Source organism: Acipenser ruthenus, chromosome 3 (genome assembly GCF_902713425.1).
Source record: "Acipenser ruthenus chromosome 3, fAciRut3.2 maternal haplotype, whole genome shotgun sequence".
Lineage (NCBI taxonomy): Eukaryota > Metazoa > Chordata > Actinopteri > Acipenseriformes > Acipenseridae > Acipenser > Acipenser ruthenus.
The window spans coordinates 38147082-38219170 of NC_081191.1; the positions used below are offsets into that span (position 1 = coordinate 38147082).

Below are 72089 nucleotides of genomic sequence, written 5' to 3' on the forward strand. Positions count from 1 at the left end.
AGTTAAGATGTTGTGTCTTCTCTCCACTGTGCACAGTGCTGCTAGGTTTAATAAAGATCCACACGCTTGTTTTCATATTCTGCCTGGAGGGTCCTCACATGTTCGATTTCTTACCATCAAATCCTGATGGTTATCAAGGTTGAACTGAAAATTAGAATTTCTAAATTAGACACACAGCCTAGTCTCTGCTTGACCTCAGTTTCACACCTGCTTTCAAATGTGACTAGTGGATGCACCTCAAAAATGGATGGGCTTGAATATATTCCTCTTCAGCACTGTGTTTCACTGATCTACAATAGAATTACCTTCCCCAAAAGTTTTGAAATATTTATATCTTAGTGTGACAGGGTAACTGTGCATCATGTGTTTGTTAAAAACATACTCCCTGGAAAGGCACACACACTGGCACAATTGGCAACTATTCATTTTGTGTTAAAAACCCACATCATCATATGCAGAGTCAAGTTCACAGAATAATGCAAGTATGGTGAGTCTCTGAAAAAGCAAATTGATGATTTAAGGGGGATTGGTAAAGTGTTGGGTCTGTGTATAACCTCAAAGAAGTCTGTACAACAGGGAATTTCTGGGGAAGCAAAGGGTTTGGGAACACCAAGAGGGTTGGTATTCCACCTGCCAAACTGCTAGGTGAAGGTAGTGAGGTGTTTAAAAAAAAAGTGCAAAGGAAGTGCCTAGGCCATGTATTAAAATGTTACCTCTGGGGTATCATTCCATTGCAGGAGCTCTTGAGATAACATTGCCACATTGTTCTAACTTCAACAATGTATTCATATATTTAATCCCAGTGTTTATGCCAGTTTATTCACAGAAACTTAGACCAACAGACAGGTAGATGGATATGCAAAAAAATGAATAAACTAAAGCATATGCTAATTCCAAAATTGTGATAATTGATTCGGTTGCACAATTATCAGGTCTCTGTGCATGTTAATTAAAAATTCAGTTTGAATCAGCATTAGGCTTTATAATTTATTTTTGTATTCTTATACTTTAGTTTTCATCTCTATTTCTGTCTTCCAAAACTGCCTTTCTGTAGTCTCTGAACTTAGTAAGTATAAAAAAGCAGCACTGTAAAACATGCAATACACAGAAGCCACATTTATCTGGGACTGATAACACACTAGTCAAATAATTGCAAAAGACCTGTCCATGAATCTGCTTCTTACAGCTAATGTAGCATTTGAGCTGTAATGTATTTTGGGGGTTGACTTCCATTAACATTGTTAAATGAAAAGTGGAGGGCTACATTATAATATGATACAGCTTCAGTTGTTGTTTACCAGTTGTACAATTTTAATTTAATTTAAATTTTAACTATGGCCAAAGGTTTTGCATCACCCTATAGAATTAACTCTTTTTGCTTCATAAAGTCAAATGAAACCTGCTGAATAATGTAACATTAGCATACTGAATTACATACTGCTTTGTAGTTTTCAAAAACTTAACAAAAAACTGACAAAAACAGAAATATGTGACATTTAGCAATCCAACATGAAATACTATACTACTATTATGGCTTCTGGTAGACTTTTGCAAGTAAATTAAGTTTAAATTATATTCTTTCCTTATCACTTTGAAAGTGACACGTACGAAGTTCAGACTGATTGTGTATCTTCACGTGTGGGTCATGTTTAACAACCTTTACAAAGCTAGGTCATTTCTGGTTTTTAGTCAACAATAAAAAGGGACAGTTAAAATCAAAAGCAAATAAAAAAAAAACACAACTGCAGTACAAATGTCTTATTCATCGTGGTATGCCAATAAGACAAAATGCCAGTGAGAAATTACATAGTAAAACACTAAGTACAACAGACCGGTACATTTTTTAATACAATTAAACTCTCATAAGCTACTTTCCACTACTTTACTTCAGAAAATGCCTTGTCCTTGACAATCACTTGTTGTTGTACCCTACCTCTTGCCTGAATTGTACATACATCATTTTACAGGACAGCAATCATCATATTATACTTCAAAGGCATTTACAGCTACATTGTCCCGATTTAAATTTGACACAATAATGTCCCTTGTTTTCCGTTTACTAGATTCTTCAGTTTACGAGATCTGTAAACTGTGAGGCCTTATTGACAAAACAGAAATTTAAAAAAGGCTTAGTTATATGAGAAACAATTTTCAAGAATCTTACCTAGCTATTTCTACCATGCTATTTGAAGAAAGCAGATACCAAAACAATGTAACTAGTTTTTAAAATTGAGTTTTCAGTTTATCAATAACTTTTCGTCTTCATTATATATCTATATCTATCTATCACTATATATATATATATATATATATATATATATATATAAATAATGTGTCACAACACCTTTTTTCACACTGTATTCCTAACATAGCTGAACAGTGCCCCCTGCTGGGAGAGTAGTGCTTGGTTCTTCTTTTGCTGGTCAGCAGATAGCCTTGAAGACAGCTTGAAAATGAATCCGAAACTAAAATCTTGCCTTGGATACTCCCATTTATAAGGGAGATTCAACCAAAAAAAAATGTTTTTACAGCCTGGGGAAACTGATATAGCCTGTCATAAGTAAATTTTGTTGTCTAAACTTAACACACATTGAACATCTATCCACATCACATCACCACATGCTAACTGCATAATTGTTACCATTGCCCCTTGCCTTTCCCTCGCCTCCAAAAAAGACTGAGATTTTTTTTTAAATTTGATCTTCAGATCAGATGAGTATATCAACCTACGTTGTGTGTTTTCAATCTCTCAGAAGCAGCGTTGTGGGCTGAAACTAAGACATACTTGTGTGGTGAAACGCAAACTGAAAGATGAGGTTGAGGCCTACATGCCTTCCAGCCACCCGCGTTGTGGTATGCCTTTCACCTCTACTTTCACATGATCAATCTTCAGAGCTACAAGAACAATGACCTTTTAATTCTCAAAATATTGTATCCCCAAATCACCAGATATTGCTGCTATTAAGAAAGTAAATCACACATCTAGGTATTTATATTTTAAAAGTGAGGCTTATAGTACGGTAAGCATGATCAGATAATACAGGGGTTGGACATAAAAATATATAATACATTCCTCACATTGTGATTAAAAAGTAAGTAGCTTCAAATTACATTTTTAATTTGATTTTGTGCCGAGGTGCTTTTACTTCTGGAGCTGAACTTCAGTATTATTTGTCTGCCATAGACATATGTAACATAGGCTGGATCAGCCAAAGTGTTTTAATAGAACTACTTTGTATCTGTTTTACTTTTGTATTGCTGGCAATACTTATACAGACACTTTGACTTATCTAGCCTGTTACATTTATTTGTGGCAGACAACTAGAACTTAAGAGCACCTCCTCAACTCTAAAATCACCTTGACATAGATTAGGCCTCTATGAAAAAGTAAAAAAAATAAATAAATCAGTAATTACAACAGGAACCACTGAGACCGAAAGCAAACATCATTAAAGTTTAAAGGGAAAATAAAAATAAATAAAAATAAAAGAAAATGTAATTTGAAGCAACTTAGCCATTATTAATGCAACAATGAGTTTCGTGAATGGTGACACTACAAACGTGAACAGATGTCACACTCAGTTGTTTTGCATACAAAATAACATTTTATGGCATTACCCCTGCAATTGTGAGGGGCTGTTCACTACAAAATTTTGCACATACTTGCACGTTTATGTATCTTTATCTGTTAAAGTGTAGCGGTTCATACTTCATAAGTACTACCGTTTTTTCCATTTCTCAGGCTCAACGGTAACGTGTGACACATAATATGTGTCACATATGCACCGTCTTGTTTTACTCTGTATAACCCAACGTAACTACCTTTAGCAAATGTAAACAAACTGGACAGTCATGTGGCGTGTGCTTTTTTTGAAGTAGTCTGTACATAAGGTTATAGAGGTAACATCAACAAAATGCCAAAATCAAACATTTGTTATGTATAATCTAACCGCATTGTGACAATATTATTTGACGACATGCACATTATAAGGCATGGAACAAGATTAATAAACTGTGACTTTCATTCCCTTTATTGAGAAAATGATTATATTCAGTACGAAACTACTACAGCACTAACCGCATATGTTTTTAAATTTCTCTCTATCCTCTCTGTTTGGTAACACTACGTTAAAAAATATATGTACGCAATGCTGAGTCTTTGAGCGAGAACGCCCTATTGGCTACACAGTACTACCTCTACAGTCGGTACGGTTTAGCTTTGAATTTATGTCCAATTTATTTTATTCTAAATGTCACCACTAACTGTATCGCAGATTATCTGGTTAGAGACCAACGCCATTTTTCTTATAATTCAAGAACGTTTCACATCACCTCCCTGTATTTCTGTGTGACTAAACTGTAGCCTCATCCCACACCTAGCAACAGAGTATGGGCGGAAGGACGTCATCGAGAAAGGAGGTGCTTGTCAATGTGTCACTGTGAAAGGTCACTTTCATAACCAGGCAGGCATGCTGAAGCAGGAAACCTTTCGTATTGTTTTGTAGTCGTTATTGTTAAATACAGTATTTATCTATGGAGTCTGCAAAACGAGGTACAGTAAATAGTGGATATGGTACATTTCAAGTCTGTGTTTTTGCCAGACCATGTTTACAGACGTTACTGTACGTTATATGTATCAATTATAAATAATTTATCCCAGGCGTTTCTGAAAGATTTTCTCTAGTCAAGGATATTCCAACACATGAGCAACCCATTCAACCTAGTGCATTAAATTACATATTATAAGCCGTTTTTGTGTTTTGTTTAGTTAACGCGGGCTAATGTTTTTGTTTTTTTAATTAAATTAAAAAACTGGACTAGTAATTCTAAGAGCATTAACTGTAGTGAACAAATCCAACATTTATTTAAGTGACCTGACTTGAACCTGAGCTGTGACCTGAGCTGAATGTGAAAGGTTTGCTAGTTTTATAATTTTATAATAAATGTTTTTTTCTTTAAGAACAAAGGGCCAAGCATACTCGATTCAAAATCAGGCCCTGTAAATGGGAGGCTATGTGGTCCAGTGGTTAAAGAAAGGGGCTTGTAACCAGGAGGTCCCCGGTTCAAATCCCAACTCAGCTACTGACTCATTGTGTGACCCTCAGCAAGTCACTTAACCTCCTTGTGCTCCGTCTTTCGGGTGAGATGTAATTGTAAGTGACTTTGCAGCTGCATAGTTCACACACCCTAGTCTCTGTAAGTCGCCTTGGATAAAGGCGTGTGCTAAATAAACAAATAATAAATTCAAAGGGATGAAAAAAAGCTAATATACGGTTGTGCTTTTCTTTGAAAACATGTATTTTATAAACGTATGTCATTTGTTAGTCTGCGTTTCAAGCTTAGAATCAACTTTTTTCTTTTCCAATTTGTATTGCAGTATACATGTTATACTTCAATTTAACATTCAACTCTGCAAGTCCTACCTACAAGTACTCTACATTTATATAGACAGAGAATAGGTGAGGCTGGCTGAGTTGAAAGGTCACATGATTTGAAGGAATACAGCATGTCCCAGATGTATACTCCAAACAAGCTAAAAAAAAATGTCTTAAGCCAGGTAAAGGCAGGTATAGAGAAAACACAATCACTTAATATTGGAGCAACAGAAACCACAGAGTGATTGCAAACAAACTGAATATGCAGACTGAAATCATCCTTTTTTTTAAAACATGTAACTTTGAATGCAAATTCCTGTGAGCTGGAGGGGTGTAAGTTTTAAAGCAATAACATACATTAACATAACATTGTAATGCAGTGCATTAGCAGTTGCAAAAAAAAAAAAAATAGTAACTAAAGTAGTGTTGCAGACAGGATGGAAAACAAAACAAAGTGTGCAGTAGTTTCTCTATGCCGAACATTCTGTCCTATTCTCTATTAACTTAAACAGTCCCTTCAATGACCCCCGGCTGTAGTTGAATATCATAGATGCTCAGAAGCATACTATGTAATCTACAGACTTATTCCTTTCCAATGTCAATGTAAAATGTATTTGAATTTTTGCGCCTTTAGCTAAAATGATTGTGGTAATAAAGTGTTGAAAGCAAAAAACGGACATTTGAGGCACCCGAAGATAATTTTAAAGTAGTTAAAACAATTTCATTCACCACTAGACCACAATATTCACAGATCTTAAAAGAGTGGTTAATAAAGAATGTTGCTCTAGTTAATAACAAAAATAGCAGGCCTCAGTTTTTTGGCCATTATTTTTGCTTCTGGTAAAGTTAATATCAATGGTGTTAACCTCATTCATTCTTGCAGATAGTGTCATTAAGGTGAAATTTGAAGACTTATCTGTCTGACAGATATTTTACCTGTGGATCCTATTTTGTCAGGTAGAAATTTCTTTGAAGTCATCGCAAAGGCAGTTTGCATGTAATGCCTCTAACTTGGAGCTTGTAATAGCATTTCACATGTTTATTACAGGTGTGTATGAATATAATTGTATTGTGTTGCCCTGCATTGACTGTCGACATGTAACCCTTTGTTGTAAACTTGAGGTTGTTGTATTCTGTGTTTACATGATGAAAATTAAACAGTGTAAATGTACTGTTAGAAACCTCAGACCTTTTATCTACAAATCGGGAAACTAAATTCCAGGGTGTAGATGACAGCAGGAATATTGAGATAAATTGTCTAAGAAAGTTAAACAATGAAAAGTGAGATACATACTCTGCTGTGCAAAAGTCTTAGACATGTTGATTTTTTCTACTCTGATGCATTGAATTGACAACAGAACTGGCAGAAGGCACAGGTGTCGTTGTCCATCCATCAGCAGTCCAAAGTAGCATTGACCATTGTTCCATAGTCCAGTTTCTGTGTTCTTGTGCATATTTTAGCCTTTTAGTCTTGTTCCCCTTTCTTAACAGAGGTACTCTTACTGAAACACATCCTTTAAATCCTGATTTCAAGAGTGACCTTCGTACTGTTGATTTGATGGACAACGACACCTGTGCCTTCTGCCAGTTCTGTTGTCAATTCAACGCTTGTCTTCTTTCTATACCTTAAGAATATTATCTTCAAGTATTGCTCACCCTTATTAGACAGCTTTTTGGGTCTTCCAGTCCTGGGTTTGTCAATTACAGATGATGTTTCTCTGTACTTGTTGATTATGCTTCGGCTACCACACCTTGAAAATCGAGTGATGCGAGCTATTTCACTCAATGTTTGTCCTTCTTTATGCAAGTCAAGGTTGTTATAATAGTAGAAAACAGTAGTGGAGACTTTGAGTAATTTGTTGATGCTCATAATGCATCAGAGTAGAAAAATGTCTAAGACTTTTGCACAGCAGTGTATGCAATTTAAGCCTTATTGTACAGTAGCACCTCTTACCTTCCCAGCTCTGTCAACTACCAGACAGTGATGCCATGAAATCAGAGTTCTGTTGCTAAAGTGTGGATAGCACATACACATACATTATAGTACGCACATTTTAACCTCTAAATTATATTCTTTAGAGGAACCTGTTCTTCGGCACGTAGAGAAAGATGTGCTGATTCCCAAACTAATGAGGGAGAAGGCAAAGGAACGCTGCTCAGAAAAAGTACACGGTAAGATATAATGCCAACATAAATCGCATAGCTTTTATAGGAAATGCAGAATTCTAATTGTTTTTATGCATATGTAAATGTTTTATTGATGTCACACATTGGACTAAATGTAATATCTCAATTTTGATTTAACTCCAAAGCAAATTATACTATATAGTGAAAATCTCATTCTCTTCACAATGGATATCAAAAGCCTCTACAGTTATCCCCAACAGTGTGGGTTTACAAGCACTTCCTTGGTAAACGGACAGTAAAAGAACCTGCAACCAATGTTCTTCTGAAACTTGTGAAACTTGTCCTTTCTTTTCATTGTTTTTCCTTTAATGGAGAGTTTTATAAACAAGTAATAGGTGTCAGCATGGGAACTAAAATGGGGCCCTCATTTTTATAGGATGGATTGAAAATAGTTTTTCAAGAGTACAGAGGAAATACACCGATCTTATATCTTAGATACATTGATGACACATTCGGCATCTCAATTAACACTAATGAAGAATTCAGTGATTTCATTAATTTTATTAACAATTTCCATCCAGCTCTGGAGTATACATGGAACAGCTCTAAAAAGATATCATTTTTAGACATCACCATCACTGCTTCTAATTCTATCACCAACACCACCGTTTTCTACAAAGAAACAGACTTGTATTCATACCTGAGATACTCTTCACATCCTAAAGCTTGTTGTGACTCCATTCCGTACTCCCAATTATTAAGACTGAGACGCGTTTGCGGTGATAGTCATTTTTTAAACAAAACAAATGAAATGTGTGCATTTTTCAGAAACTGGTTTTCCAGACACAACCAGAGAAGCTCAGTTACGTGTATATATGGTAAACAGAAAGGATGCTTTGTACAAAATCAAAACACAGAATACTAATAATCTTATCCCCCCTAGTTCTTACCTATCATCCTGTGACCCAAAAAAATGCAACATACCATACAAAAAAATGTTAATATTGTCCAACAAGAGCCCTCTACAACTCCTATTTTCAATAATCCACCATTGATTTCTTACAAAAGAGACACAAATCTAAGAGAATATTTAGTCCATAGTAACATGCAACCTTGTTGTGACAATCTAATTTCTATGCAACAAGTCACGCTGTGCTACTAAATGTAAATACATCCACAGCAACACGGTAATCAAAGGGGCAAAATCTTCATTAACTGAGACTTACTTGCACCACTAAAGGAACAGTATACTACATTAGTTGTATGAAGTGTAACAAACTACATCAGAGAAACAAAACAGCGTTTAGCTGATCGCTACGTGGAGCATCTGCGAAGTATAAGAATTAACACCTCTACATCTCCTGTTGCCACAAATGACCACACTGCAGAAGATACTACTGTCTGTGGGATAAATCACTGCTATGGGACAAAAGCAGCCAGGAAGCAAAAAAGCAAAAAATTAACATTCTATTCTGAAGTCATCATGACATCATCCTCCTGAACTTTTCTTTTGAAAGAGAACTTGTTTATAACAACAGCTTGTTTAAAGCACTGCTTTATCCATCCAGCTGAAGGAGGATTTGTAGTCCAAAACATCCTGATATAATAGATTATTTATCAATTATTCACATTTTTGTATACCTACATTACCTTTTTCTTTTTGATTTTTTTATATATGTGTACGGTGCCGTGAAAAAGTATTTGTCCCCCTGTCGGATTTTCTGCATTTTTGCACATTTTCCACATTGTATTTGGTTAGATTTTTTTGTGGGTTGTAGTAGTATATAGAGGGAGTCTGAGAGAAAAAATGACACCCAGTTTGGTGCTTCTTTCATTTGTTTGGTGTGCAAGGTAATCAAACATGCAATCTTCAGGTGTGAAAAAGTTATTGCCCCCCCAGTTAACTCAACCCAATTAAAGGTATAATTAGGGTCAGCTGTTTGAGTACTTTGGATAACAACCAGGCCTGATTTGGGCCAGCCCTGCCCAATATAAATCTGACTAACTGGCCCTTACCATCAGAGTGAAGTTGTCAGTACACAGGTTCTAGAGGCACATTATGCCACGAACAAAAGAAATTCCTGAAGACCTCCGGAAAAAAGTTGTTGATGCCTATCAGTCTGGAAAGGGCTACAAAGCCATTTCTAAGGCTCTGGGGCTCCACCAAACCATATTGTCCAAATGGAGAAAGTTTGAATCTTCCCAGGAGTAGCCGTCCTGCCAAAATCTCTCCAAGAGCAAGGTGTAAAATCGTCCAGGAAGTCACAAAGAACCCTAGAACAACATCTGAGGATCTGCAGGCCTCTCTCATCCAATGATCCAAAACACACAAGCAAGTCTAAATCAGAATGGTTGAAGAACAAGAAATTTAAAGTTTTGGAATGGCCTAGTCAAAGTCCAGACCTAAACCCCATTGAGATGTTGTGGCAGGACCTGAAACGAGCAGTTCATGCTCGAAAACCCACAAATGTCACTGAGTTGAAGCAGTTCTGCATGGAGGAGTGTGCCTAAATTCCTCCACGGCGCTGTCAGAGACTAATCAATAACTACAGGAAGCGTTTGGTTGCAGTTATTGCTGCTAAAGGTGGCGTAACCAGTTATTGAGTCTAAGGGGGCGATTACTTTTTCACACTGGGGCATTGGGTGTTGCATAACTTTCTTTAATAAATAAATGAAATATGTATCAAATTTTTGTGTTATTTGTTCACTCAGGGTCCCTTTTATCTAATATTAGGTTTTGGTTGAAGATCTGAAACGTGTCAAAAATATGCAAAAATGCAGAAAATCAGACAGGGGGCAAATAATTTTTCACGGCACTGTATGTATGTATGTATGTGTATATGTATAGAGTAGTAGATGAGCTTCAGTGAGTTACTGGAAAATAATTCCATTTTAGGTTTATCTGACGTCATAAACTACGAAACCATAAACTTCGGTTTCGTAATTTATAACGTCACGGAAACCCTAGATGGAATTATTTTCTTGTAACTCCCTGAAGCCTGCCTGTCTATCTATCTATCTCTGTCTATCTATCGAGTGAGAGAGTAGGGCTGTCAAACGATTAACAAATATTAATTGCAATAAATCTTGAGATTTTAATCTCAGTTAATCTTGGTTTTAATCACATATTTAATTGATAAAATTACTGCATCGATCTGCATCAATTACTGCGACTTCGGGGATTATAGCCCCTTGTCAGTAACAATAGTCTTCCCTCGGGTCAATAATATTCCACTATAGCCCTCCTCTCCATTTTTAATGTTGATAATCTCATCGGGGCGACGGTGAAATTCAACCTGCTCCAGCCGGTTTAAAATCCAGTGTGGACTCGCCTCATGTTCTTGGTAGGAGTCACGCTGTGAATAAAATACGTAAGGCTCAAATTTGCAGAGCTCCAGACTGGAGCCAAAATGGTTGCAAATGCAAAAAGGAAATAATTTATAAAGTTTTTTTGGGGGGTTAGGTGCATTGGCGCCTGTAACACAAAAAAGCTGCCTCTCCCTTTAAAACCATGTGTCAACATTTATGAATGCGCTATGACATCGGTCTGTAAGTGTGAAAAAACGCATATTGCATGTTTTAATAAATTGAAGTGCGAAAAGGACGGTAACAAATACACTAATAATAATTTCATCGAATACAAATGCTTGTAAGCGCAGATAGGTGCTGTATTAACCCCAGCACAATAAGATAACCCTAGTTTCATGCAACAGTTGTGACGGTGACCAAGCGTGTTCGAGTGTTAACATTTAGTATGTAATACTGTAAACAGCAGAACCAACTCACTGCAATTTAAACTTGTTTTTACTGAGAAATAAACTGTAGCATATAATCATAAGAGCTGTCTGTGTTACATGTTGTTAGATCAGGATTACTGATACTGAGCACTGGAGCTGCTGCCCTGCAGCATGCTGTTTCCCATGATAAAACTGTACACTGTTAGAGGTGCCGTCACAAAGTACAGACACAACACTTTAAAAATATAAAAATATAAACATGCTGAGTTAATTGCAGTCATTAGCTGCATAGATTAACCATTTAGCAGATGTGGCAACAAACAAGTGAGTACAGGCATTAGTTTACTGTTTTAGTGTCACTTTAGTGTCTTAACGAGTTGTTGTATTTTAAGCAGTTGAATATGATAGCAACCAACTTGCTCCTGAAGTGGTACCAGCAATTGGATTTGACCGAGGAGCCATTGACTCCTAAGGCAAGAACTGTGTCTGGAGCCCTGATTTGTAATTTTGTTTTAAAGAAATGTATTGAAAAAAATAAACAGGAAACAAAAGGAAAACAGGCCATGAAGCTCATTTGACTAAAAGTGCTTAACCAGTGTTATTGCAAACACTTGCACAAGGAAATGAGACAATTGTGTGATTTTTATGTTTCGTGTTGAATTTACTGTATCATGATGCGTATTGTATCATGGCTGGTACTCGGTGTCTGTGTTGAGCCCTGCTGCAAACTGTCATGCGCCCACCTTCCCACAGACTGAAGACGTTTGCGCAGGTCCAACACATACAGGACAGTATTGGTTGAATTATCTTGCTGCTCCTCCCACATCTCTCTGACCAGATCAAGTACACCCCGGGGTCTCCGCCCATACAGCAGCTCGAATGGAGAAAACTCTGTGGAAGCCTGAGGCACCTCTCTGATAGCAAAGAGAAGGGGAGGAATCACCTGGTCCCAGTAACGCACGTCACTATGAATAAATCTGCGCAACATGTTCTTGAGGGTCTTATTAAAACGCTCCATATAGTATAGTATAGGATAGTAAACCAAGGTCCTAATGGTCTTAATCCCCAAATGTTCCGCAGACTAGCTGGGACATAAAGTTGGTGCCTTGGTCGGTCAGTATTTCCTTGGGGATCCCGACCCAGGAGAAAACCTTCATGAGCTTGTTGGCAACACATTTAGCAGATGCAGAGTGGAGGAGAATGGCCTCAGGATAATGTGTAGCGTAATCCAAAATGACCAATAGGTGCGTGTATCCCGCCGCACTCCTCTCTAGCGGTCCAACAATATCTACTCCAAGAGATCTTGAGCAATTTCAAAGTGAGGGTACGTGGCGGCACATCTAGGCTCAAGGAGCCTGCCCAGCACGTTGTCATGCCGTTGCTCGAGTCGGAAATCAGGGGAGCGAGCTAAAAAATCAGCTCACATGACTTTCAGCTCGGGATCGGGTCGGTCCTCATTTTTAGCGACCCAGCGTTCCAGGGTTTAAATCAATGGCAATGTCACGTCGGGTCGCGAAAGGGGAAGATCTCTCCAATTACTTCCTCTTTCTTAGCCAACAGGGAGGGCAGTCCTGCCCCAGAACCACCGGCACTGGCAACCGAGGACAGAAACCCACTTGTACTCGCGTCACCTGCTGGCCAATTTTTAAACTTACACTAATCTTAGGATAAGTGCACAAATCTCCATAAATAAATATGCACCCGTCCCATTATTTGCTTATGCCCTGATGAAATTAAGCGCTCTTGTATTAGGACTGACTAAACCCTGAATCCAAGAGAGCCTTGGTTTGTGTATCATCCACTAACACAGGAATAACAAAACCCATCTGCTGGAGTGACTGAGGGAATGGAACAGTCTTACCTGGTCGGATGAGGTCACATTCCATAGCGGGGCAATCTTGATTGATGTGGCCCACCTCCCAGCTTGTCCCACACCTCGGTGGACTGGTTTTTCGCAATGAACCCGTTGGGTCGCCCGATCCAGGGTGGCGGGTGCCTGTCGTTGCACCCACAGGCGCGAGCCAAGCACTCCGGGAACCTCTCGACTACGATCACCTCCACCAGCTGTGTGTTTCCCCGCCGGGAAGACATCCTTCGGAACTTTCGGCGGTATGGCGAAAGAAAAAGGGATAATAAAACGCAGTAATAAAACTGCAAACAAAGGTCCCACAACCGCTGTTACCCGTACGGCTCGGGTCTTCAGCCTAAGCTTTGCTATTCCCTCAGTATAATGTCAGGGTGCACAGGTTTGTCCCCGTTTTACCTACACGTCCCATTCGGGTACGTAGTAATAAATATCTTGTGATCGTATCGGATGCTTTTTTTTTTTAACCCAACGCCACTGTTTCATCTGGAAGGGCAGCCCGAGGGAATAGCAAAGTGTTTATTTTATAGGTCAAGCGATACCCCCCTCCGCCCCCCCAACCACCAAGGCCCGCCTCCCGACCACTCAGAGAGACAACACACCCTCACCCAACCTCTCTGTTACTGCCATGATTGACAGGCGGGTCCTACAGGGCCTCCGACCTCCCCCTGCAGGATCATTCCTGCGTCAGATAGTCAGCACAGACTTCGCCCTGTTAGTGTTATTCATTAATTAAATACTGGCATGAATTCAGGGGGGGTTTATGTTGAAGACAATAGTGAGGCAAGTTACAAACAAGCTTACTCTGTATGCACATATTTTTAAAAACATGATTGTTGACAAGTGATGTCGAAGCTCTGCATTGCTGTTGTAACGTCAGCATTTTCGTCTGTTTTGACTCTGAAATGTTACTTATGGCACTTTTGAGTACAGTTGAAAAGTATTTAAAACAGCAGGGTATAGATGGATAATTGCTGAAAACAGTATTACATTGTTGTTCCCATCTAGCAGAATCCAGATGTAACTATAAATGTGTTAAAATAGATCTGGTTAATTGCTATATGTATATATATATATATATATATATATATATATATATATATATATATATATATATATATATATATATATACAGTGCCTTGCGAAAGTATTCGGCCCCCTTGAACTTTGCGACCTTTTGCCACATTTCAGGCTTCAAACATAAAGATATGAAACTGTAATTTTTTGTGAAGAATCAACAACAAGTGGGACACAATCATGAAGTGGAACGAAATTTATTGGATATTTCAAACTTTTTTAACAAATAAAAAACTGAAAAATTGGGCGTGCAAAATTATTCAGCCCCCTTAAGTTAATACTTTGAAATGTGGCAAAAGGTCGCAAAGTTCAAGGGGGCCGAATACTTTCGCAAGGCACTGTATATATATATATATATAAAATATAAAATAATAGCCTGATTTTAGCCCTGTTTGTTTTATACAATGTACATATGGCTTTAATGTATTTTGATAGTTGCTGGATTTAAAGGTATTTTTTAAATATAAATATACAATTCTAATAACATATTTTTGTAATGCTCTACATTCCAGTACATACCAATTTGAGCACAAATAACAGTATAAGAAGCGCCAAGCAAGTCTCTTCTCAATTAAATAAATATATATTGAAAAAGTTGTAAGTAGTTTTTCTATTTCTGTTGTCAAAAAAAGTTTTACCACTGTTTTCACACATACTGAAACAGCAACTTGTGTGGCCAGATTAAAAGTTGTTATACCCACCCTGTTTGACATGTGTTGAAAGACTGCCTTTTAAATGATATACATGCAAACCTTTCTTGAAATAAATACTTTTGGCTTTAGTGGGGTTTAATTTTCAATTTCATGGAGCGACTAGTAAAAATGACAAGGAATTGTACATTTTTTGGTATGCTACATACAATTAAATGAACTCCTGCTCCTGTAACTAGTTGTAAAGCTTAACTTGATAGAAGCTAAAGCTGCTGTGAGATCATACATTCTCAGAGTCATTTCAACCCAGCATATGATCAGCAGAAACAGGGCTGGTGATGGCTGAATCCAGCATTGCGACTCCATTTGAGAAGTGCAGCACAGCTTTAATGAGGACAAGACAAATTAAATCACTTTCATTATGAGAAAAGGGAGCCTATTCTAGTCACCAACAGCAATGTAATAATAAACTCCATTATCTGAGATCATTTAACTTAGATCTTTGGATCTGATCTGATTTGTTTGCATTAATTACTTTCTTTTGTACGTAGACACTTGGTGCTCAAAGCTTTGGGTGTGGAGGACTAATAAAGACCCAAGTTTAGTCAGAATAGGTTTAAGCCTTAACCTCCAGTCACTGCCAGCTGAGGCTTCACAGAAAGACCAAAGAGGACAAATGTTCCCTATTCATGATGCAGAAAAAGGGCCCCCAGACAGTGAATGCTCCACCATCTTTGCAGGGAGGGGTCGTCTGTCTGTAATGTAATTAGTTTTAAACAAGCTTTACAGGGATTTTGCTGATGGATAAGGTGCATACTAATAACTTGTTTGCTGTACAAAAAAAAGTTGAACGTTAAGGGTTAGTATTGGATGAGACATTATCTTAGAAACGCAAGTGCTGAGGCATTAGAAAGCCCCTTTCAATATATAGCAATTCCAAAGAATATTTATTTCCTTGTTTTTACTTTGCAAAATCAAGATATCCCTCTGGAAGTTAAAGAATATCCACCAGAACCGTTCTGTTTTAACTGGTGGATAAACTGTACGTCATCATCTAAGGCTGTGTCGGCTGTGGGATGATATGCGTTGTTAGAAAATTGGCTTTTTTTATTTCCTGGCATCTTATTGGCTAGTACCCCTTGGCAGGGGGGGGGTTACATTAACTATCAATGGATGACCAGGAAATAAAGTAGCAGCATGTGCCTTTTCACCTGGAATAGATATCCATGAGCCACCTAAATAAAACCATAAAAATTGTTTTTGTCTTTTTTGTTCGTAACAGCTGCCCATTTTCTAAGCGCAATAAGACCCTTAGTGAAGCCAGAAAAAGATGATGCGTAATTCCAGGGTCTTTGCAAATGAGGTGCAGAAATACGTCAAGCCTAACAACATGGCGAGCTTTGTGCGGCCGCTCAATATGTATGGATTCCATAAGGTTGTCCACATTGAGCAGGTGGCTCAGTGAAGCCACAAAAAGATGACACATAATTCATTACGCCCTTGGGCCCCCCCTGTCCGGTCTTATTGATTACGTCAATCCTCTTCAACCGCTTTTAAAACTGTTCATGAGATTTCCGTATGAGAGAAATGTTTCATAAAAATGTATAAACTAATTTCTTTAAAATATTTTCTTCATCTTTTCTTTTATCATACAATATAAAATAACCAAAATTTTTGTACCTCCATGCTTGTCTTTTACTTGTTCTTTTATACAATAGGTGTTATTTTCCTGTTGTAATTATGTCTGGTTATACTGTACTGTATAAGAATACATTTGATTGATCCTACCTGTCCTTTACTTCTCTCATATCATTACTGGTGTAAAATTGAAAGCCAGTGAGTGGTTGATGATGTAATTACTGTTTTATTCTCTTATGCTGCCTTTGGTCAATTATCTCATCAGTGTTGGATAGTGTCTTTATCCAATATGGTCAGTGCACAGCAATACAGAGTCTGCAATGTGTGTACTGTACTTCCCTTGTAACAGAGGGGCTATATTGATGCATTTTGTAAAGACAAGTGGTATCACTGTATAACACTCTACAAAGTGAATCGTAACACCTCTTAAGTTACTGATTTCCGGCACTGTGCAACATAAATCATTTGTGGGGATTGTTAGACAGAAATATGTTTTGAGACTGATGGCTGGAATTATACTACTGTATAATGTATTGATATCAACTCTGCTGTCACTCAGTCCAAACATGTTGCTCAAGCAAAAGATCCTTAATAAGGAATATTTTAACTGAATTGTAACTAGTTGTCTTAAGAACACAAAATAATGTAATCGTAAAGGAGTGTAAACCCCACAAGCAAAGCACTGTTCTGTTTTGAAACCCCTAATATAAAGACTCCTGGTTGAATTGGGTTGCAAACCAGCACTCGCTGATTTCATCTGAGGTCATAGTATTTGTTTGGGTTAAGTGTTGACTCGAGCTTTTAACATTGAAGTCCCTGGTAGTTTTTTAATAATTCATACTTACACTACCAGTATTTTTTTTTTTTTATATATATATATATTTTATGTTTATCTTCCAATTTGTAGTTGTAATAATTCTCTGAAATCATTAAATGCCCCAAGGACCCATTGACAGGTTCTATAAATCCAGGTAGCTTCCTGGAACAAGCAGCAGACGGACATGGATCGTCCTCGTATTCTTCAAATATATCCTCTTGGTTGAAATTGATATCATTCGAATGTATGTTGCCCAGAACACTGATCAAAACTAGATGTATTGATGTATCTAAAAAACAAATCCTAGTTTAAAAATAAAACAAATAAAATCCTGTTTTATGTTTTGATGTTAGCTTGCACAGTAAAAGGTAATTTCTTATCATAATAAGCATCATGCAGTTGTGCCACAGCCAATGGTTGATCTAGCTTGTATGTTGTAGTAGTTATATGAACTGTCTTTGAGAATGGATGTCCAAGAGCCAGACTCAAGGCAGTAAAGGCTCTTTCGGTTCTGCTCATGCTTTATAAACTGTGTTGAGCTTTGCTCTTGTGGTTTGTGATGGGCACAGTATCCCCTTGAGTGAATTACTTCCTTCTGTCTGACTCGCATGCATTCTGCATTGTTTGATTTCAACAGCAACTGAACTGTGCCACTGGATTTCTCTGTTCTGACAAGTGTGTATTTTCTTTGAAGATCCCAGGATTATAAGGAACATCTCTCTTCCAGGGATGTCCTGTCCTCAAGTAATAGGGATTGGGGAATGGAAGTGTTGTTTATTTAACATAATTTATTTTATTTTTTAGTAACATTGCAAGGACAGGAAGTCATTTAGCCAGGCCTGTGTTGGAATTAGGCCAGCACACTGAGTTAAGAGTGTCACAGGATCTTTTAATGTTCACAGAGTGAATACTAGATTTCATCTGTACTTTGGCTTCTCCAAAAGAACAGTGCCTCCTAAAAACTTGCTGGGGCACTGGTTAAGCTGTAAGTGCCACACACAATCTACTGATCCATTAACAGCACGTGTAAACCTGCAGAAAATGGCATTTATATTGACTCATCAGAACATATATAGGGCCTCATTTATGAAAGGGCACTAAATGTAGCTGTAACATGCACATTAAGTAGTGAGCCTAACGTGCACCATAAATCTAAATTCACTGTCCTATTTACTAACAGAGAAGCATTAATTTACATGCACACTATTTGGCTAATTTACATACTATAGCGTGCACAATACAAATATTGTGAGTGATAATTTAATGTGCACGATAATGTCCAAGACTTACTCTTGACCACTGTGATTTAAAAAGCCCCAGCAGTCCAGGCATGTCTTTTGGTCAGTGGCTTATTGTGAGGTGGAGATGGCTTACATTGACCTAAAATGAGCAATCAGCAGACACAGCCCTCCGCCAGGGAATAGGCAGAGGCAACGCAAACTAAAACTGCACGCAGAGGAGTTAAAATTCTAGTGGAGGAGGCTGTTTTAAATTATGCCTTGTTTGGTCCGGTGCTTCGTTTGTACCAATGTAATGAACTATAATTAGGGCTTCTGTTTTTCGGGTTTTATTAATTGTATTTTTCGGTGCTTATTTTTAGCTATTTTCTAGTTTTATGTAAATTGTTTTTTTTGGGGGCTTTTGTTTTTGATATACTGTATGAAATTAGTGTTTTTGGTTACTTTCCAAAATGCTTGTGTGTTTTTTTTTTTGTGTGTGTCAAAATACGTATAGTAACTCGACAGTACTTGCACACTTCTTTCCTTTGCTGTCTTCCACAACGAAATCCCTATGGTCCCGGGCACATTCTTCTGGGGTTTTTGTGTGTACGCATTTTTGTACATTTCACCACAATTCTGTTTTAAATCCTCTGTGTCTTAACTTTAAATCCCGCTGACAAGCCTCCATCCTGATTTGTAATCTCATTTTAAATCTCGCAAGCGGAGTCTCCAATACAGATGTAGGAATGTGATGTCACTCAGTAGTTGGGGCGGGTTTAAAGTATTCAGAACTAATCAATGATAGTCAGGAAGGCGGGACATTGCCCAGCAGCACAGGGAAATGTATTTATTATTATTTTTGTACTAGATTTAATTTTTTTAAATGTGAAAAGGGTAAAGTCAACGTGAATAGATTAACCATTTCCGGTGTTTATTGGCTATCCACCGATTTTAATTTTGTTTTTTGTATCGGGGGCGTTTTATCGGGGTTTATCGGTTAAAACCAAAAATAAGAAGCCCTAACTATAACATTCATTCCATTTACTCATGCTTAATATATATCTATCTATCTCTCTATATATATCTATATATATATCTATATATATATATATATATATATATATATATATATATATATATATATATATACACATACAGTACTGTGCAAAAGTTTTAGGCAGGTGTGAAAAAAGAATGCTTTCAAAAATAGACATGTTAATAGATTATATTTATCAATTAACTAAATGCAAAGTGAGTGAACAGAAGAAAAATCTAAATCAAATCCATATTTGGTGTGACCACCCTTTGCCTTCAAAACAGCATCAATTCTTCTAGGTACACTTGCACAAAGTCAGGGATTTTGTAGGCATATACTCAGGTGTATGATTAAACAATTATACCAAACAGGTGCTAATGATCATCAATTCAATATGTAGGTTGGAACACAGTCATTAACTGAAACAGAAACAGCTGTGTAGGAGGAATAAAACTGGGTGAGGAACAGCCAAACTCAGCTAACAAGGTGAGGTTGCTGAAGACAGTTTACTGTCAAAAGTCATACACCATGGCAAGACTGAGCACAGCAACAAGACACAAGGTAGTTATACTGCATCAGCAAGGTCTCTCCCAGGCAGAAATTTCAAGGCAGACAGGGGTTTCCAGATGTGCTGTCCAAGCTCTTTTGAAGAAGCACAAAGAAACGGGCAACGCTGAGGACCGTAGATGCAGTGGTCGGCCAAGGAAACTTACTGCAGCAGATGAAAGACACATCATGCTTACTTCCCTTCGCAATCGGAAGATGTCCAGCAGTGCCATCAGCTCAGAATTGGCAGAAAACAGTGGGACCCTGGTACACCCATCTACTGTCCGGAGAAGTCTGGTCAGAAGTGGCCTTCATGGAAGACTTGCGGCCAAAAAGCCATACCTCCGACGTGGAAACAAGGCCAAGCGACTCAACTATGCACGAAAATACAGGAACTGGGGTGCAGAAAAATGGCAGCAGGTGCTCTGGACTGATGAGTCAAAATTTGAAATATTTGGCTGTAGCAGAAGGCAGTTTGTTCGCCGAAGGGCTGGAGAGCGGTACACGAATGAGTGTCTGCAGGCAACAGTGAAGCATGGTGGAGGTTCCTTGCAAGTTTGGGGCTGCATTTCTGCAAATGGAGTTGGGGATTTGGTCAGAATGAATGGTCTCCTCAATGCTGAGAAGTACAGGCAGATACTTATCCATCATGCAATACCATCAGGGAGGCATCTGATTGGCCCCAAATTTATTCTGCAGCATGACCACGACCCCAAACATACAGCGAAAGTCATTAAGAACTTCATTAAGATCTTCAGCATAAAGAAGAACAAGGAGTCCTGGAAGTGATGGTATGGCCCCCACAGAGCCCTGATCTCAACATCATCGAGTCTGTCTGGGATTACATGAAGAGAGAGAAGCAACTGAGGCTGTCTAAATCCACAGAAGAACTGTGGTTAGTTCTCCAAGATGTCTGGGCCAACCTACCTGCCGAGTTCCTTCAAAAACTGTGTGCAAGTGTACCTAGAAGAATTGATGCTGTTTTGAAGGCAAAGGGTGGTCACACCAAATATTGATTTGATGTAGATTTTTCTTCTGTTCACTCACTTTGCATTTTGTTAATTGATAAATATAAACTAGTAACTTGTCTATTTTTGAAAGCATTCTTACTTTACAGCATTTTTTCACACCTGCCTAAAACTTTTGCACAGTACTGTATATATATATATATATATATATATATATATATATATATATATATATATATATATATATATATATATATATACCTGTTATTTACAGGTAATTTTCAGTGTTCTATATGAAAACTTTTATGCAAGTAATGCCTCCATGATGCCACATAGATTTCAGTCCAGAAAAGTAGGTTTAAATAGTGCGCCTATCACTGGTTAAAGCCTGGTTTCCAAACAAACTAATTATCGCTCACTTTAAGGTGCATACTATGATTATCACCCTTCAGTAAACACGGTGTGAATAAAGCTCATCTCATTATTTAGAACGGGGTGTCTCATTTCAATACATTATCATGCATTACCGATCAAATCACATATTCATCCTGATTACCATAGTGTGGCACAGTAAAATCAGTGTGTGCCATAATATGTCCACTATTTTGCGCGGTAGTGAATAAAATTGCAATAGTAAATACAGAAATCATGAACGTGAATACTAATTTCAATAATGGTGCACCATAGTGTTTAGTGCCCTTTTGTAAATGAGGCCGTATATGTGGTAGTTTTAGGAAATAACCAGTAAGGTTAGGTAGGGACAGGTGAGCCATAATTGCAAGTCCGTTAATGGTTTATTGAAAAAAAGACAATCTAAAAAGCGATGGGACTAAGGGCTTGAATTATGTTTTTAAGTTTTCAGGGCGAGTGTGTAATATCTGGGAGAGATTAGGTAGGTGTTTAAATTGACAGTTTGAGACAGCACATAGTAATTGATTATAGCTAATGAATGAATTCCATAAATCTTACCTTTTATGTACTCCCATGGTGGTCTCATACTGTATGTGCAGTATTAAAAAAAGCACATGATTTAGCAAACATGTATTAAACACACACACACACACACACACACACACACACACAGATATCTATATCTATATATCTATATATATATATATCTATATATCTATATATCTATATATATATATATATATATATATATATAGATAGATAGATAGAGATATATATATATATATACAGCGCCTTGCAAAAGTATTCAGACCCCTGACCAATTCTCGCATATTACTGAATTACAAATGGTACATTGAAATTTCGTTCTGTTTGATATTTTATTTTAAAACACTGAAACTCAAAATCAATTATTGTAAGGTGACATTGGTTTTATGTTGGGAAATATTTTTAAGAAAAATAAAAAACTGAAATATCTTGCTTGCATAAGTATTCAACCCCTGTGCTGTGGAAGCTCCCAGTTTACACCGATGAAAGAAATTGCCCTAACGAGGACACAATTACCTTACCATTGGCCTCCACCTGTGAACCATTAAAGTTGCTGTCACATTTTCTGGATAAAAACCCCATTGTTGAAGGATCATTAGTCAGGCTGTGAATCTGAAGGAAAATGAAGACCAAAGAGCATTCTACAGAAGTTAGAGATAAAGTAATACAAATGCATCGATTAGGGAAACGGTACAAAATAATATCCAAGTGTTTGGATATCCCAGTGAGCACAGTTGGATCAATAATCAGGAAGTGGAAGCTGCATCACACCACCCAGGCACTGCCAAGAAAAGGCTGTCCCTCAAAACTCAGCGCTCAAACAAGAAGGAGACTTGTGAGAGAAGCCACAGAGAGGCCAACAATCACTTTGAAGGAGCTACAGAGTTCAGTGGCTGGGAGTGGAGTAATGGTGCACCAGTCAACCATATCAAGAGCTCTGCATAACACTGGCCTGTATGGGAGAGTGGCAAGAAAGAAGCCGTTACTCAAAAAGTACCATCTGAAAGCACGTCTGGAGTTTGCCAGAAAGCATGAGAGTGACCCAGCTGCGATGTGGGAAAAGGGTTTGGGTTAGATGAGACCAAGATAGAGCTTTTTGGCCAAAACTCAAAGCGCTATGTGTGGCGTAAACCTAACACTGCCCATGCCTCAAGACACACCATCCCTACAGTGAAGTATGGTGGTGGCAGCATCATGCTGTGGGGATGCTTCTCATCAGCAGGGACTGGGCATCTTGTTAAAATTGAAGGAAGAATAGATAGAGCAAAATACAGGGAAATACTGCAAGAGAACCTGCTTCAGTCTGCTAAAAAACTGAAGCTTGGGAGGAAATTCACCTTTCAGCAGGACAACGATCCCAAGCACAAGGCAAAAGCAACAATGGAGTGGCTCAAGAACAAAAAGGTGAATGTCCTGCAGTGGCCCAGTCAAAGTCCTGATCTCAATCCCATTGAGAATCTGTGGCACTATTTGAAAATTGCGGTCCACAAGCGTCGTCCAACCAACCTGAACAACCTGGAGCAAATCTGCCAGGAAGAATGTGCCAAAATCACTACGACACTGTGTGCAAAGCTGGTACATACTTACCCCAAAAGACTTAAAGCTGTTATTGCAGCGAAAGGTGGCTCCACCAAATATTAATGTGTGGAGGTTGAATACTTATGCAAGCAAGATATTTCAGTTTTTTATTTTTCTTAAAAATATTTCCCAACTAATGTCACCTTACAATAATTGATTTTGAGTTTCAGTGTTTTAAAATAAAATATCAAACAGAACAAAATTTCAATGTACCATTTGTAATTCAGTAATATGAGAGAAAAAGGCAACCCTGTCTAATTTAGTTGATTCCATGATCATTTAAACAGTGGCTGTATTTAGATTCATCACTGTTTTTACATTAATTAAACATATCCCAGTGTCCTATAGTGTGTTTTTCCTAGACTGCAATGTAATGTAAAAATATGTTTGCTAACATTTAACCCTTTCTAGTTGTTGGTTAATCCTGTCAGACTGGTTAGTAAATGACTCTGACTCCCAATTTTGTGTTTCCTAAAATCCTCAACACCTGAAGAAGTATATAACAGTAACAAAAGGCAGAATATTTCAATCAGTGAAGACTTGCTTCTTGGTAGGAGCACAACACATACAGTAGCAAAGCTTGTGTGTTATTGCTGCTGTGATATTGTTGATATTAATATCAGAAATGCCGGTCTCATTGTTCAGGACAGGCAGTGAAACGCTTGTATTTTTTTTTTTTAATTTACTTTAATTCAGTTATTACTGACACAAAATAATTTGTTTAAATTTCAAAGCCAAAACAAAAAATATTTTACTGCATAGAAGTAGCAGGTAGTTGTAGTGAATGTCAAGGTGCAGTCTGTGTTGATACAGTAACTGCAGCTCCTGCCCAGTACTTATTTATTTATTTATTTATTTATTTATTTATTTATTTTTAAAGAGCAATGAAAAGTTAAACTATACACACTTTAAACAACATCCTTAGATATTTCAAAAGGAATAAAAAGCGACAATATGTATTTTTTTAATATAAATTCATTCATATAATGGGAGGGAGTTCTATTTTAAGTTCAAGAAAACCTTTTTTTTTATTATTTGTCTTGTCTCTAGACGGCAGCTCAAGTCAGATTAATCATTTTTGTTGTATTGTTTCTCAATTCTAATAACATCTTTAGTAATCTGTGTGGAGCATGTCACCACAAGACTGGAAGAGATGCGCCAGTCCTGGCATACTGAAGATGCAGATATTTGATTATTTTTTAATTTAAAAGTAAGATCAGGACTATTGATTTCTACTTGACTGGTGAGCTGATTTAGTTTGAATATCTGCTTGATTTTAATCAAGTGAGAATTAATTGACTTGGATGTGTTAGATATTCAGTGATGTCAAGTGAACAAGATCAATCTAGAGAGACTGACATAGCACTGGTGTTATAAATATCAAAGAGCTTATGCACAGCAGCGTGCAATAATCTCTCTTGTACAGCACTAGTACATATGTGCCTTATCAAACAAAATCTCTCTCTCTCTCTCTCTCTCTCTCTCTCTCTCTCTCTCTCTCTCTCTCTCTCTCTCTCCCTTTTCTTGGTCACATTTTTTTTAATCTTTGCCGGGGAAAAAACAAGAAGGGGGAAAAAACATTTGTAAGTTAGAGACACACAGCTCACCCTGCAGGCCATCCGAAAATTGTGACAATTTCAAATTTCAGTTTCTCACTGTGACTGTTTTTTTTCTCCACCATTGCTAGTGATTTTTAAAAATAACAGGGTAGCTTTGCAGAAGGCAGCCGGTCAGTGTTTAAAGGTGTTATATCCATATGTCAAGCTGCAAAAGCAATGGAATGCAATTAAAAGTTATAAACCCCCCGCCTCCGAAAAAAATGTCCTGTTGAAGTCTGGTATGTGCACGGCATTCAAATTTGTGTTTTGCTTTAAGGGATGCCCCTGACAAAATCTTTGATAAAACTGCTTTGCAGTGGGTCAGAGGGTTTTTCCAGAGGGGACGTGAAATGAGTATGGTAGTAGAAAATGAAACTTTTATCGATGCAAGCCCATTGTATCTTGCCACTTGCTCACAGCAGCAGCTCTCAGAGAAACTCGCCAATATTGAGGTATGATGACTTTCTTATATTTCATAACTGATTTACTTATCCTATTTAGAACATCAAATTGCTACAGCATTTCCCTCTATTCCAAACTTTGTATTGCTTTAAGAAAAAAAAAAATACTCTTTATGTTTGTAACAGATGGCACTAGCAGCAATGCTTTTATGCCCCCCTAAAAGTGTGTCTTGGTTAATTATTGGAACCAGATCTGTGTGTTTTCGCTGTTGCCTGCCTTTGAACCTTTTAATTTTGATAATAATTTTCTAAAACGCTGCCACCTGAAACTTTTTTGGCTGTCTTGTCTTTTAAACAAACCAGGGAGGTGTAATAAATAAATTACTAATGAAAACCTCATTGGGCTATACGTGAGAATTGCTTGAAAGACCCGCTAATTACACCTTTGACAAAGAGACACCAGTCGCTTCTGTTTTATATAATGGAATTTTTTTAAATAGTGTGCACATTGATATTTTAATCAGATAATGGATGCCCCTTAGCTGTAGGGTCATGGTTCTTTTTGCGATTTTTCATTACCACATCAGTGTTTTCACTAAAAAGTGGAGAGTACATCTTTATTTGTACTGAATTGTGCAGAAATAAAAACAGACTGACAACAGTACAAATCGGCATGTGGGGTGTTTTTTTTTTTTTTGTTAAGTGTCCAGGCCTCTTGACTGCTGATTACATTAATGAGCGTTTTTTCTTTTTTTTTTTCTCACTCGCGGCTATTGTAGGCCTTGAGCCTACCATCTGATGGATAAAGGTGTGCTGTTAATGGAGAGCTGAAGAAATAAGTAATTAAAGCAGTGGGGAGCATGTACACACTGTGGCCTGCCGCCCTCTCACTCCCCCCTCTGTCTTTCACAAGCATTGATTATTATGTCGCTATATAGCTGGAGGCAGTTTTGTCACATTCTAATGATGCCTTTCATTTGAGGGTTAGTGTGTACCCCCAGTCTAGGAGAGTGATGCCAGTAAGGGCTCCCTTTTGTGCCTTCAGCCCCCGAACACTGGTTCAGTCACCAATCAGGGCTGGCAGGGAACCGCGTGGCGCTGGACCTCCTGTAGCGCAAAGGGCTGCTTGATTTTATTTTTTTTAACAGCTTGAGGGATTGATTATTGCAGAAGGTTCCTCAATACTCGGGTGTCTCTATTCCTGCTCTTTCTCTCAGGACCAAGAAAAAAAAATGAATAGCTCATTATATGTTGTTTTCAGATTTAAAAAATTAAGGTGTTTGTTTTCTTTGTCTAAAGGGTGTTTGTGTGTGTGTTTACTGTCTAAGATTTTTGTATTTAAAGCATACAGTACAATGGGTTGCAATGAATTACAAGAAAATAATTAATGGGCTCTGTGATATCATGGCTTATGAAATTATTTTGAATACCATTATTTATTTTATTTTATTTATTTATTTATTTTAAAATACATTGATTTGCACTATAAAGGAAAACCATGCATGCTGTATTAAAAATAATTAACTAAGGAAATGTAGAGAGAAAAACAAGCTGTAAGAATGAATAGGGATGACCTTTTAAAACAAATAAAAACAAGCAGTTTGGAGTAACAATTAGTATGTGTTACTTCCTATTTTTCTTGTTCTGCAAAACTAAGATATTGTCATGTCCTATCTAGTGACCAGAGTTTGGGTTCAGCCTTCTCTAAACTGCCTCATTTTGTGTTTATGAGGAGGCAGAAATGTACAAGAAATGTTAGTTTACTCACTTTTTCAAATGTAAGATATATTCACTTGTTCTAAGACCCTTACCTAACTTAAATAGCAAATGTTATGCATGTTTTCAGTGCAGTGCAACACAAGTAACTAATGTCGTTACTCATTCTGCCAAAGGCAAAAAGTTTAAAATAAAAGGTTTTATCAGTTGTACAACATGTAACGCAATCTACATGATGAAAGGCCATATGGACTTGCTTACATATGAAAAACATCACATCAGCTCAAACAGAATTAGCAAACTTAAAGTTACTATTTTTAAAATGTGATTGTGAAATGTATTTGTGATGTGACTTGACTAAGTGAAAATGTTATCATTCTAATTGTGATGTAACGTATCAATTAGTTACTTTATTTTAATGACTTCTGCGATACTTTTGCTCAATCTGATGAAGACTAGCGGTCAAAGTCATTGTCTTGTCTTGTTGAAATGGGTGAATACATTTCCGGACTTTGTCAGAGAGTGTAGTTGAGCTTTATTTTGTGAACTTTATCGGAACTGTGACGATTTTATCAGCAACTTCATTTTAACAGCTGGCAAACTCTTACTTTTTTGTAATGGTAATGCTACAAAACTGAGAAACAAACGGAGACCTTTTTAATTGTATTACTCAGTTGTATGGTTCTAATTTTTTTTTTTTTTTTTAAAAGGGGAGCTAAAGATTATGGAAATGCTTTGAAATTATAGGCCCCGACATCTGACATCTTGTATTCATTCCAAAACAAGTTGTTTATTTATATATTACATTTTGAAATAAAAAATGTTTGGGATGTTTTATTGTACAATGTGATATGTGAACTGTACAGTATGTTTGCATATCATTTTGTACAATTTGTATGAGGTTGCCACATCATGCTTTTCTATATACATTTAGCGAGCAATAACTCAAATAAAAACAGTACAATGCGAAAATAAAAACTTATATTATAACAGTTAATTATAAAGAGGATTATTATAAAGGACATTAGAGGTTGTTTCATTTCATTATAGAAACAATTTGCTTAAAGAAACCGTGATATCATAATGAAAGCAGATATTTTGCATATGCAGGGTGTTATTGTGAATCCCTTGCCTCTGATAATTTAGAAAGGGATTTTACTGAATTAGCACAATTGCTTTTCATTTGAGTGAATCACTTTTTTTTCATTTCAGTTAATCGCATTCACAAAACCTTGACTGTTGAAGCAAAATCATTTCTTGCAGATGAGAGGGCAATAAGCTGGGCATTTCACAGGTTTAGAAAAGACTGCTGGCTCATTACAGCAGTGCTGTTTAAATGTCTGTTTTAGCCAGATTTACTAGCAGTGACAGGCATACTGACATCAGATTGCCAGTTACACTTTGTCCAGGTGCCTCTTTGCTTTTAGAAATTACTCAATAAGGTGTTTAATTCCAGCTCTTTAGAATTTAAAACTATACATTTTTAAATCATGCTTTATTTTTAGCTTACAGTAGCACGCTTGGTTGCGCTCAGAGAAATGATACTGTAATACATCCCAGAACACCCACTATATAAGTGAAGATACCGAAGCAGAGCTACTGAGATGCGACATTTCGTTTCGGACACTACCTTGCGATTTTTTTTTTTAATAGTATTTGTAAAATGATATGACGTTTGTAAAAGTTGTAAAATTGGTGTAGACAATCTCAGGAGCAGAAGAATGGTGTCCACCATTGCCAACACCATAAGAGTTCATGTTGGTCACCCCTGTGTATTCACGTTCCATAATCTATTCTGTCAGTAGGAACAAATTTGTGGTTCACAATTTTAATTCATATACGGTATGCTTGTTGCCCCAAGACACTCCCCTAAAATCTTGGTTAGAGTACTGGTGCCAGAAGCATGATGAGAAACCTTATTTTCTTATTCAAGCATGACAATGAAATGAATCCACTGGAGTTTTTAATTGGATTAGTTGCAGACTATGCTTTCTGAAATTGGTTTGTGGAATTAGCAACGTCTTCTCTGCAAACAAATGAAAGTGTTGTATTAGTGTATTTCCAAAATGTGGAACAGAGGCGCCTAATTAAAACCTCATTGCTAAACAAGTGACAAAGACCTTGCTAACAGCTAATTGAAGGATGAGGGCCTGTGACTGCTTCCTTAATGGGGATCGTATTTCTATTGTACGTTGTTTTAAAAAGCTGAGCTTGAGAACATTTTGAGTTATTATTTTTTTTGGATATGTTTTACCGGTGCCTGTTAAACATCCCTTGCCTACTTTTTGTATATAGGCCGCTGTTTCAGTCTCTGTTAGCAATCACAGCTTGTGAAACATGAGTATGTACTGATTATATCAGAAGACTGGTTTCAGAGTTACTGTATAAGGTGGCTTGACACATACCTGTCCTAATATTAGGTTGAGGGCAGCTATTGAAGTATACATTTCCCTGACTGTCTTTAGTGAGTAGGGTGCATGTTTATTTTAAGTATACTTGCCATTGGTAATTTATTTAATTGGAGTGTCAGTAATTCAAATCTAATTACCTGAACCAACACACAAGTTCTTTTTCAACTCTTTAGTTCATACGAAGTACTGTTAACCTCACTTATTTGTATCATCTTGTCTGTCTGTTTAAAAAAATCAATACAGTGTTAGGTTTAGGGTTTATTATGTGTGGAATGTGTCATGAGTGGATGTTTACTGATGAATTCAGGGAAATCTTTCTAATTAGTATTGAATTTGACATGCTGACTCACATCATTACTGTACAGTATTTTTTCCCCCTTGAAGAGTGAATTTATTTACTTTTTTGATTCATTTGACAAAGATTCATATTTCAGAACCACAGAAAATCAGCACTGTAGAAAATGGGTCCATGACCAGTAAAAGTACAGTAAAATAAAATGTAAAAAATGAGAAATAAAAGATGATTGCATCAGCAGCAGTGTCTACCATGCAGTTGAGATATGGTGTATTCAACAACAACAACAAAAATTGCAGGAGCATATGCGTTGTGGTTTCATGTTTTTGACAAGTTTCTTGAAGTGTTATTTTACTAGGCAACAGTGTGTGGCTTATTTTCTTAAAATAAATACAAAACAAATAAGATGAAAATAGATATATACTGTAAACCATACGAAACACTTAGTGGTTGAAAATGTAGTAATACTGAAAGAAACTTAAAGTTGTAAAATTCTTTGACAAATCTTTTTAGAAGTCTTTTTTTGAAGATACTAAGTTATTTTTTTTTTTTTTAGTTTATTGAACACCCTTTTCATCGTGAGGCATGAACTACATTGATTGTTGTTGATTTCATAATGTACTAAATACAACACAATTCAAGATCCTTATAGTTTGTCTTCTATAGCTAAAATTGATGGCATATAATTTTGAGTTGAGACTCAAATATCCCCAAGTATACTGTTTTCAAATGTGTTCTAATGTTTATGTACAGCAAGTTGTGATTTCTTGTTGTTTTAAACAAATACAAATGATTATTTATTGATTTATTCAGAATGTGGCACTTCAGTTCGACCAGCTAAGCTTAACCACACATTGAAAACTTGCAAACCAGACAAGAATTCAAGAAAAGGTTGCAGCTGCACTGTGTTTTAACTCATTTGTGGCTTTTTTCTTTTTTTTTTTATTAAAGCCATACAGGGCTCACCATGAAGCTTGTGGAAGATGTTTCCTTTTAATTATTTCAAAGCATGGTTGCTGGAAATAATATAGGCGTTAGATTGCATGTTAATGTAATTTCAAGATCATAGATGTTTTGTCTGGACAAACTAATTAAATAAATGTGATTAAATATGAAGGTCTATTTTTATTTTAATGTACTTTAACTTTACTCTTAATTTCTATTAAGCAAGATACAGTTGCAATTGGTGTTCAAGTGTGGGTTGAGGCTTTAAAAATTATAACTCTCGAAGTAGGGTTTGCCTTGGAGATAAGAACTTGTTAGTGCCGCTTTTGGATTTGTTTTTGCTCCTGTGGTTGCCCACAGATCTTAATTTGGAAAGGTTGTAGTTAAAGTGTGAATATGCAGGGCATGGATGTACTAATGGAAGTTTTTATTTTGTTTTGCAATTTCAGCTTTTAACGAATGCTGCAAAGACAGTGGCTTTCTGATGGTCCTCAAATGTCGAGAGCAAAATACTGCTCTGAAGGAGTGCTTAACCGTTTAGTAAGTAATTTATAATTACTCAGTGTGCTACTACTACTGCTGTTACTGTTACTAATCCTGTACATTTCTTCTCATTCCAGGAGTTTGTTATTTGACTAAACTTTAATACTATTTTAGTAAAAATCCTGTTGTTGCTCCCTCTCTTAATTCACAAACCAAGATGTGGTTTCTGTCCAAATCTGCAATTTAATGGTGTTGAATAAATTACAGTATAATACAACATTTATAATATGAAATTTGTATTTTTATTTCTTTGTATTTAAAATAATTAGGTCCTGAAAACTAGTCTGTCTGTATAACATAATAAAAATGAATATTAACTTTGATATGAATTACCTTGACTAACAAATACACTTTAAAATGAAGAGCAGTATAGTGTAGTAACTAGGACCCCCCCCCCCCCCCATCCCCAACACCTTTTCTTGAAGGAATTCCTATTACTGTAAATGCGTTTGTACCATCTCTCACCTAAAGATTGTGTTTTGTATTTGCTCTTATTAGGACTCAAGTCATTGTATTTTGTATCTTGCTCTTAATTGTGCTGTAATTCTTGATATGTGTTTTTTGTATACAACTGTAAGTCACCCTGGGTAAGGGCATATGCTAAGAAAATAATAATAATAATAATAATAATAATAACAACAACAACTACCTAGGTGTTTCAGATGAAAAAAACATAGCTACATAAACCATGATAAAACTTAAAGCTTCACATGCCATTCCAAAAGATAGAAATATTTTTTAAATGGCAGTGGCACTCTCGTTCCCAATCCTCTTTCTTATGAAATTATTTTTCATACTGGTACGCCAGGTATGTGAGAAACAAAATCCAGTTTAAAATAAGCATAGAGATACTGTAAGACTGGAGACTTGTTTCCTCTTGTATCTCGACACCTTGCACATTGTGGATCACTTTTATATATCGGTCATTTGGGAAATAGTAGAGCTGGAAACTACTAATAGTAGAGCTAGAAACTACTAAAAGCTGAAATGTACCCCCAGATGCATTGTTCATGACTGACCAAGTAGATAACAATGATAAGTCATATGGTCTTCTAGATCATGCATGGGCAACTGCAGGTCATTTTACGCCAGGTTTAACAGGTATATTTAAATAATTAACTACTTTAGGTCCTGTGTTTATTTGGTTCAATTAAACATGATTATAGTTGGAACAAATACTGTACCGCGTCTGGAAGGTTCAGAGTTGCACATCCCTCGTCTAGGTTTCTGGTTTGCCATAGTTCTAACATTATTAAGTTGTATAATTGAATATATGCTAGTCTGTCCGGCCTCCATATTAGTGCCCAGTTTTACTGGCAAAAGGTTAATAAATGCCCACGGTCTCAGTGTGCGTTGGCCCTATTGTTAAAAAATATACACACGGGTGCTATTTCGAGCAAATAGCACTTACTCTCAAATAGATGCTATTATCGAAGTAATCGCCCAGGTAAAGAGAAGATTGAAAGGATAAGTGCCCGGGCGCTATTTCGAGCAAATGCGGTACAACTCGCACTAAAGTTAAACCTTTAGGGTTTTGTTTCGGAAATGGTACAGTACTTTGCAAAATGCTTGTTGTAGCTCACACATTAACAAATTTAAAAAATGGTGTGTTTCATTTTTCTTTTAGCTATAAGGATCCAGCTTTTTATGAAGAATGCAAACAGGAGTATTTGAAAGAAAAGCAAGAGTTTGTAAGAACTGGTGTTCCTACCAAGAACCGACAGCAGAAACTGCCCACAAGTATGTAAGCTGAAGTTTCACGTGGAAGATTATGGTCCCGAAGTTGTTAACCAGAAAATCACAGAAATTGTGGATGTATTTTATGTAGAAGATTTGAGATTTGGGAAGTGCTGTCTGTAGAATAATGTGGGAGCTACTTAAACTTTTATTTGTACTCCTTGACAATTAAATCAATTATAAGCCAAATGATCAGTTTTGTATATCATGTTGATATTTTCCAAAAAAATCTAAATTAGAACATTTAAAAGGTAAAAGTTTGAGCAGTGAATTTTTTTTCCTAATTAAGGAACTTGTAAATTTAAAATGACAAATTTAATTAAATAAAAAGGGATTGTTAATGTGACTCATTTAATAAAACTACTCTGGTTTTCTATCTTCTTTTTTTTAAGCGTTTGTGGAAATATTGAAATTCTGTTAATATTAATACAGTAATATTATGCAGAATTCCCAAATTTGAGGATCACATTGATATTTATATTTAATGATGAATTTATCCTTTTTTATTTTTACTGTATTCTGTGTACTTTTCATTTTTAGCTCATTCGTCCCCATAAAAACTCATAAGAATGTTTTAACATATATTTCTCAAAGTTAATTGTTTATTGTAAGAACCAGTTACTGAGTCAAAACGCAAACACATACTAAAGGGAAACATTAACAAATTCGTATTCATTTTGTTATGAGTGAGGGGTGACACTGTTAGCTGCCCAAGTAGTTCAACTGACAGTTTTGAATGAATGTTTCCTCGAATCTGCAAGATGGTAAGATACTCTAGACAGCATGAATGAAAGGTTAGGCACAGTGTGTATGCAGTTGTGTTCACTTCAGCTGTACTGCACCAGCAAAGAGAGAACTTGTCACCAAAGAGAAAAAGACAAACATTTACAAAGGTGTTTGCAGCCTTTGATTACAATATTCAATGTTTATTTATGCAAACGTTCTGATTGATCGATACCTTTTCCATCCTGTCTCAGGTGCAATCTGCCTGTGAGAGCATTTGAGGGCATATTACAGATAGTTATGAAATTGGAGACAACAGCATTAATTGTGCTTAAAGATGTCAACGACGTATTCCGCACATTCTGACTAGCTTAATTTAACACTCACTCAAGTCCAGAAGACAGATACGGCACAGCATCCTTGATCTACTATCTTGAAGACCCCTTGGCTTTGTTGTAAAACTGCTGACATTTTCTTCTACTTGCATTGTTTACTTGTGGTTTATCACCCACAGGGTGTAGATAGAATATACAGCATGATTTCTTGCAACTTCTGTACATGAGATTTTTTTTTTTTTTTTAACACTCTTCAAACAGTTCAGGAAAATTATACTTTTCGGCTCAGACTGTGTGCTTCTATTGAAAGGCTGGAGGTGACAAGTGTCCAGGAAGTTCCCAGAAGCCGGGGGCAAAAGATCTACAAGACACCAGCTTTTTATATTCTGTAGAACACAGTACCATAAACATTTATAATGTATATTGTAGATCCTGATATTAATGTGATACAGGCATCTGAAATGGTATTGTCTCAGATGTAAATAACATTACAAATTAGATTAGCTATACTGTTTAATTAGTCACATATATATATATATATATATATATATATATATATATATATATATATATATATATAAATATATATAAATATACAGTACTGTGCAAAAGTTTTAGGCAGGTGTGAAAAAATGCTGTAAAGTAAGAATGCTTTCAAAAATAGACATCAAATCAATATTTGGTGTGACCACCCTTTGCCTTCAAAACAGCATCAATTCTTCTAGGTACACTTGCACACAGTTTTTGAAGGAACTTGGCAGGTAGGTTGGCCCAGACATCTTGGAGAACTAACCACAGTTCTTCTGTGGATTTAGACAGCCTCAGTTGCTTCTCTCTCTTCATGTAATCCCAGACAGACCTGATGATGTTGAGATCAGGGCTCTGTGGGGGCCATACCATCACTTCCAGGACTCCTTGTTCTTCTTTACGCTGAAGATAGTTCTTAATGACTTGTATGTTTGGGGTCGTTGTCATGCTGCAGAATAAATTTGGGGCCAATCAGATGCCTCCCTGATGGTATTGCATGATGGATAAGTATCTGCCTGTACTTCTCAGCATTGAGAAGACCATTAATTCTGACCAAATCCCCAACTCCATTTGCAGAAATGCAGCCCCAAACTTGCAAGGAACCTCCACCATGCTTCACTGTTGCCTGCAGACACTCATTCGTGTACCGCTCTCCAGCCCTTCGGCGATCAAACTGCCTTCTGCTACAGCCAAATATTTCAAATTTTGACTCATCAGTCCAGAGCACCTGCTGCCATTTTTCTGCACCCCAGTTCCTGTGTTTTCGTGCATAGTTGAGTCGCTTGGCCTTGTTTCCACGTCGGAGGTATGGCTTTTTGGCCGCAAGTCTTCCATGAAGGCCACTTCTGACCAGACTTCTCCGGACAGTAGATGGGTGTACCAGGGTCCCACTGTTTTCTGCCAATTCTGAGCTGATGGCACTGCTGGACGTCTTCCGATTGCAAAGGGAAGTAAGCATGATGTGTCTTTCATCTGCTGCAGTAAGTTTCCTTGGCCGACCACTGCGTCTACGGTCCTCAACGTTGCCCGTTTCTTTGTGCTTCTTCAAAAGAGCTTGGACAGCACATCTGGAAACCCCTGTCTGCCTTGTAATTTCTGCCTGGGAGAGACCTTGCTGATGCAGTATAACTACCTTGTGTCTTGTTGCTGTGCTCAGTCTTGCCATGGTGTATGACTTTTGACAGTAAACTGTCTTCAGCAACCTCACCTTGTTAGCTGAGTTTGGCTGTTCCTCACTCAGTTTTATTCCTCCTACACAGCTGTTTCTGTTTCAGTTAATGATTGTGTTTCAACCTACATATTGAATTGATGATCATTAGCACCTGTTTGGTATAATTGTTTAATCATACACCTGACTATATGCCTACAAAATCCCTGACTTTGTGCAAGTGTACCTAGAAGAATTGATGCAAGGCACTGTGTAATTTTTATATTTATATATATATATAAAAAGTAGAACTTTTTATTAAACATTTTGACACAGGATTTATATTTTTGTACATAAATTGAATGTAATTGCAAAAAGAAAACAAAAAAAAACACAACCATAATGCAAATGTGTAATATAGCTTAAACAACTTTGTTGCTTCATTATTTTAAACTACAGTAAAGACATGGGTACTATACTGCAGTCTATGCACTGCATGTGGAAAAATAAGCCGGTGCTCGTCACCCTCATATATATATATATATATATATATATATATATATATATATATATATATATATATATATATATATATATATATATGTATATCTGTTTCTATGGCGTTGCTATTGTAAAAAAAAAAGGGTAGTTGCATAAATAGAGAGTTAACTCTTAATGGAAGAACAGGCTGTTTATTTTATTAAACTGTCTGCATACAAACAGCGATGTGCAAAACTCAGTATGTTCCTAATAGTATACAACTCTATACAGAGACACACACACACAAACCTAGTTCAATTCTCTTAATGGAGATTCGCCACACAAGTAAAGAAAACAAACGCTTCCAGGTAACATTAGCAATTTTGTTTTGTTATATTAATACATTTGGTGGCACTTTTTTTAATGAAAGTAAACATTCTCAAATTAACAAATGTTTAAGAAAAAAAAGTATTTTATAGGAAAACGACATCATTTAATAATATACAAATTACAATAGTTGTATTTTTATACACAAGTTTGTTCTGGTCACGCACCAGAAATTTAAAAACTTGTGCATATACTGTCTAGTTTTTTTCTTCCATACTCAGTGACTTAGACTGGTGGTTGTCATGCTGCTCAAGTGTAAATTTGATACATTTTTTATTTATTCGATCGATAATCATGATTACTGTGATAATTTACAGACAGTAATCGATAGCTGAAAATGTCATTGTCATCCAACCCTAATGTGTGTTTCACAGGGCATTTGCTGAGGCTGTAAGGATCGATCAGAGGAAGCAGAAACAAACTTGTTAATGGGACACAGAGAGCCCGGACTTAGGATAGAAGGCGAGCCGATGGCCTGGACTGAGAATCGGGCTTGGATGGGCCCGGACTAGGATAGGAAGAGATCCCTGACCGATGAGCCGCCTTTACGTAGAACTGGGCTTGGTCAAAGCCTCGAGGATCTGAAAACACATAAAAGGGCTCTGACTCGGCAGAGGCGCCTCTTGGGACAAAGGAAAGTCCGATGAATCAGGACCTGAAAGGAGAGATAGAAAAGGGTTCCCTGACTAGTGCTGCCCTTGGACAAGGTGAGGCGCAGGCCTCCGAAGCCGGGAGCAGAGAGGCATCCCGCAAGGAACCTGCAACAGAGAGAGATGGGGTAGTCTGGGACTTGGTACTGAGAGCGTAAAGCAGGCCACATCACCGATCAGTGAGTCTGGACCCTCCCTCCGAGGATCTGTGCCAAGGGGGGGGGGGGGGGTGGAGGAGCAGCACTAGGAAGAGTAGAGCCGAGATATCTACCTTGTCTTCTTCCTCTTCATCTTTCAAAATTCCCTTCACCTTCCCCTCCTCCAAGACGGAGAAGGAAGAAAAGCCGCCGCTCACGTTTGGCAAACAGAGGGCAGAGGGATAAGATCTGGGAGGTTGTGTCACACCAGCAGGCAATTTTAACTGAACTACTACAAGAGCGCTCAGTCCCACCAGTAATACCAGATCCTCCAGCACCTACTCCCCATGCACCTTTGCAGGCAGTGGCTATTGGGCTAGAGAGTGACATACTGTTTATCGCCGCCTCCGAGGAGGTTGACAATCAGGACATGGGGATAACTTTGGATGATGCTGAATCTGACATCCCGGTTAATGCAGCTTCCACTGTCATCAGAGCTTATGCCATTAACGCATACTTGTAGCTTACCAGGCTCAACTTATGGGGTCCCTCTCTGAGAACCATAGGCCCTCGTCTCAGCAACTGGAAGAGCTATGCCTAATTAACAGGAACCTGCTATGGCTGTCCAAGCTTAGTGGACAAGCAATAGGCAGAAACCTGGCAGCATTGGTGGCTGCGTGCAGACAGCTCTGGCTGTCTCAAGCACGCGTGCTTGACGCTAACAAGACGACACTGCTGGATGCTACGGTTACTCCAGGCCACACATTTGGTCCCATAGTAGATGAGATGCTACAGGAGGCAGCCCGCAACCGCGTTCCGCAGAGGCAAGCGTCCTTTCAAGCACCCTGTGCCTAGGCAACAGGTGCAGGCTGCGCCTCAAGCGAAGCAGCAGCCCTAGGACATTGCTGCCACAAGCCCAGGCTCCTTCTCCAAAAGTCACTTGGACTACTGGAAACAGTGCACCACAGACCCCTGGGTGCTCAATACTGTGCAAACTGTTTACTCTCTCCAGTTCCAACACGGCACCCCTCCTTTCCAGGGCGTAACAAATACATCTGTTACGGACCTGCAAGCTGCCGCGCAGGAGGTCGCAGCTGTGCTGCAAAATCGGGCCATTTGCATAGTAGACCCCTCAAGCAAGAACAGAGGGTTCTACTCCAGGTATTTTCTGGTGCCAAAACAGGATGGCGGGTCAGCCAGGTCAGCCTCTACTCATTCCCAGTATGGTTACAAGTGGGGTGTGTTCCAGACGTGATGTTTGGCTCGTGGGTTTGAACTCACGACATGCCCTACGGCAGTTATACTGCAATTTTTACAGGACCTTTTTGATAAAGGTCTATTTGGCAGCCATCTCGGTGTGCCATGTAAAAATAGATTCAGTCTCCCCAGGAGCTCATTTCCTGGCGGGGCAATTTTTGAAAGGCACCCGGTGGCTTAGGCCACCGGTGAAAGATTGAGTCCCTCGCTGGAGGCTAAATGTGGTGCTTAATGCACTAACAAAACCTCAATTTGAGCCCATGCATTCAGCAGAGCTCAAATTTTTGTCTTTCAAGACAGCTTTCTTGCTTGCAATCATCTCCGCTAAGTGGGTGAGTGAATTGCAAGCATTTTCAATATCAAAAGCTTGTCTCATTTTTTCAGTGGCCAGAAAAAGGTCACACTTCGTACTTATTATTAGATTATTATTACAAGATTATTAGAATAGAATGTTCATTCCCATTCTATTCTATTCTAATAATCTTGACATCATCCACAGAATTGTTGTATAATTACAATTCTTGAAGAACAAGTTTACTGCACTGTGTTTACTTTTCTTTTTAAACAGCTGAAGAAAGGCTTTTGCCCAAAACATCCTGAAAATAAAAGATTTTTTAATCTTTTAAACTTTTTGTGTACATTTTTAAAAAAAAACTTTTCTTTCATATACCTTCAATTTTGTACACTGCAGTTTTATATATATATATAGGATACTGAATGATCGTTCGTGGTATATGGTTTTTATTCGTCTCAGGAGGATGTCCCACTAAATCACGAGCCCTAGCAGGGATGAGTGGTTTATGTAAGGACATCCTTCAGTAAACGTGTTATTTTTCAAGAATTCTGTGGATGACTGTCATTACAAGAGGTTCCAAAGTTCCTAGTTTGAAGATAAACTCTCGTTCCCTTTGTTTCCTGATCCCACAGATGGTGATGTTAAGCTGATCATTTAAGCTGTTGAAACATCTTATCGTTATGCTTAACACAGTTCCCACTGATTTGGTCAAGAACTTTCAGAGCACTGGGAGTGTGCATTGTGCAAAACCCCCCAAAAAAGAAAAAAAAAACAAAAACATAAAAATTACATTTTGCAGACTGCCAGAAAATAATGGAAAGTTGCCAAAAAAGAAAAACAGGAGAATCTCATCACTGAATATATCAAGTAAATTAGTACTGAGGGCGAGTCTATACAGGACATTTTCCCTACACTCAGGTCCCTTTCAAAACCACAGTGACAACTGTTAACAAACAGAATGAGAAGATGAGAAGATAAGAGAAGTGCTTGCTTCCTAATAGCTGATTGATCCCACTACTTCATCTAATCATCTCTTAAAGGATCCAATGACTCAGTAGCATCAATGTATCTTGGTAACCCATTCCATTGGCACAGTGAAAAAGTGGCTCAAGTGCTGGGGACTCCGAAGGGAGCATTGCATTGGCTCTGGCACTCCTGTGGGATAAGGAGGCAAACCCGTCAGGGACAGTTTATCCTCATCAAGCTACAGCGAACTCTGCTGGCCAGGTCCACAGTGAGCTCAAAGGCGGACACCTGCAGGTTGGTAGCTCGTTCACATCCACTCTTGAGTTCATGGGTGAAAAAGGAAGCTGGCTTGATGGGGGTTAAAGGACGCCCATTGAACCTTTGGGTCTCTTCAGCAATACGGAGAATTGCTCCAGTGAGGGGAAAAGCTATTGGGCATTCCAAATTGGGAGAAAATGGGGGGAAAAATAATAATTGGACACTAAATAAAAAAATGCCTCTGGTCCTGGTCTCTATGCCGCTGTTGAAATAATCATGGGTCATCTTTGTTAACTTTTTTTTAACATTTTAAAAACGGCAATGTGCTTTTTTAAAAAAAATAAATTTAACTGCAGTCTTACAAATTCATTTTAAAATCTTATCATAATCCTTCTTACTATCCTTCCTACACTTCCAATAAATCCCATCTCTTAATCCTATTCTGTGAGGGTTACTGTTGGTTTCTTTTTTATTTGTATAGAAAAAATATAATTCCATGCCAAAATAAGACAATTTAATAATAATAGTAATGTAATAGCTTTATATTAAAAGATCCCAAATGAAGTACACATTCTGGTCTTTAGGAAAAGGAAATAAAGAAACATCATCTTTGTATTCAATATTACAGTTTTTATCAACACAATGTGGCTCCTATGTAAAATAAACCTAACACATTACCCCCTTAACTGTCCTTGTAATATTGTTTTTTCCTTTAATATCTAAAAGTGAATTGATTTATTTTACACCTACTTTTAATTTTGATTAACACTTGAAGTGATTATAATTGTTGAAGTGACTCATGAAGTTAATCATTGTCACCTGTCCGTTCAAGATGTTTGCTTCTGTTTGGGGCAGGGGTTTCCAATGTAACTTCCAACACAACAGCTTTCAATAAACTTCTCTACAAAAACCTTGGTCCCTTAGGAGTAATTTCCATTCATGAAGTAACTAGCTGCTTCACGTAATGCTTTGCATTCCATTTGTATTTTACCCAGAAGTCATTGCTGAGGTTAAATACCCAGGGAGAACAAATTTGATAGAATACCTCATGCAATACTAGTTTCAAATCTTAAAAAAAAAAATACATGTTTGCCATAACTAATAAATATCAAAACTGCACGAGACCTACATGAAAATGGAAGAGCACAACATGTAATTATTTCATTAGCTATAAAGTCTACCACAGGCATGATATATCAAAAGCATGAATGTAACGTAATATTTGTGGCCTGGAGAGATAATACCATAATTCTTTGTTAGGTGATTCTCTTTTGAACACGACATGAAAATTTACATTTTTATTACCTAAAGCTATATTACCATATACAGTAGGCATCAAATACATTCCAAGACTAACATTGAAAATGTTTTCCTGATTGCCTAGTATACAGGGGCTAGACTATCTGAACCAGTTGGGTTGGGATGTAAGCCACACATTACAATACACTGCAGTGCACATGGACAGGAGATACAGAAGTTCATGAACTGGATCACACTGTTCTAAGGCTCAGTTACCTACCAAACTAATGAAGGGCTCTATTTTAAAGCGAGTGCAGAAGCAAAGGAGAATTTTCTAAGAAGACCAAGACATTTGTATAACATTTGTAAGGATTTGGAGCAGTTTAATTAGTGTTCTATGTATTTTCTTGCTCTCTTTATACTGTTAAAAGTACCTTCCACTGTGAACATTTGCTTTTGCCTTACACTTTTCTCATATTAAAAACAATGAATTGGGATGAAATAACAGTTTTTCTATTTTTTTTTTTTAACAAATCAGTACATCATTTATTTGACAATGTTATACTGTGTTCATTTTTTTTTTTTTTAACTTGCATCCCAATTCCCAATTCCCAATTCATTCAGGTTCCCTGTGCCAATTTCTTTTAATTAAAATATGAACGCCTACAGGTTCAATGCAGACCCCCCCCCCCCCCCCCAAACAGTCAAACATTGGTGATACATTGCAATATATATTTTTACTGACATGACAAGTATAATTTCTGCTTCCTTTAGTTAACATTCAAAATGTCCTGTGTTTGACATCACATTCTAGTAGAAGCCCACCTTCTTGCCTACATTTTAATTCCATTCAGCTGACACTTCACAGTCCTCTTTCTCCCCCAAAATGCACATGAGAAGACAGTTTTTCAGCAACTATAGTACACTGAAAAAACAAACTTGGATTTACATTGCATACCCCCCTGGTTAGGAGTTATACTGTAGTACAACACAATACACTATGGGGTAGATGTAAGGATATGCACAAAGTGATATGCATGTGCAAACCCCCCGTAATGCTGCCGTAAATCGTATTTAGCAGCCGTAAAGTCTGATTTGAGAGGCCGCAAAAAATGTGGCGTATGTAAAGAATGGTGTTCATCTGGCGTTCTGCACCCGCTAGCAAATTTGCACTTTGCCATAATTAATCCATTAAAATTATATTGAAATGCATTCAAATGAAGAAAAAATCATGGAATTGGGCGGAATCTGGATACTAAGCGGGCGCAAACATTATAATGTGATGTAATGAGATGTACAGAACTTTACACCTCTTCTTACAAGGTGCAAATCATTGTAGAAGCCAGTAATTAAGAGCTGTATAAAAGCACACACCTGCAGAGACCTGTCATTCGCATCAGGATGGCTGCTGTGTTACACATCCTGATGCGGCGACACTTGGCTCTTGTTGAGCAGAAGGGCAAGATCAGTGGCGTGCAGTTGGTTTCCCAGTAGGTCATGCAGCAAGACTGTATGAATGTAACATTAGATAGAGGTCGGCACTGGGTACCTGTCCAATTTTACTACCTGGTATCGATTTATTAATTTCAGAAAATATGCCTTTGATTTATTTTTATTTTTTTTCTCAGTAATTTATTCGTATACCACAAGCCAGTACTTTGGGTTGCACTAGGGGCCCAGTGAAAAGGCTAGCCTGCCTGCCTTGGTTGGTGCGCAATGTGTTATGGGGCGCTCTAAAGGTGCAAATAAAATGAAATAAATATGAGCTAACGACAGTGCGCAGTCACAAACTGTCATGCCACTTGAATACAGCATGACTTGCGCTCCACTACGCGCATGTGGCTGCGACGTCACTCAGACAGCCTGGTACTGTTTTAAGTGCCAGACTAGTCATGCAGAGCTAACACAGCATGACTTGAACATAGCACAAAGAATGGAGCGGTCCGCGCAATGAACACGCTTAAAAAGATGATGTAAAGGCAGAAAGACACATTTTATATTATAGTGTTATTGCAACACTTATAGTTTTCCAATTGGTCATGCAGAGCATGACATGCATGCCCTGACTGCACGCCACTGGGCAAGACGAAGAAGACCCTGCATATTCAATCCCAGGGTCACTTTGTTTGGGATGCTGGAGGATGCAGTGCTAATGCGTTATCGTCTCAGTCCGCAGGTCATCCTAGACCTAATAGCTCAATTGAAGGTTGAGCTACACTCCCGCATCAATATAAGGATCACTGTCCCTGCACATGTGAAAGTGCTGTGCTCGCTGCACTACTTCGCCTCCTTTCAGACCACAGTTGGAATGTCTGGAGGGATAGCCCAATTCACCTTTTCCAGAGTGGATGTCATGCTGAAAAGGGCAGACCAATACCATTTCCTAAGGATACTAGCGTATTTTATGTTGGCTGAGGCTTTTCCAAACAACTCTGTTTCATGCTGAGTCAGTGACCTCAGCCTTAAGGACTCAGCTGTTTCTCAGAAAACTTTTCTTTTCTGTGCGCCAAGGGACTTTGCTGCCCTTCCTCAAAATTTTTGGTTTGTATTTTCATGCTTCACAAATATCATACAGCACCTACTGCTCTCTGTACTCCTAACTCCTAAATAGACTGATGCGCTCATTGAGACCCACAGTATCATAATTACAGATCATTATTTGTGTGTGTTGAGTAATTTGCATTGCTCTAAGCTTACATAGGGTGCAGTGCAAAATAATTGCCTGACCGCAGTGCAATTTGAATTTTGCATCCACAATTATTTGCACTGCGCCTATACTTACATCAACCCCTATATCTCCATCAATGATGTTTTTTATGGGTTAAGAAAAACTAGATGTTAAAAACAAAACAAAAAAAAAATCAGCAAATCAATTATTTCTTTAGTAAGCCTACAACTAGAAACCTGACAAATACAGAATTAGCAAAAAAACAAAACAAAAACTACCAAACATAATACATTCTTGTAAAAAAGAAAAAAAGGTTAACTGCAAACTCTACTGAAACTGAACTCCAGTACAGCCCTATTCAGCAGCTGCATGAGAAATTGTTTCTGCTGCTTTGTTATTACACAGTTAGTTGGTGCTCAGAAGTAAAGCCTCATAGCTTTTGATTTGTTATATGCAGATTGGATTTGTGTTCTATTACTCTAGCTAGAAATTGTACTCCCCTGAGCCAGCTGTGTTCATTGGTCAGGATAAATTCCAACATATGCTCTTTCCATTAATCACAAGCAAGTCAGAGTATGTGAGTGAGATGATAGATGGATTCAAAGCATATTCAAGGGCTGGGGTAGGGACAGCTCCATTTGTAATGTACTGGTTGTTTTAGAACCTGCTTTAGGTCTTATTGGTTGAGGGTGTTAGTTTTCCTATACAGACAGGGATCGCTGATAATATTGCAAACTGAGAACAAAGCATCACTGTGGGCGTAATTTAAGTATAAAAGAAAGTGACAAGATTTTCTATCCGTTTATAAAAAAATTAAGAACTCATTTCAAACGTATTCTCAAATTGAGGCATGTGCCTTGTTTGTCCAGGCGGTAATCAGGGTCTGCCCTTCATATTCAGTTCTATGCAGCATTTGTTATCCTTTATTAGTTACCGACCACTTCTGACAACACATAGTGCTCCCTTTAGTATTTCTACTTCAAGGATGTTTGCCCACAAAGTGATCCTTGATTTGCAGTTTGGAGGACAGATGTAACAACCAGTTGGGCACACACTACTGTACCCTTTTTGAAAACCAGAAACATTTACAGGCAACAGTCAGTTTAGGTCTTATGTTCTGTAAAGCACAGTCAATCAAGTAAGACCTCACCCTTTTCATGAATAATTTCTTACCATGGCAATGCTCTTAATTTTGCCTCGACTCACTATTGCAAAACTACCCACTTCAAGTCTGTGGGAGTTTGCCAAAAGCTTCTTTAACTTGCCTAACAAAGTAGTATAAGGGTTAATGCTTGTAAACTCCAGTGTTTCTATAGTTTGAGATTGGCCTGGGTTATTTATTTGTCATGTAGGCTTGGAAGATTAATCAGAGTGGTCCCTTGCAGTTATGTTCCCCTGCCTGAAGTAAAATGTTAATGTTTTCTGGAATGTGCAAAAAATACATTTAGAATCTATATTAAATCAGTTTGAATGGGAAGGTTTAAAAGCATAATGGCAGGATTTTCCATTATTAGGGAGCTAAAGTGTCTTTGAAAAGGCTTTGAAAAATCATCGGTTAAATAAAGCAGAGCTGCCATATTCAGTAATATCAAATCAGTCCAGTACCAGTAGCGCATAGAATGAACAAAACAGATTTCACTCTTTGCTTTATTTCTTTCAACTCCATTGCTAATAAATTAAAAAAAAAACACAACTAAAGCAGGTCCAAATACAAACTATTGTTTTAACACAAAAGCATACTATTTACATCAATGTTTTTGGTTTAAAATTATTATACAGATCATTTTCATTTTACAAGTCACCAAAGAAATAAACAGTTTTGTAATATTGTATATATTAATTCAAAAACATCCTGTAATAATTAAAAAGATGCTTCTTTTATTGTTGCTGTTTAAATGAACTGAGCAAAAGTTGGTAGTTTTAAAAGCCCTTGATGCTTCATGCTCTTTTAGGGACATCTCATATTATATAGGGACACTAATAAACAAGAAGGGTTCCAAAAGTTAATCATATTTCTTTTGCATACTCTGGATACAGACATAATCACATAATAAGAAATAATACAATCAAACCTAAGAGACCTTGCCCAAGTGTACCAATGTGTGACTCTCTTCCAGTTTAAAAAAACAAACAAACAAAACATTTACCTGTGGAAGATTAAAACTACAGCAATATGAATTAATGTGTGGTCTTCATTCTGAAAATAGAAAAACACTTTTTTAGGAGGTCTTGAAGTGGTATGTCATTGTATTAATTCCACGCACTGAAAAATAAGCCCAAATCATCCATATGATCTAGACTTACACACAAATCTCTACTCCTAAAGATATATGATTACACCAAAAGGGTAACGGAATGCAAAGTGCACATTAATGTACTGAGGATATAAACACCATATTTATACGAGCAACTATCTTAATTGGGCTTACAAGCAGTTTGTAGCAGCAGCTATGGATACTTTTATACAGAAAGACAACGTGGTTTTGATTACAATTAATCTGTGAAAAGGCATGCTTCAGGTGTATGATTCAGATTCAACAGTGGAACCACAAAAGTCACTGAAGGTATAGTGCAACCTGGAATAAACATTGCACAGTCCAAACAATGTTGTATGGGCCATCAGCAACTATTTAAGGGGTCACGGCTTTGCTGTGGTATGTTATGAGGTCGTAATTGAATGCCAGTCAATAAAATATTTGAACAAGAGGGTTCCATTATTATCGCAGAAAACACCACAGCAATTAATGATCTATGGTACTACAACTTTTTTTTAAACCTTTGTTGGTCTTAAATTATCTTTGTAGTCCACTGAAAGTGTTAATATTTTTAGAACAGGGTTTAGTCACTTAACCTCCTTGTGCTCCGACTTTCGGGTGAGACGTAGTTGTAAGTAACTCTGCAGCTGATGCATAGTTCACACACCCTAGTCTCTGTAAAGCCCGCTGCACACAGCCCGACTCAAGCCGTCCCGACTCATCTCATCTGAGTATGCACAGATTCTGCGATCAGTTGTGCTCAGTTTTGGTTTGACGTCACAATTGAGTTTTTCCCGACTGGGTGTCGCACACTGCTAAGACTGAATTAGACGGACCACAACTAGATCCTGGTGATTACTATGTATGCAGATTTAATTAATACTGCCCTGTACACATTTTTGTATTAACTTAGCCCAACATAGTGGCCCTCATATTATGCATGGCATCGTATGCTGATTAGATGGCGGAGACAGCGCTGTGAAGCAACCAAAATAATCGCTTAGCCTATTAATTAATTGACCATTTACACCGTGCAAACGTTTTAGGCAGTGTTTGACTTTTTGTATAGCTTGTCTACTACACTTTAGCCTGTGGTAAATAAAATCCAACCTGTTGATTTTTTTTATTTGACTTTGGCAGTTTTTTTTCTCAGCGTGTGGATCTAGGGGCTTGTGATTTGTGACCTATTGGAGATTGCCACACCGGTTACTTCTGTTTTAGCGCAGTAAGAAAATATAGGCTGCCAGTAGATTGATAATAAAAAGGTAAATTGATAATTTACCTTTGATTACTAAACACCTAAAAAAAACCTATTCAAATGTGCACATATCTGGTATTTTTGAATTCAGGACACTCAGAGCCATTCAAGACTAATGTATTTTCACCTGTGGAACTAAAGCTGTCAATATTCCGCCATCTTGTGACAAGTTACATGACAAGCTACGTCACTCAAACCTGCTTCACCATTGGTTGACACCCTTATGACTAATCGGTCTCAGTCAGTCTTGGTCGGCAACCGCTGCACACAGACAGACTGATCATATTTGAACGAAAGTGCGTCTGAAAAAGATTCAACATGTTCAATCTTCAAATCTGAAGACATCCCGACTGAAATCTGCATAATCTTGGATTTAAGGGCACGCACACTGATACGATTCATCCAAACTCTGTACGGCCAGTTGAGATGAGATGAGTAGGGACGGCTTCAGTCGGGCTGTGTGCGGTGGGCTAAGTCGCCTTGGATAAAGGCGTCTGCTAAATAAACAAATAATAAATAATAATAATCAGTAAGCAGTGGTGTCAGTAATTATTGGCACCTTTAAGCAGTGCTGTATTTACCTCTCTTATTCAGTAATAACAGAATAGCTAAAAAAAAAAAAAACAAGAGAGCAGTGTCTGGTTGTTGTATAAACTGAAATAGCCTGTTTATTCTGTGTTGCACACTTTCAAAGAAAATGCACTCTTTATATGTCACCATACTAACAGAATTGTAAACCCACATTTGACAAATTACTTAAGAGTAATTTGTTTGGTTGACATTTTCACCCAAGAAACAACTTTTTAATGTGTTTGTTACACCACTCTAGTATTACTTAATAACACTCTCTTTCACAGTGCTGTATGTGCTTGGTAATAACTGAAAATGCTTATCTGCTCCAGATGGGTAGTGGGTTTTTATATGGAACACCATTTCACAGTCACTAACTTCAACAAACTTTATATCTGAATCCAAGATCTACAAGGTGTATGAAAAGCGACTTATTAGGAACCCACAGTATCATCAATTCTTTAGCTAATAACAAGTGTTAACGTGGTAACAGTATTAACGCATGGAATCCAAACCAATTCTAGAACATAATGCATTACCTTATTTACATTATATAACCAAAATAGCTGAAGCTGTTACATTTAAGGCAGATTTGTAATATTAGTAGAAAAGTTCTGTTGCACAAGGTTGAGATAGTGGATAAAGCAATTAAAAATCAATAAGGTCTAAGCCACCCTCGATCCTGGTTCGTTGGGCAGGTAACTGGATTGCTGGAGGAAGAAAGGGTGTTTACATTTTCCCAAAACAATGCATCACTAGGTTTTGGAGGGCTGGGAAACGACCAGGAGTTTTCATCTAAAGAAGTGTGTCCGTACGAGGGGTGTTCTTGCAAGGCAGCGCTGCCAACAGGACTCGGCCTCTCAGCTGTCCAACAGTGTTTGGAAGGATCATCAGATAAGCCTGTGGCCTCTGTTGGAATAAGAGGTGCTGTGGCATGGCTGAACATGGGGCCATTAAAGGAACCACAGGGGTTATTGTGTGTTGGCCTGGGGGCAGTCATTTTAACCATTCTGCTGTTAAGTTCTAGGTCTTCTATGCACTGGATTGGAACAGCAGATGAATCTGAAAGTAAAGAACGGTTGAATTTAAAAAGATTAATTAACTGAGATATTAACTTTTATGGTAAGAATATACTGGCAAATGCTTGATTTGTGAAGGCTTATTTTTGTATCATTTTTGTTCTGTGATGAACCCCTGTGATAAGACAGAATACATCTAGGGCCAACAGAGTTGCTCTTTTTGTATGATGAGGTTACGTCTTGATAGTTTGTTTCACTTCTGTTAACATTCTCAAGGCAAGTGCTTGCAAATTGACACAAGTTAGTGAAGTAAAGGGAATTATTACCACCTGCCAGCACTGCAAATTCGTATTTGTCATAGGATACAAAAAATGACTTTGACAAATGAACATTTGTGAGTGTATTTTCAGAAGAAGCAATATCAAAATCAAGCACTGATGTAAATGTCTGGTCTGCTTTTAATTTTTTCAAGCAAATTGGCTTCATCACACTGCCATTCTCATATTCACTTTGACATCCGACTAGTGTTCCCACCTCTGACTTACAAAAAAACCAGGACACCAGAGTCATTTCGTACAAAAATAAATAAGCTCAAACCTCCCATTTCCCCCTCTACCATTAACCCTCATTTGGGAGGCATATACCCTGCAGACAGAAGAGTGCAGTCAACCATATTGAAGATGTCTAACAGAGTTTATTAAGTCAAAGGCCAGTCTGTAGTGTTTGTTTTATCCAAAGTGGTAAATTATCTGAAATAGCCATCCAAAGGGAAATAGACAGCGATTAGAGGACCTGGAAGGTATGAAACCTTATTAACAATGTTCCCCAAGAAGCTTAAGATTGGCTCTTATAGATGCAACGTGACTCATACTATTATATTTATAAAGGTTTCTTTAAGTATTACTAAATGTAGCACTATTGAGTGTAGTTATAGATATGAATAATCATTTATATATGTAAACATATCTGAAAATGAAAACGGTTAAAGACGTTTTATATTATTAACTTTGGTGTCAAACAAGCTGGATTTTGATTTGATAAAAAATCATTGGTACACAGGGTAGCGATATAAGTATATCAAACACCCAATTATTGATCAGATTTTTTTCACCTTATACTTTAAGCCAATTTACCAGGTTTATGCTCTGAAAAAAAAACAAAAAAAACAAGTATTTATTCTATTGAAATTACTGTTTGTAAGTCTGGACTACCTCTGGGTAATTTTAGCAAACAAAGTATGCTTTGTGAGAACAGAGTGCTACGAACCAGTATGGAATTGTGTGTTAAAAAAAAAAAGAAAATAGGAATTCAAAGGATTGGTCATTCTCATCTCATTTACCAAGTAACACAAAGCACTAACTACACTGCAAACGTTTTAATCAAAATGTCATTTAAGTACTGTATAACAGGACATTTTTGGCGGGGAATTTATTTTGGCTTTATTGGCGGTTTTGATTGGATTGCCAATAATCCTTCCACCAATCAGAGTGAGTGATCCCTGCCTCTGATAGACTGGTAAGCAGCACAGGTTAAAGAAGCGCTGGGCAAAGGAAAGAAGTGTCGGATGTAGGGTTGCCACCCATTCTGGTTTTGCCTGGATTGTTCTCTTTTTTAGGCAGTTGTCCTGGGAAATCTGTTAGACTTCCCGGGACATTAAATGTCAAAGTATATGATTTATTTATTTATTTTTGTACAAAATGTCTCTGGTGTCCTGGTTTTTTTGTAAGTCAGTGGTGGGGACCCTAGTCAGATGTCAAAGTGAATATGAGAATATGAGAATGGCAGTGTGATGAAGCCAAATTGCTTGAAAAAATTAAAAGCAGACCAGACATTTACATCAATGGATTTAGAAAATCTGGAATTTATGATGCGATCAGGCAGTGTAAACTGCGCCATCTACTGTGGTAACTGTATGACTGTTCTACTTTATGTTAAGCAGTTTTGTGTTATTTTTTTACAAGGGGTTAATTAAGTACTGTAACAGCCAAAATAGTTTATTCCAGACTTGTTAGAAAGTCTATAACAAGAGCAAATTTGCTTTAGATTGTTATTGTCGATTCGTTGTAGATACTACTATTAAGACACCCACTGTGCAGGTATCGGAACGTCCCTAAACAATATGTTAAAATAAATTAGTTCTGCACCGTGTAAAAATGAGTTGATTTTGCCAGTGCTTGCTAGTCTATTAACTAGTTTTAAATTGAAAGCATTTTTGTTTCGGCTTTATTGTTACGGTTTTCACACGTGGCAATACTGTCCTACAATTACTAAATTATGTTGTGGTCATTCCACTGTGTTATGTTAGTGAACCAGAGCTACGTTTTAAAACTGAGAGTTATCAAATGCCTATCGTTAAAGTGTACTGCAGCTACTAAACCTTTCCAATTACTAGTATCTTAAAATTAAGGACTATATAACAATAATGCTGTAACTCATTTTTTAGAAGGCCCTAAGGTTCTTATCCAAGTTGCTACAGTGACATTGTAGGTGCTATAACAAGTTATTATGAATGAGATACTGTTTTAGAAGACAGGTTTCATTAAGTAAACATGTATTTGAAATTAAAAGTAGAAATACAAAACTGTGGCATTTTTCTTTGTGAACATGCTAAGAGTGAAAAACGCCAATTCAAAAACCATCAAAATCTACCATGGTAGCAAATTTAATACCAGCCAAAATTTCCCATTATATGGTATTCAAACTATTTTTTTTTAAATATATGTTAGACGATCCTACAAATAGATTTTAAAAAAATTGTAGAAATACAGTATATCAAAACCAGTATGTCTGCACTTGAGCATAACAAATAAAAATGTACAAGTGTGTGTGAACTGGTTACAGTAAATGTGAAATACAACTAACACAGTTAACACTGGCTTTCTACAGCAGCCACGTGATCCAGCCACAATGGGTAAGACTAACAGAGAAGGCTGCCTACCAGTAACACCTTAAGGCGTTAAATTGACCAGCATAGAAAGTAGAAGCCCAAGTTGAAAAAAAAAAAAAGTGAGTAGGCTGGAAATACAATGGTTTTTAGATTCTATCTATCACATTTTGATCAAAGGTGATAACTGATGCTTTTATAAATGCAGATAGGATGATTAAAGCACAGACTCATACCCACCAGCCACTGACTTACCTCTGCAGGCTGCACTTTTTGAGTTGTCTCTCAGTTTTTTCACCACCTCGGCTTGCAACTTTGTCACTGCATATAAATTAGACATCTCTCTTTTGATGTCTCTGTAAGCCTGCAGTAGAGAAGTGTCCCTGAAATTAAAAATAAATAATTCGGATCAGTAACACACAGATCATGATAACCTGACTGTAGAAACACCTAAAATTAAATTAAAATAAAAAATTGGGATGGAATACACTGTAGCTACTGTTATGATTATTGTATTTATTGATTTTATTTTTTAATGGTCAGCAAATTTCTCCAGTTTCTCTGTGAAACAGTCTAAAGAAATTAAGCTTCCGACTATTGCATTGCGGGTTTTTTTGTTCTTTTTTTGTCGTTCCCTTACCTTGTAGTGACATTTGCAAGAAATCTGAGCAGCTGTTATTGCAATAACTTGTTTTTAATTACTTATTTGTGTGTGCTAAGGTGCTTTGACAATGATTTGAACCTACCTACTGTACTCTTTAATCTTAAGACTGTACACTGCTACTATTTGATGTCATCTTTTTGTTAGATTTTTTCGTAAACTTATTTTTTTCATGTTTGAACATGACAAATCTACATCTATACGTTATCTGTTCTTAGAATGTAACCCCAACTGTTCTGAAATACCAGACAGTGCCTTGCTCCAAGGGCCTTGAGTCAGGGATTCGATCCTCTTTCACTATGTGTATAGGAGGCTGTGTGGTCCAGTTGTTAAAGAAAAGGGCTTGTAACCAGGAGGTCCCCAGTTCAAATCCCACCTCAGCCACTGACTCATTGTGTGACCCTGAGCAAGTCACTTAACCTCCTTGTGCTCCGTCTTTCAGGTGCGACATAATTGTAAGTGACTCTGCAGCTGATGCATAGTTCACACACCCTAGTCTCTGTAAGTCGCCTTGGATAAAGGTGTCTGCTAAATTAACAAATAATATGTGTCTGCTGAATGTATAACTTGTTATGTTATTAATTTGTGAAAGTTTTGGGAGACACTATGGGAAACTGAACAGCCACAGAAGACGCTTTTTTAAATTGTATGGCTTTCCTTTATTTTTTACTGAATGAACAATGCAGTTAAAACCGAACTGCAGGCTTTGGATAATGTCAGATGATAAGAAAAGAAGCATTAGCAATTCCTGCAACATGGTAAAAGGAGAACATAGAGGAATACCAAATGGTTGATGTACGGCTATGGCCAAAAGTTTTGCATCACCTATAATTTCAGATATGAGACAAACATAATTTTGATATTTTATTTACTATCATGTAATCAAAGAAACTACAAAATGATATCGCAAAAGCCTACTGGAAGCCATAACAGTAGTACAGTATTTCATGTTTGAAAGACGTCACATTTTTCAATTTGTCAGTTTTTCATTAAAGTATATAGAAAACTACAAAGCAGTATGTAATTCGATATGTAATGTAACATTATTCAGCAGGTCTCATTCAACTTCATGAAGCAAAATTAGTTCATTCTATAGGGTAACATCTTTGGCTATAGCTGTAGAAGCAGTATGTAGGCAGTAGTTCCTTTAAGTTCTTGGTACAACAACAGGCAAAGCTTTATGATTTCAATTCATTTGTGGAGGCAGAAAAATAAGCAGATTATTTATGTTTCTCTCTGGCTTGAATGTTTACATTTCAAATGCTAAACAATGGAAATGCTAAAAAGACACACAACTAAAAAATGATTTAATTCTATAGGGTTATGCAAAACTTTGCCATAGCTGTATACTGACTTTCTATTACAGAAGTAATGGTTGAAGCAATGCACCTGTGAGTCAACAGCTTCTTTCACACATTATTAGGCATCATTATCTAACAAGTAGAACCGTAGGCTGACATCTTGCCCACACGACAACTTTACTGCTGAAGGCAACGCACGTTTAACCTTTAAACAAAAAACTTCAAAAAGACAACAGTGGGGGAATGGAAAGGTACAGAAATCCACTCTTATTATCCCTTAGTGGTCCCATACCCAAGGGCCTGTTAAGCAGCTCACAAGAATGGGTTCAGCTATTTATCTGCAATTTCTATTCTGTAGCAGAGAAGAAGTGACGATGAAACAACATACAATTGTTTTTTAGGTTGGCAGTATAACTGTGTATATATATATATATATATATATATATATATATATATATATATATATATCTCTGAGTCATTTACATATACTGTGATTTTTCCGACATTGCAAATGTAGATGTCCTTTGTATATGAAAATGAAACAGAAAATGCCATCTGTAAGTATTTCTCAAGTACTGTACGTGCACTCCCCCTTGTGGGCAGCAGAAATGCCTGCAACTTCTCACATCCACATAGCTAGGACAGAGACAGCAACAGTTTCTAATATACACACCTCACACACGTACAGCACAGTCAAACTGACTTTCCCTTTGTAAGCAGCCAAAGAAAGCATGTTTGATTGATTTACTATTGCTATGAGCCTGACAATAATCATCACATATTCAAGATATGTCCAAGTAGAGCTGTAGATTCCTGCACACAATCATTTTCTGCAAGGATTAAAATGCCAATCAGATCAGCACAGGAAGGGATTAGATATCAAGAATTTATCAACCAGCAGCTTTTAATCTCCAAAGAACTGGTACTTATGATAGTGCTGAAAATAAGGAGATGAATGTTTAAGCCTTGGTTATCACTAGGGCTGTGCATTGGTAGTGTCTTAACGATATCATATGTATCGCAATACAAGGGTCACGGTGCAAGTCATATCACGATAGAGTAAATTAAGTGTGAAACATAACAATTGCACAACTATTCTCCCGTGTGATAGTGCAAGTGTTTGCAATAAAGCAGGTTTTGGTCAAATAAGAATAAAAAACAATACAATTGCAGTTTTTGGAACAAATGTATGTTTTGCAAAACATTCTGAATATGACAAGTTTACAAAATGAGTTCTCTAAATGGAGATTCATTTTAAACCTATACAGGTATATACTGTATAGGGTGATCTGTGTATAAAAAGGAGGACTGTGTGTTAACAGTGCTCTAAAGGAAAGTCATTTGGATACAATAATAGCAGGACTAAGGGTACTTGCACAATAGTTCATTTGCAAACCAACACATTATTTTCAAGTTTGCTTCCGTTTGTTTCACACCAGAAAAATTCAAGCAAACTGAAGTTTCTTTTAAAGTGCATTCAAATGTGTTTGTTTGGTTCACTTGCAGCTTCATCCAGGCTAGAGTTCTATTGGTTTCACATTGCACTTTTCCAAATGCACTCTGCTCTCTTGTCGATTATTAGAGCGAAAGTTCTCTCTGGAAAAAACTTTTTCCTATCATGCCCACTGTTGTCTGTGCTGTTGTCTTTGCTATTTTGGTTTATTTGGTGCTTACAAATGTCAAATCATTGTGGAAGAAACGTAACATGCCAAAATAGCATCAAGTATTTGTCGTAAAAAAACAAGGTTCTTTTGGAGGAAATGCCAGCGACAATCATGATTATGAAAAAGATGTACTGTACATTCAACCAACCGCAATTCGCTGTTATTGATGATATTATTATTATTATTATTTATTTCTTAGCAGACGCCCTTATCCAGGGCGACTTACAATGGTTACAAGATATCACATTATTTTTACATACAATTACCCATTTATACAGTTGGGTTTTTACTGGAGCAATCTAGGTAAAGTACCTTGCTCAAGGGTACAGCAGCAGTGTCCCCACCGGGGATTCAACCCACGACCCTCCGTGGGTTCAATTCAATAATAATAGCGTGTTGTGTTATACACGTAACAGTGAAGAAACAATTAATGAAACAGTTTTGCTACGATGCTTAAAAGAACACGCTTGCTGCAATAGTAATTAAATCTCAAACACTATTTGCGTCATTTCATTGAATAGCCCCGGGTTGCGCCAGTTAGTAAATCAGCCCCATAGTATTTTCTTTGTGATGTGCTGTTGTGTACATGTTACATTATGTTGTGCTTACGTGTGGGGAGACACTTTCCTTGGTGCTTGCTGAAGTACGTCATGTCCACGATTTGCTTCGCTGTTTGGGGCAGTTCATTTCCAAGTGAACAGGAATAAGTTTTGTTTCATATTGCAAAAAGTTGAAACGAAGCAAAGTGACAAATGTACAGAGTCCCCTTCCAAGCAAACCGAGACGACCATTTCAAGTGATCTCGGTTCACTTGGTTTGATGCGCATCCTGGTGGGAGTACGTGGTTCTTAGAGGTTTCACAGATCACTCCAAACGAACCGAACCGCATTCAATCCGCATCAAAGGGTCAAACAAACTAGGTGTGTAAATGCCCTAATAAGATTTATAATTCTCACTGGAAGACATCCAGTATGAAAAGCTGACCCAAAAGAAAAATAGTTAAAACATACCCGCTATGATATCCTGATCCTTGTGTAAATACAGGTTTGTTATTAACCTGGTCCTGTAACACAAAAAACAAACATATGTTATTTAATATAGTAGGCAATACAAGATAACCTATCATATCCGATCCTGTAAGAAAGACACACTCTATTAATTCATTTACACATGCTGCTACCAATTGAACAGGATGAGTAGGGTAGCCTATTGTAGATTTACTACCAGTATTTTGAAAATGCACTCTACTAAACATTTTGACTGGATCATTTTTATATCAGTAACCTAAAGTGCTGGATTTTAGCTCTGTTTGTAGACTATAAGGATCAGCATTGCTGAAGCTATGGTTCTGTAGGAAAACTTGTATATATTATGTATGTATATTAGGTTTAAAATTAATGTATATGCAATTAAAAAATGTTTAGTAATTAATACACGGATAGTATTCATCTTGTTCTTATGTTTTTTTTTTTTGTTTGTTTTTTTAATTGCTATTTATTTTTTATTTATGAAATGTTATGTCTGCATTTTTGTTTTGTTTCCCTTGCTTTTTTAGTTATATTTTTGGTGGCCAAATGAGGCCGCCTGCACTTACGGTGCCTGAACATCTAAAAACTTAGTGGAAACCCAGTTTAAGAAACCTGCATGATATCAGTAGCCACACAAGGCCAAACTGGAACTCAGACAGAAACACTTAAGTATAACCTCCCATATTTTAAATGAGGTCATTTGCAAGGAGAATCTCTCTCCCTAAAAGAAATACATGGAAACCAAAATTACCCAGGTATTACCAAAATAGTGTGAGAAAAAGGAGTGGCTTATTTTTATTTTTCCATGGAAACCCTGCCGTTGTTTTACATTTTTGGTTTGTATCTGTTGTTGCCTTGAAGTATTGTATTTATTTAACCTGATTTTAATTTAAAAAAAAAAAAAAAAAAAAAAGAAAAAAGAAAAACAAAAGCTGAGCGGCCATTCCAGCAAACAAACACAAGCACACATCATCTTTTTCATCATACAAGTCCCTTTTAAAGCACTTGCTGGTATTCCTAGTAAAAATAAATAAGACACGGTTACCCTGAAATCTATTCTGCACACTATTTCTTTAAATTTCCTTTTCCTCTAATTAGTAACCTATCATTATAAAACGGTAGGCAGAGATTCTACACTCTGATTGGTCAATCACATGTTCCACCCATTGAAAAATGTCACAATAGCGCCACGGATGGAGCCTCATCCCAAAACATTAATGATGAAACACTAAACGGTAAAACAGAAACAAAAACGTAGATGGGGGAAAATGAAGAATATTGAGACTCCGTGCACCCCTCCCCAAAAAATAAATAAATAAAAACTGATACGCAACACTATTATTCAACGGAAAAAAAAACTCCCACATTGAAACAAATAAATCATAGAATGATGGTTAGATCTTTAATAATCCACTCTATCCTGTACTTTCACTATAAAAATACATATTGAAAAAGCCTGAAAACATTTTACTTACATCCTCGCTGCTTCTGACAGCATCACCTACTCACTAGAGTCCATGGGTATAAATTACCTTGATTCAATGATGTGGAAGCAGTGGGACTATCAAATAGACTTACAAATCATTCAGCAAGATCGAATGTAACCAGTGTTCATATTCTCTCCAAAGCTGGGCTTGAAACACGGTAAATAATGTCCAGAACGGGCCATCCATCAGACGCTACTCGCAAGCAAACCATAAAGAAATACTTGAAATAAATTCAAACGGTCCACACTGGAAATGACCTGGACTAAAAACAGTGGAAGCTAATCCCTCACTCTACACAAACACCATTCTCTTTCAATAATATTCCATTACAGCAATCACATTATTAACAACTGTTCTTAATAAACCAAAACAATATTCTCCATTAAAATGTTATTATATTAAAAACACACATGGGATCACTAGTTTATTATTATTATTTATAAAAATAATAAATGCAGTACCTCACACACACAGTGCCTCTCATCTGAACATTCTTTAAGGACACACAAATGAAAATTATCAGTGCCTAATTACAATGTTAGATGATAAATGCCGTTTTATAATTGAATCACAGTGGTGTGGAGGAATATTTCAGCAGATCACAACACCCTGTTGTACCACAATTCTTAAATAAAGCTGAGTGTTTAACAGTTGTAACAAAAAGGCTCCACCTTCCTTTAATGCTTTGTTCCCCATTTCATGCAAGAGGTTAAAAATAACCCCTTTTTGACTGCTGCATCACATCACTCCTCGTAAGGTCTTATATACTGTATATTGTCATTTATTAAAGAAAGATTTTCAGGTTTTAATTTCTCTGTTGCCTTCTCTCGGAAAACAGGTCTTTTAAATATCTGTAAAATATTTTATTGCTGTGGACAGCTGGGCAAACTGTCTTCTAACAGCCATCTTGTAACAAAGATGATTAATCAACTTGCTAATTATGTACCCATTTTTATTCTAAATCAGAAATCAAGTCTTTAAAAAAGGTTTAGAGCCCCATCTAGTGGAGAATAGCAACTGCTTCTTTTTAAAAAACACAGTGTAGCAGAATAGTTTAAAATCATTAAAGCCTGTCTGACCCTTTTACATTGCTTTCCAATTAACTACCATGTCACAATCGATGCAATATACTGAAATGCAATAATTTAACCATACACTGCCTTTTAATTCATTATATATTATTTGCATAATAAAAATAAAAGCAACTAAAATCAATGTTAAAAAAAATAAATAATAACTCCCTGTAGGTGATACAGCATAGAAGTGCACTGACTTCAGTGAAAATCTATCATATCGCATTACAAGTTAGCAATTCTAATGTAAAAATGATCTTGCCTTATATTTTTCCCTGAGTTTGTTGTATTCAGTTTTGAGGATATCTAGCTCTTGTTGCAAGGAGTGTAGCTTCAGCTCGTTGTTCACTTTGTACAGCTCCCAATAATCATTGGTGGGGGTCAGCTTTTTCATAACTGGAAATCAAGTCACAATACATCATGTATTAAAAAAATAAAACAGACACACAATATAAAAAACAGAAATATGTCTCTAAATACAGCACCATAATATTAGCAGTCTTTCTTAGAAAGGAAGGTGGCAAAGAGTTTCCTAAACACAGTGTATAGTACAAAAAAGCTCACATATCTCCTAACAAATGAGCTTGAAGAGAACCAGCCTTAAGGATGATACTGACACATGTTTTATGCACATGAAAGGCTACCTCTCAATGTTACATGGATGGAAGTATTACTGTTTTCAAACACAGGGAAGCAAGTAACTAAATTAGTGGGGTCAGATGCTATGTAGGCTGTAATGCATACAGTGTTTTTCTCAAGCCACACACGCAACACTGAAGACATGGGGTGTTATGCAGTACTGTACCTTGATTGGTCTCCACTTCAGTTTTTAGTTGGAGAAGCTCTAGTTCTTTAGCTTGCAGCTGTTCAGTCAGATGCTTCTCAGATTCACGCATCTCATTTTTCTTTTAAAAATAACAAAAACAGTTTCATCACTTCTAAATGTATGGATGATTACCAACAGCTAGAGGCTGAACACTTCAATTAAACATGCAGGAGGGCAACAAAACAATTAAGAAGACAGGAAAATGAAAGCAAGCTGATGTACCAACTTCGTACAGTACATACCATTTTATCCAGTTCCACTTGCAAATCTTTCTTCTCGATGTAGATTCCACGAAAAGCATTAAAGGCTTTATTAACGTACTTGGGTACTTCTGCAGTTAGTTCACCTGGCTGAACACACCAGTTCTGATTCTACATGGAAAAAAGTAGTAATGTGTTACTGTGTTTTATACCCTATTGAAGCAATCTTTAAAAATGGTCTATAATCTGCTGCAGCTGAAGATACAAACTGAGAATCCTTCGATGTCATTGTCACAGCCTAATATTACCCAAATACAGAACTGTATGTGTATTTATTATTACTATTAACTCATTGCTTGGGTTAAACCCTTGATTTTAGTATTTCTAATATAAAAACAATTTCATCCGGGATTGCCTGGTACCTAGAAGCTGGTTGATCTGAAAACTGGGTATCAAAGGATACCAATAATATAATATCAACAGGATTAGGTTAACTCTATAGAATAGCCTTCTCCTCAGTTACTGTGGTACACCATGACCAGAATCCCAGGAACACCTTTACTCCATCAAGAAAATGTCTATAATGTAGTTAATTGCTTGCTATATGTTAGGCTGGAGATACACAAGCAATTTTTATTGTCAAAAAATTGATGGCTGAATTGTTGTTGCTATATGTACTAAACACACACTGGAAAATTGACTTTTAACCCTTAGCGGTCCATTTATTCAGCGCAACTCAGGCACGTCAGGTCCAATTTATTTTCACACGCGCAGTTTATTTTTAGACGCGCCGTTTAAAAGTATTTTTTTTCACAGTAAAACAGGTTTAAAAGGCACTGCATATCAACAGGTCACTCAGTACTGCATCTCCAGCCCCGCCCCACTCCTTGTTCGCTGTATTTTTTTAGTGTGGAGTAGTGGTTAGGCTCTGGACTCCTGACAGGAGGGTTGTGGGTTCAATCCCAGGTGGGGGACACTGCTGCTGTATCCTTGAGCAAGGTACTTTACCTAGATTGCTCCAGTAAAACCCAACTGTATAAATGGGTAATTGTATGTAAAAATAATGTGATATCTTGTAACAATTGTAAGTCGCCCTGGATAACGGCGTTTGCTAAGAAATACATAATAATAAAATAATAACATTTTTCACTGATCACTCGTTTTATCACCAAACTCCTCAATAATGCGATCCAAGTCATTATTTTATTACTATAACATCTAAAAAAAGCTCTGCAAATGTCTGTGATATTCTTTGAGCGCTGGATGCATAAGCAGCTATCTTGTTTGTTTATGTCCGTGTTATCTATGTGGTGTCGGGGCTATCTGTATTCATGAGATATGTCCCCCTTCCTTCCTTTCCTTCCCCCCCCCCCTTCTCCTATCGGTTTCCCTCGGCCATTGAATAGTTTTCTCGGCTTTTTCCGGAGATAAAACGACTAGAGACCTGTTTTTTTGATGATGTCGGACAGGGTCCGACATTGGACCGGAAAGGGAAAATTGCAATGTCGGACCAGGTCCGACATAGGACCGCAAAGGGTTAAACAATTTTAAGATGGCACCTGTTTGCAAAACATATTTCAGCAGCTGCTACAGTAATTGGAAGAATTTTGAAAAGATGTCAAAGTAGAAAATCTCAAGTGTCAACCCGCGGAGGTAAAGACAAACTGAAGAACTTTCAAAACTCAGTATTTTGCCAGGAGAAGAAAAGACGGGGAGTTCAACAGATGATTTTCCAAAAGCACAGTGGAAGTATTTTGAAGTACTGGACTTTCTGAAAGACAGTGTGCATGCAACCCAGGAAGGAAATCAAAAAGCAAATGTGGTAAGCAAATATTACATTTAAATTGTCCTTTTATACATAGCATACATTTTGCATAGAAAACATTTTTTTATATATATTGTAACAAAGCTGGACCCACTCGGGTTCGTTGCCCCTTTAAAAATACGACCCAGGACACTGAAATGGATTTTCTTGCGCGCTTGCGCTAATTTTTAATAAACACAAAATAAAACAAATACATAAAATAAACACCTAACTCCTCTTGGAGCACTAACTCAACTCTCAGGAACACCCTGACTAACGCGGGACAGCTACGCTGTTTTCCCGTCCTTCCCAAAACCACAAACTTCAACACACAGGTTTGACACCGCACTTACTTTTTCTCTCTGGCTACTCGGAGACAGAGCACCTCTTCTGCCTCCTTCTACTCAGCAGCCTCGAGCAGACTGCCTGCTCTCCTTTTAAACACCGCAACTGGGTCTAATTCCCCAATAACGCCCAGGTGCGGATGATCATTAATAATAAAACAATTAAACTAAACAATAAGGCAATTAACAAATCAATTAGAAAATTAAATGAAACAATAAAGCAACACAAATCAAACAAAAAGGTGCATTCTCACATGTTTTCTCTCTCGCAGGGAGGTTTTAACCCCCTCCCTGCTGTCTCTCACAACCCGCTATCTTACTATATATATATATATATATATATATATATATATATATATATATATATATATATATATATATATATATATATATATATGCCTGGTAAACACTGTGTCTGTTATTAATTTAAGAACCTTTTCCTTTCTTGGTTGTTTTTCTTAATAAATATAACTCAATCCAAGAATCCAAGTGGAATTCACAGAATACTTTATGAGCACTGCAGGAAGTGTTGTGTGATAGTGGGAGTTGGCATAAATAATGATTTTTCTTTTTTTTTTCTATTTGCTAATTCCTTAAATTCACCTTTTTTTATTGCAGTCTTTATATTCCACGCACCTAACAACCCATAAACATTTTCTATGATGGGAAAAAAATAAATAAATTGCAGTTTCCTCATGCGTCCATTTGTCTACAGCCATAGTTCTTATTTAACAAAATTGAGTGAAATCAGGTGATTAGAAAATACAATATCATTGGTTGAACACACACAGGCACGTAGAAAAATTGTCAACCGAATTGCTGAAATCAGATCAGTGCTCTATTCTAGCAAATCGTTTGTGAAGCAAAGATTTCTTGTCAACTCAAGTTGTCAATTAGTGACACAGTCAACTTTTATTGTCATTTTGAGTTGCCAAGAAAAAATTGATTAAGAAACGCCTTGTGTATCTCCGACTGATTTATGATGCTTTCAATCATTCTGAGTGGTTTGAATTCTGCAGTTCCAAAATGTACAATATTTTTCTCTGTACCAGCCTGTGACATTGCCTGGAAAATCTTAAGTGCTGGGCAGACTTCCTTGTTCCATTTGAATCATTTGGCCGTACCATACATTGTCGTATGATTTGAATGGAATGAGTAGGTAGGTCTGTTAAATGCCTGGCAGGATGCTTAAAACAAGCTCACATCCAGAGAATCAGAGCCTTGGTTGTTACCCAGGTTTCTTTTCCATTCCTTGTATAATATAATAATATCATAAAGCGCTTCACAGAGGTAGGCTGTGAACCGTGCATTATATGCAGTCACTTACAATAAGACATTGATTTAACATCTCATCCACAGGACGGAACACAAGGAGGTTAAGTGACTTGCTCAGGGTCACACAGTGAGTCATTCAGTGGCAGAGGTGGGATTTGAACCAGTGATCTTCTGGTTAGAAGCCCTGGATTTTAACCACCGGACCACACTGCCTCAAGGGTCTATTTTTATATTAGCCCATCGTTCTGCCTGTGCTGCCCTGTCAAGGTGAAGAGATTAGTTTTTTTTTTTTACCTTTTCTTCCAGTTGCTTGACTCGTCTCTTTAAGAGTGAGTTTTCTTTTTCTGCCTCCCTCAGCCGTTTTTTTATGTCTTCATAGGCAGTGACAAGCGCAAAGTGGGAAGCGACAGACTCATCCCCTGAACTCATGGAAAAAGGGCTCTCCTTTGATAGCTCCAACAAGCTGTCTGCCGTTTCATGCTTCAGGATGCAGATGTCATCTTCGACAAATGGAGGCTCCATTGTAGCTGTGTTCAAAGAAATGCCAACAGAGTCAGAAAATACAAAGTTTGTTTTGTACTCTTGGTGTTAGAAGTGACAGGAGTATTCTGTACTTCTAAACATTAAAAGTGATGCACAAATGCTTATAGGCTTATTATCCGAATGCTTATTTCTAGAGAAATTATGCCACACATCACCATGCAAGGTATAGATTAATGAGGAATTTCCCTTGCAAGCCTAATCAAGAAGACTTATTGATTTGAATAAACCCAATCTACGGATTGGGATTTTAAGTTTGCTTTAATATAGATGTACCTTGGCTTTATACAAGAACAATATATCAATGTTTCAGGACAGTTCTGGTAAACTATGCAAATGTACAGTATTTGTTATTTTTAAACTCATGTAATATTAACTCAAGTCTAATCAATTGCAAGTGGCATGTGTCAAGATTTTTAAACCAAAAAAACCTTTTTGCCCGCTCAACTTTGAGTGAAGTCAATACTGACAATCATGCGACTGATAAAACTAATCTAAAGACTTGTTTAATGACAGTTCAGAGATCCAGAAAATGGAAACGTCAGTTTAATAACAGAAGACTGGGACAGCAAGACCACAAGCCAGCTGGAGCAGATAGAGATTTGTTTACTGGTTCACTACCATAAATTGGTGTGAGTAGATCAGTCTGACTGCCAAAAAAGAACAACATTTAAAGCAATAAACAAAACATCAGAAACCGTACGAGTAGGTCTACTAGAACCGCTGAGTAGGCTACATGACTGAAGACTTACTCATACATTTAGGTATTTTAGAGTTTAGTATTTTTTTATTGTCACCAATAACTGACAACCCTTTCAAAATATATTGCCCCCCCCCCCACCCTTTTTTTCAAATAAATAAATAAAAAACCTGAAACCCCAAACTTTCACACACATATTTTACAGTCTTTCATTTTATAAAGTTTGAATGTTGTTGAAGCTGACACCCTGGGATCCTTCAAGAAGCTGCTTGATGAGATTCTGGGATCAATAAGCTACTAACAACCAAACGAGCAAGATGGGCTGAATGGCCTCATCTAGTTTGTAAACTTTCTTATTTTCTTATGTTCTTAAATAAAACAAAGGAACTGTACAGCTATGGTCAAAATTGTTGTATCACCTAGAATTTTAGGATTGGATAATGTATATAAAAAAAAAAAAAAGAAAAACACACACACTATATGAACATAATTTAGATCTTTTATTCATCATGTAATCAAGAAAACTACAAAATGATATCGCAAATAGTATTTCATGTTAGATTTTGTAAATGTCACATTTTTCTATTTTTGTCAGTTTTTTGTTAAGTATATGGAAAACTATAAAGTGGTATATGTAATTCAATATGTTAACATATCATTGTTCAGCAGGTCTCATTCAACTTTATGAAGCAAAATTAGTTAATTCTATAGGGTGATGGAACACCTTGGGCTATAGTTGTACAAGCATTATGTAGGCAGTAGTTCCTTTAAGTCCTTGGAATAACAACAGGCAAAGCTTTATGTTTTCAATTAATTTGTGGAGGCAGAAAAATAAGTAGATTATTTATGTTTATATTTATGCTTGCATGTTTACATTTCAAATATTAAACAATGGAAATGCTAAAGCCAAAAATTCAACAGATTTTGACAGTTACACCTTTCAGCATCAGTATTCCATTTCATGCACCTAGAACAGCAGCAGCAGCAGCATACTGCATGGGCTGTCAATGAATAAAAGCATGTTTCACTTCACATATTCATGATCATTTATTCACCATGTACTATTTTCAGTGTCAGGTATGAAACTGTGCACCAAATAAAACATACCTTTTCTCCTGCTCAGTTTTTGCTGGACAGCTTTCATTGTCCCCTTTTTCTAAATACAAAGTGCTATCATGACTCTACTTTGCATAAGCATGCAATCTCACTAACAAAATGTCTTAAGTATTCATAAAACCTGCAGTTCTCCTTGGCCCTTTTTAAGGATTCCCAAACTTCTTCACATTTAGTAAAGTAACCTATCCCTCAGTCACATCAAGCCCAGATGACATAACAGATGCATTCACCATTTCAAAGATAGGGAGGTTCTACATTTACTTAAATAGAATAATCCATGCCTTTCATTACCACAATGACATCATTACACAACCCTGTTCATTGTGCTGTAGTTGGTTTTGTTTTCACTTGGACCCACTATACTGTCATATAGCTTGCATCCACACTATAAAATGTAAATCAATTTCCTGTGCAAAAGGTCCAAGTCAGACTGGGAATGTGAAGCTGGGGTAGGGTCCTAAATCTTGCAGTAAGGGAAGTGAATTTAAAGAGTGGTAGCAAGGTAAATTGGCTTCTTCAGAGAAACATAAAACAGACGTGTTCACCCGGTATAGTGTGACAGATGGACTGATGGGTGAACAGCTTATGATCCCCATTTCTGAAGGACGACCCTAAACAAATCTAAAAGACGTCACAATTAAGGAGCTTGTGAAAATGTGCCAGACCCACGCTAAATCCTTTAATGGTTACCTGAATATTTATCTGCATTAATTAAGAATTTAACTACACTCAAATGAGACTTATTACAGATGGGATGAGAGTGGTAGGCTTGATGAATTTATAATTTTTATTACTGTACAATAACAAATGGTCATCAAGAGCCCAAAGTGATCTGATAACTGTCATCTGATTATTTTGTTAAAAATTCTCAACAAAGTAATTCTAATAACCAGGATGGGTGTAGGTCAAATTAATCCTGTCTCGGTTTTCTTAGAACACGGTCACATTTATACATTTAATGTTCTTAATCACACATACAGTAGCACGCAGTTTAACTGACAGCGTGCAATAAGACATTATCATTTGTTTTTTCTAAAGTGCCGAACTCAATTCATCAATGCTTTGTTTTTATATTATAACTTAACTTATTATTGCTGAACCGATATGTATTTTTTAGGCTGCATACTACTATAGGTGTATATCGAACACGTACAAGTAAGTCGACGGATCAGTATGCTTCTTCTCTACCTGAAACTGAAGAGGTTTGCTGTACGGTTGTTCACTTGACTAAGAGCCTACAGAAATGGCAGACTGGTAACAACAGCAAAACCGCGTCACTCAGACATGACTGGCATTATTTTGTTGTATCCGAATACATTTTATTTCAAAAAATCAATAATTTGTAAATAACAATAGGCTTGTATGTCAAGCGTAGACGGGGTAACTTATTCAGTACTTACCAATTTTTAAAGTTTCATCTGCGTATTTTTCCAAATTCTGTAATTGTTGTCAATTTACGAGTTTATTGGCATCATTTGGCCATAAATGCTGAAATCGTAGAACACTCTTTTAATGTACTGTCATGTCATTAAATAATTCTGCACGGAAATGCTAATGTTCCTTCTCGGCACCAGGAAACAATAACAGAAACCAAGGTAAACTTTGCGCCTTGCTCCGGAGGAACTCAAGCAATCTCACCCCACGTGACTTGTGAGGTTACAACCTGTATTTAAAGGAACAGTAGCACAAAAGATAGTCAAGTCAATTAAATTCAAATGTGCTTTATTAGCATGACTATATTACAGGTATTGACAAAGCAATTTATATTATGTATATTATGAACTAAGCATTACTAAACATGAAACATTACTAAAGAAATCCCTCTCTCCTTATCCTTCACCTTCCCTTTCTAACCTCTTTCACTCTCCCCCCTCACACTCTTCTCTTTCTGCCTTCCTCTCCTTCCCTCTTTCACCCTCCCTTTCTCCCTTACGCCTTCTATCCTTCTCCCTCCGTTCTTCTCCCTCACTCTCAGCTGTAGTCCTGTGACGGCCAGGCTGTGGACACTGACCCTGTATTTGGTCAGGATCTGCCTCTGTACACCCTGGCAGAATACCTGGTCACTGTCAGAGACACAAAACAGAGGCAGAGCCTGACCAAATACAGGCTCAGTGACCACAGCCTGGCCATCGAAACAGGCCAACACAGACAGTTCTGGTTGGCCAGGTAGACCAGGCTGTACAGTTACTGCGAGAGGGGAGACTTCTTGCACTTCTTAATACACTGCAATAAATACAAACACACAAGGGACATCCTCTGTTTTGTGTCTCCGACAGTGACCTGGTATTCTGCCAGGGTGTATTTTCTGTTTAGGGCCCAGTTGAGGGTTTTCACCCACGTGACCCCAGCGCCATACTGAAGGTCAAAACAGCGATGGCAGCTAATGCAAATTTGGCATCTTCCACACTACAGTGTGAGTTATTTGCCACAGAACACACTTCTCACCTCCAGTGTCAGGAATTGAAAATACAGGAGTTTGTGATCCCTATTGTACACCGCCGGTGCTTGCTTAAAAAGAGCCATGAACTCCCTGACCTCGATCTATTTAGCTGAGGACCCCTCTCCCTACACAGCTTCCCAGATCATTATTGAAATACAGATTAATATTTGCACAATACAGATATTCAGCTATGAAAACTCAACAACTTACAATGATAAACAGACTGTGATCCTAGGTCTCTTCCCCCCAGTATGGAACACTTACTGTAAAAAAACAACTAATGTCTTTAGTAATTACAATTGCGAAATTCGTAACTACACTATTAAAAACATAAAACAGTATAGCTAATAATTAATGACTGTGCTGATTCCAATTTAAATCTACAGATTAATTATTATTATTATTATTATTATTATTATTATTATTATTATTATTATTAGCGGCCCACACTTAAAATGCATTACATTTTTGCTGTAGAAATGTATGTGTATGAAACATTTCAATACAATTAAAAGGATTAAATATATTTACATTATTATTATTGTACCACCACGCTTAGTAAATTGTCATTCACAATGCAGTGCCTTTAGGATTCTGTTCACGATGAAGGATTTTTTTTTTAAAGGACAAGAATCAACAACCCGCTTAAGTGTGAAATTGGCTATGCAATTAAGCGTGTTAAAACTAATAATAATTGTAATAATAAAATGAATAATCCACCATTGGCAGACATTGATATGCAGTGCTTTTTGACCGCCAATATGGTGGCGGGAGAAAATGTGATGTCACATGAAAACCCTCAATAGCACTCCAGTTTGTTTTGTGCTTTAGTGTTTTTATCCCAATGGTCCACATAGGCGTGTTTGAGGTGTTTTATAATTTGGAGGGTTCTAATTGGAATCTTTTTGAACAAATTGGTGGAACCAACAGGTTTGTTTTTTTCTTGTTTTCATCCTTGTGAAACAAATCTGGTCCTATGAGTTAGGTTTAAGTGACTTTTACTTCAGCTCTATAGTGTGGCTCAAGCCTGGTGCTGAGGTGGGTAGCCCACAGCAATAATACAGGAGACTACTGACACGAATGATCAGGTATGCTAGTGTGCTAAATGGGGTATGTGACAGAAAGAGAATGAATCCGAGTCAACAATCTCCCTCCCGACCTGTAAAGGCACGGTATAACAGGAACAGTGTGACCCGGACTGGATGATTTGACAGTTCATTCCAGGGTCAGTCGGAAGTCGGCCATCCAAAATAGGGGGTAAAGCCATAATACTAGAAGTCAGCGCCTTACTACGGTAGGCGATGTGTCAGTCATGGATTGGAGGAGACATCATTGCACTCGCTACCAAAGGGGGTGGGACTGAAGGTATATATCAGGGGATGTGACCAAGCGATCTGTTCCTTTGTTACAGTTGAGAAAAGACCTGTAAAGGATGGAGACAGAAAAAGTAACCGTGAGAGTGTTTTGTGCTTGTTTATTTATTCTATTAATAGTGTTTGTTTTGTAATTATTAGACGGCTAGCATCTGGAAGCTGTCGCTGTTAAGCCTGCATCAAACCCGGATTACAAACACCAGCACGTCACTGTAACTGTGTATTCACCACCAGCATGGGAGCGCTGTGAGAAAGGACGTGGAGCCGTGCCTCTATTATTATTAATTCGGGACTGAAACCATGTATTGTTCAGCTGTGCAATTACACATTGCTGTGTAATTGCCAGCATAATTATTTAACAGTGCCAAACCATGCAACAAATAAAGAACTGTTTGGACCGTGAACTCTGTTGTTTGTTCTTGCTTGCACACTGCAAGCCACTTTGCCACAGGGTACAAACATTACTTTTCTGTTTTTGGTAGCCATGATAGTAGCTACTTAAGAATAGTGTGACATGCATCTGATTAGCTTACTGTAAGGGGCTGAAAAGTCTGAGCTTATCAGCTATGCGATCATCAAACATGACAATAACAAAGTATAAAGGATAAAAAATATCTTTCTATGCTTTGCAAACAACTTTATTTTATGCATTTATTTCTTTCTTGCAAAGGGCTGGATATAACCTTGCTTATAAAACAACTCAATTATAAAGCACTGTCATTTTAGGAGTCACCTGCAAATGGTAATAATTTGAAACACTGAATAAATGGTGACTGTGGCACAGCAAGAGCCCTGCCTGTAAATAAAGTGTGGGTGTTTATATGTGGTTTGGTGGTGGTTGGCAAGGAAAGGGTTAATTCCTGTCCCTGCCAAATACATGTGAGAATGAGGCTGTTCCCAAATGGGATAATTGGGAACAGCCACATGCTATAAAAAGAGAACCTGAAGCTCCATTAGGGAGAGACCACCAGGGAGCTGGAAACAGATAGAAGGAACAGTGTTTGAAACATACACTTGAAGTGTTGGGTTTTTGTGACCGGTAAACAGCTTAACTGTCTGGCATAGTTTAGAACTGAAAAGTTTAAGTTAGCACTCCTGGAAGGGTTTTGGTTTCTGGTTTTGTTTACTCTGTTTGTGTTCGAGACTGTTATGTTTAAACCTTTTATTTTTGCTCTGTGAGCAGTGTTTTTGTTTAAATATTTATTTTGTTTTTGAATAAAAATGGCGCACCAGCGCTTTCAACCCCGCAAGTACCTGTGTCTCAGTCAGTTTTCTGGTCTGGGAAGTCATCACTGAGCCATCCTATTACAGTGACACATTCAAAAAAAGGAAAAAATACTGAATGAAGAGGTCTGTAAACATCTCACATGCTTATATTTACCATTTGGTCAACACAACTTGCCAGGGCTACTTTCAGCAGAATTGTTTGCCATGACCTTTTAGTTATAGAAGAAAGTTGAAAGTACAACGTGACAAATGTGGGTGATATATGCTTCATCATGTTCTCATACCAATGGAGAGAACATTTTGCATTTCAAAACTGCATGTAAATCAACCCATTGATGACATGATGGACTTTTAAATGTATGCACTTGATAAGTTTAAAAAAAAAAACACATGACAAAAAGGATACTACGGTAAAGTAAACCATACTTAATAAATATGCTTTTGACCCCAACGTGACACTTCCTTTAGCAATTAAACCATATTCAAGTTAGTTATAGTAAAAAATTAAGCCTGAAAGAAAACCACTTGTATCTTAAGTATCTTAAACATTTCTAAACTATTGACCTGAAAAAAATTAACAAGTTCTACAGATTGTGCAAGGTCTTCTACCTTTTTATTATTATTTTTTTTTCAGGTCTGACCTTTTCTTTCCCACTGATGCGACTTTACCAGTCGGTGTGTACAGGCGTTTCTAGTTGCTGTGGAGGAAAACACTGTGGCTGTGAATAGACATACATT

At 37.2% G+C, this 72089-nt stretch overlaps 2 protein-coding genes across 2 annotated transcripts; one reads left to right on the top strand and one right to left on the bottom strand.

Annotated features, from left to right (window-relative positions):
- The first annotated feature begins 4408 nt into the window (after positions 1 to 4408).
- On the top strand, positions 4409 to 33610 carry LOC117395031 (COX assembly mitochondrial protein homolog). Its single transcript, XM_033993872.3, has 4 exons — positions 4409 to 4552; positions 7455 to 7547; positions 31406 to 31496; positions 33127 to 33610. The coding sequence occupies exons 1-4, from the start codon at positions 4534 to 4536 to the stop codon at positions 33245 to 33247; spliced, it is 324 nt and encodes a 107-aa protein (XP_033849763.1). The 5' UTR covers positions 4409 to 4533; the 3' UTR covers positions 33248 to 33610.
- A 12329-nt stretch (positions 33611 to 45939) lies between these two features.
- Positions 45940 to 67949, bottom strand: azi2 (5-azacytidine induced 2). The gene is made up of 8 exons (XM_034058783.3): positions 67712 to 67949; positions 64250 to 64482; positions 60575 to 60703; positions 60312 to 60411; positions 59769 to 59902; positions 56929 to 56981; positions 52548 to 52675; positions 45940 to 49451 (listed from the first exon to the last, which is right to left on the bottom strand). Exons 2-8 carry the CDS (start codon positions 64475 to 64477, stop codon positions 49045 to 49047), a joined length of 1179 nt encoding a protein of 392 aa, XP_033914674.1. The 5' UTR covers positions 64478 to 64482; positions 67712 to 67949; the 3' UTR covers positions 45940 to 49044.
- Positions 67950 to 72089: the final 4140 nt, after the last annotated feature.

What these genes read in the sequence shown, in the direction of transcription:
- LOC117395031 (XM_033993872.3), top strand. An exon ending in CTGCTCAGAAAAAGTACACG is followed by an intron (nt 7,548 to 31,405) that starts GTAAGATATAAT and finishes TTGCAATTTCAG; the next exon opens with CTTTTAACGAATGCTGCAAA. An exon ending in AAGGAGTGCTTAACCGTTTA is followed by an intron (nt 31,497 to 33,126) that starts GTAAGTAATTTA and finishes TTTTTCTTTTAG; the next exon opens with CTATAAGGATCCAGCTTTTT.
- azi2 (XM_034058783.3), bottom strand. Translation starts at nt 64,477, where the DNA reads ATGGAGCCTCCATTTGTCGAAGATGACATCTGCATCCTGAAGCATGAA. An exon ending in AAGTGGAACTGGATAAAATG is followed by an intron (nt 60,412 to 60,574) that starts GTATGTACTGTA and finishes TATTTTTAAAAG; the next exon opens with AAAAATGAGATGCGTGAATC. An exon ending in AACTCAGGGAAAAATATAAG is followed by an intron (nt 56,982 to 59,768) that starts GCAAGATCATTT and finishes TTTGTGTTACAG; the next exon opens with GACCAGGTTAATAACAAACC.